Raw genomic sequence first — 72,089 nt, forward strand, 5'->3', positions numbered from 1 at the left:
CTGCCTCTCTCTCTCTCTCTGTGTGTGACTATCATAAATAAATAAAAATTAAGAAAAAAAAAATTTAAAGAAAATTAGACACCAAAAAAGAACAGGTGACATCGATGGGGCTGGAACCATTTTAGCAACTCTGTCTTTAGAAGCACATGGTCTTTTGAACTAGGGGTAAGAGTTAAGATAACCAGAAATTTATAAAGAGTTACACTCCCTATGTTAAGAGCATAGACCAGTACATTGTTTGGATTTTGCTAGCTAGAAAAGGGGCATCATTAATGCACAGAGATGATGAGAAATGCGGACAATTCTACATGCCTGGCAGGATGGTGATGGCAGAGAAGCTGAGCCATGGAGTGAGGACTGGAGCTAGGAATTTGGAAAGCTAGCATATGAAGGCAAAAAAGATTCCTCAGAAGCTGAAGCCTCCTCTGGAAGAAAAAAGAATAGAGAAATGAATAGGTGAGACTTTGCAAAACCCCTGAAAAACTGGGAACTAAGAGTTGATGAATGGTCTAGGTGCTGATGTCCGAAAGTGGAGTGGCTTCTTGGCAGGGTAAGCACCATGACAGATGGTGTTTGCTTGAGAAAACGTGACAGGAAGGAGAAACAATGACTGCTTACTTTAGGACTTAGGGAGAAAAGGAATTAAAAGTATCTAACGAAGAGGCATCGGGGTGGGTCAGCTGGTTAAGCGTCCGGCTCTTGATTTAGGCTCAGGTCATGATCTCAGAATCCTGAGATCCCCACATCGGGTTCCGTGTTGGGTGTGGAGCCTGCTTGGGATTCTCTCTATCCCTCTATCCCTCTCCCTCTGCCCCTTCCCCACCGACTCATGCTGTGCCCACGGCACCCCACACACACATGCACACGCGCGCGCGCGCGCACACACACACACACAGTATCTGAAGAACTAGAGGCAAATAATTATTCTATGAAAGTCTATCATGTTTAGGGAAATCACTGAAAACCAAGTAATGCAGTATGACCCATGGGTATCCATAGCAACCAGGACACAAACCGAATTCTCAGAATGGGCTCTAGTTTTACTGGGTAGCTTTTAGAGAAAGCCTTTCCAAATATGCCAGAGAAACATACTGAAACAAAGCTTCCTGGCCTGATGGAGAGACTTGTTTTGTGGAACCACGAAAATATTCCTGTTGTGCTTATTTGTAGGGTGCAAAATGAAGAGGGGGCAGTGGACAGGGGCAGGAAGGCAGGTACACAAACTGAGCCCCACTTTGTGTCAGGCCCGTGCATGGCATTTTCACTGATACCTTCGCATTTAATCCTCGCACTGACACTATGAGAAAAGTATGATCATCGACATTTTACCATGGAAGGAAACAGGCTCACAGGTGCAAAGAGACTTGCCTTAATGAGTAAGAGGGAAAAGCCAGGTTTCAAGCTCAGGTCTCCAAGAGAAGGTCACAGAGTGGCGAAGAGAATGGAAATAAAGTATGAATGGGCAAAAATCTCTTGGTGAGAAAATGCAGTACAGTGGAGAGCATTTGACACAAAAATCCATGGTCGTATAAACCGAAAGCAAGAAAGTGCTTTAAAAGCCACACAATGGAGATAAGATGAAGAGAAACTGGCAGTGCATCCCAGGCTATTTTGCAGGACCTGAGCCATCATCAAGGACTGGTCATAAATGAAGAATATTAAAGACAAAGTGTTCTGGTAATGACAGCAGTAGGCAGCTGTTATCACTCAGCAAATCGCCCCCTTTTCCCTCCTAGCTCTTAATAGCTGACAACAAACCCTACACAAGGCACGGACAATCAAAAGGGGAGAGCAACCCAGAGTGGAAGCTGGGCAAATTCCCAAGGAAGAAAACAAAGACATGGCAATAGACTCAAAGAAGTCAGAAAAAGCCAAAGTAAGAAGTGAAATGCAGCTTGTAAAGACACAAAGGAATGGAGAACGAATAACCATTGAAGGGCAAACATGTTTCCCTGGAGTGGCTGCAGAGGGAAGCTATGCAAGTCAGTACACACATATCTGAGTCTAGACGCCAGAGCTCCGAAAAGGGGTCTGAGTGTTTTAGGAAGGAACTTGCCCTAATGCTCTGGCAATTACAGTGATTAAGTAATACAGATCCCCAATTACTTCTGCAAGGAAACAGCAGCGCCACATAAAGGGAGTACAAGCTGCTGTCTGGGTGCAGGAGACCAGGGCTGGTGTCATGGACCGAGGCACTTGGAGATTTTCCATCTAACCCTCTTATTCTCAGATATGGAAATTAAGATTCAGAGTGGTTCAGTGATCCCATGTTCCCTTTAAAGGACTGTTCAGGATGGTAGAAACCTAGAAGTAATCGGCAGAGGGAGGACTGCTGCTGCCAAGACCCTGGGTGAATATTGACATTTAAAAATCCCAACCCAAAGACACCCAGAGCAATCCCCTCGGACCTTCAGCCCGCAAAGAGGAATGTTCTTCTTGAAGATAACATGAAAATGACAAAGTAAATAAAACTTATGCCACACTCTTTGAATTTATCTAACTGAAAAAAGAATTTAAAAATTCAAAAATAGCATAGAAAAGGAAAAATAAAAATGTGGCTGATCTAGCCCTCAGTGCAAAAGCAGAGATAAACAAGTTATTGTGGATGTGTTAATATCATCTTAGGGGAACTGCAGATCATTATATGATTTATTTGAAGCTTTCTTTGTTTCTTAACTTGCTACACTGTGATTTTCTGAGACCCACACATGGAGTGGGAACACCTGAAAACAAAAGCAGAGTAAGACAATTTAGGACTGCAAAATAAAATGCCTGTAACTCTAATTTCCTATGTGCTGTGGGAAGAAAAAAAAATATGTTCTGATCAAAACCATCATGCCATCATGCCAGCTTGGGTCAGGCGTGGTCAGGCTAAATTGAACCCGAAATTACTCCCAGCAGAGGGGAAAGTATTTGCTAAGAAGAAACATGCTTGTATTAAACTGCATGCCACCTGCTTCCTTTGACAAAGGTTTCATGTTATGAAACAAGTGTGAAAGCTCAGTTATTCTGGAAAACATTATAATGAAACTCTAATTTCCTGTTATCAATTTTGTCGATTACATTAAAGGGAACATTACTGTGTGGCCTGGCATTCTGGATGTTTCTGCCTTCTGATTGGCCGCAAAGACTATTGCAGCCCAGCAGGCAGGATCTTCTAAGTTCAAAGTAACCATCAGTGATTTCTGAATTAAACTCCAAATTGGTCAAAATCATGCTGAGCCTGACCCAACAATAATCAGAGGGCAGACATTTTTCAAATGGAAGAAGTGGCCAAAGCAATGACATTTCAGACACTTTGTCTTGGGGCTGAGGGCCATTTCATGACAAACAGGCTACAGCATCAAAACTGGCAAATGATGCATGGAGATATTTATTCCTGGTCTTTGTAACTGCTCAGGCTTTATAGGAAAGGGAACTCCAGTACTCCCTTGCTGTTCACTGCCCTAGTTCTCAACTACTCTGCCATATTTTAAACCCCGCGATTTCCAAACACATCTCTTGGCTATTACTTACTTACTTACTTACTTACTTATTTATTTATTTATTCATGAGTGATAGAGAGAGAGGGAGAGACACAGGCAGAGGGAGAAGCAGGCTCCATGCAGGGAGCCCGATGCGGGACTCGATCCCCAGTCTCCAGGATCACACCCCGAGCTGCAGGCAGCGCTAAACTGCTGAGCCACCGGGGCTGCCCCTATCACTCCCTCTTTTGACTATACTTCAGCCTAGATGTCTAGGCACCATCTTCTTGGTGTCTCTTCATTTGGGATTCAGGTCCTGCTTCTGGCTAAACTAGTTTAGGTACAAATCCCTTCCCAGCTAGACCAGGTCCTGTGCCTGCCAATCTTGGTTGGATGGCCTCACTGCTTTCCCCCTTCTGCCACCTTAGGCAGCAGCATATCCAAGCTGCCAACCAACATGGCAGGGGAAGTAAGGTGGGGAGGAGGTGGCTTTCTGCCAGTCTTCATATGAAAGCCCCTACTGGGTTGAATTTACCAGTGGCAAAGTTACAAGGTAAAACTGTTATCACTGGCTACCAGGTCACCCTAACATTGTCATCACTCTGGTTTTCCTAGATCTATCTATTGACCTGGGAACATATCCCCTGCCTCTTCAGTCTTGAGGGAAGCACCAAACCTCTGTTCTCCTGAGCTCTTCTTCCAGTGATTCCTGAAAGAAAGGACTCTAAGGAGAATTAGGAATTGGTCCCTGATCCGTGTCATCTATGCAGACATGCCACTTTCTCAGATTTTTCCTCAGATAACTGAACTGGTGGGGGATCATATTCCCTTTCCCTGTCAATGGGGAAATGGCTTGGTTTGATCAACCACAGGTACCAGAGTATCCTAGATCTGGTCCCTAGAAAAACAGAGGCCAATTGCTCCTTACAGTTATCCTGTGTGACCAGCCTTTGACATCTATGAAGTTTCCAATTGAGGCAAACTTTTGTTTTTGTTTTGTTTTTGAGAGAGAGAACATGAGTGGAGTCGAGGGGAGGGAGAGGAGGAAAGAGAGAGAATCTTCAGCAGACTCTGTGCCCAGTGCAGAGACTGACATAGGGCTATATCCTACGACCCTGAGATCATGACCTGAGCCAAAATCAGGAGTTGGGATGCTTAACCAACTGAACCACCCAGGTTCCCCAGTTGAAGCAAACTTTTCAGATGTTCCTGGGTGAGTAGGATTTTTGGCAGACCAAGAAGAGAGTGAGGGGATCCCTGGGTGGCTCACTGGTTTAACTCCTGCCTTCGGCGCAGAGCGTGATCCTGGAGTCCCAGGATCGAGTCCCACGTCAGGCTCCCTGTATGGAACCTGCTTCTCCTTCTGGCTGCGTCTCTGCTTCTCTCTCTCTGTATCTCTCATGAATAAATAAATAAAATCTTTAAAAAAGAGAGAGAGAGTAATGTTTCTGGTAATTAAAAAAGCATATCCCAGGTACAGAGATTCCAAAGGGCATGATGTGTTCAAGAACTAGCTAATAGGGGATGTCTGGGTGGCTCAGTTGGTTGAGCATCTGCCTTCGGCTCAAGTCATGACCCAGGGTCCTGGGATTGAGCCCCATGTTGAGTTCCCCGCTGAGCAGGGAGTCTGTTTCTCCCTCTCCCTCTGCCCCTCCCCCTGCTCATACTCTTTCTGTCTCTCTCACTCTCTCAAATAAATGAAATCTTAAAAAAAAAAGAACTAGCTAACAGTCAATGGCTGGAAGGGGGGTGAGGAATGGGGACAGCACAGCATTCAAAGTTTGTGACGAATAACTTGGAAAGGTCAATGGGCTGCTAACGATGAACACATTGAGTATCTTGTTACAGTTTAGACTCTGCTCTGTAGGCAACAGGAAGCCACTCATGGGGATCCCTGGGTGGCGCAGCGGTTTAGCGTCTGCCTTTGGCCCAGGGCGCGATCCTGGAGACCAGGGATCGAATCCCACGTCGGGCTCCCGGTGCATGGAGCCTGCTTCTCCCTCTGCCTGTGTCTCTGCCTCTCTCTCTCTCTCTGTGACTATCATAAGTAAATAAATAAAAAAATTTAAAAAAAAAAAAAAAAAAGGAAGCCACTCATGTTTTTGAGTAGAGGAATGGCATGGTTAGAAAGACCGCTTGAGTCACAAGAAAAAGGATGTGTGGAGAGCGGAGACTGGTGTCAGGCCACTTAGGAAACAGCTGAGCCTAAGGTCAGTGTTTAACGAAGGGGGATTCCACAGCCCTGCAGGAAGGATGAACTAAGATTTGAAACTACCATATGCAAGGAGGCGGCCCTGCAATAGGTTAACCTTGCTCCCCTTACTTGCAAAATGTAGATCTTAATCCCTGTCCTGCTTCCTTAGCAGAGATGTGGGGAGGACTCAAGGACACAATTGAAGGCAGAATCAACAGAAAACTGTTAGAGAGGCACCTGTGTGGCTCAGCGGTTGAGCATCAGCCTTCAGCTCAGGGCGTTGCCCTGGAGTCCCAGGATCAAGTCCCACATCAGGCTCCTCTGGAGGAGCCTGCTTCTCCCTCTGCCTATGTCTCTGCCTATGTCTCTGCCTCTGTCTCTGTGTCTCTCTCATGAATAAATACATAAAATCTTTTTCCAAAAAAACCCAGAAAGCTGTTAAGAGAACCAAAAAGAACTACTGATCATGATACTACAAGAGTCTATATTAACTGCTTCTCGGTCCCGCTGCATGCCCGCCAGCAGTTCTTCCTCTCTTACCGCCAGGCCTCCAGTGAGTGGCGGTCACGTGGAAGGCCTGCAAGTAGTCAACGGAGCAGGTCCTGTCCCCTCCAAACATGCTCTCTTCTTCCTGTCCTTCTCTACACTTTTCCTTTTTCCATCCACCTAGCCCTCCTGATCGTCCGCCTCCTGGGCGAGACTCCTTGCTTACTTCCCTCTGCCATTCCACATGCTCTGTTTCCCCTGACAGCCCACTGCCTCCTCTCCCCATGTCCCCACCACACCGGCCCGTACCCTCCCAGGCTTTGAATAAGGCTCCCTCTTATTCATCCACTCCTGGGCCCCTGCTCTGTGGTTCTCTGTGCTCTGGAAGAGCTGCGTGGAACAGAGACCATGTCCTCACTCCTCCTACCAGGCATGCGCAACAGCAAGGGCCTCAAATAAATGAGGACCTGGTCCCTTGAGCCTGGGCTGTCCTGAGTGATCAAGTCCATGTTGCCTCACCTAGATCTAGCCTGCGAGCATCCTGAAATACAGAAGATGACAAGGGTAGGAGTAGCACTTTACATGGATGACCTCACTTCTTACGACATCTCTGTGCAACAGGTTACATATATGCTACAAATGAAGCCAAGGAAATCACAGGTTAAGAAATTTAATAAAGTTCTTCAAAGAAGATAAGCCAGTCCTTGCCGTTTCTGTAACATTTTATAGTATAAGTGTTTACTGGCCATTGAAGGGAGTCAGAAGTAGGAAATACAGAGTAGACCTTATTATACCCATGCAAAACGGTCTTCCTATCACAATCCACTCAGAAGAAACAATGAGGATGTTTTACCTTTAAAACAACATAATATGGGATCCCTGGGTTGCTCAGTGGTTTGGCGCCTACCTTCGGCCCAGGGCGTGATCCTGGAGTCCCAGGATCGAGTCCCATATCAGGCTCCCTGCACGGAGCCTGCTTCTCCCTCTGCCTGTGTCTCTGCCTCTCTATGTCTCTCATGAATAAATAAATAAAATCTTTAAATAAAAATAAAATAAAATAAAATAAAACAACATAATATGAGAGGCACCTGGATGGCTCAGTTGGTAGTGTCTGCCTTCAGTTCTTGTTGTGATCCTAGAGCCTTGGGATGGAGCACTGTGTCCCTTCAGCTCTTGTCCTGATCCTGGAGTCCTGCGATTGAGCCATGCGTCGAGCCCTGTGTCGGGGGCTCCCTGAGATCATGGGTCTTTCCCTCTGCCCCGCCCCCTGCTCATGCTCTTTCAAATAAACAAAAATCATAAAAACAAATAAACACAACGTAACATGAGTTTGTAATATGAGTTTCTTATTCGAGTTTGATCCCTTTTGCCATGAATGAAAGAAAACTAACCCAAATTAGGTTTAGCCAGAGCAGGATTCATTGGCTCACATACCTGAGTCCAGGGATAGGGCAGTCTTACAGCATGGCTCGATTCAGGGTTACATTGGGTTACAGGACCCAGCTTCTCTTTTCTGCCCTCTGCTGTGCTAGCTGCAGTCTCTGGAGCAACATGTTTTCCAGATGATAGCCAGACCTCTCAAATCTTCATCTCTCAGGTCCAAGACCAGTTAGAAAGACAGTATCTTCCCAAATGTCCTAGACATTGTATTTCACTCGGTTTTATTAAACTATATGCCCAAGTCTGAATAAGTACTATTGTCATATGGGTTGAGTAGGATATGGCTGATGGTTCAGTTCAGGGTCACATGCTTTTTGCCAACTGAGTTGTGGGATGGGTTGTCACCTGAGCCAAATGAGCAAAGAATGGGGGAAGAGTAGAGTCTCAAATGGCTATTTCCTGTTAATGTAAATGGATGTATGTGGCCAAAAAAATAACAAAATTCCTCTATATGTCTCTACTAAATAAATGTCTCATTAGAGAAGATTAGTAACTATTAAATACTAATAATTCATAGCATCTATTGAGTCCTTGCTATTTACCAGGCACCATGCTGAGCACTTACAGGTATTATCTCAGCATACCTCATGACAAACTTCTGAGGTTAAGTACTAACTAGCAGGATCTAAATCTTACAAATGAGAAAAATGAGGCCAAGGGCAGTGAAGTCACTAGTTCAAGGTCTCATAGTTAGTAAATGGAGGAACAGGGATATTGACTCAGGACACTGACAAATGCTAACACTTTCCAGGTTAATGTATTTGTTAGTATAAGAGAGTTCAGATGGAGAAAAAGAATCATGCTCATGGGGATCAAAGTCTTTACATGGAGACAGAACAAAGCTCCATGTTTAGTGACCAGAAAAAGACCCCTCTTTTTTTTAAAAAAAGATTTTGTTTATTTATTCATAGACAGAGAGAGAGACAGAGAGAGGCAGAGAGAGAGGCAGAGACACAGGCAGAGGGAGAAACAGGCTCCATGCAGGGAGCCCGACACGGGACTCGATCCCAGGTCTCCAGGATCACACCCCAGGCTGCAGGCAGCGCTAAACCGCTGTGCCACTGGGGCTGCCCAAAAAAGACCCCTCTTAAGAGTTGGGATAATTTGGCCAGTAGGTAACAAAACATTTGATTAAAAATAACTTAAATCATGGAAATTTATTATCTAACCTCTCCAGAAGTCTTGAGGCAGGCAGTTTCAGAGTTGGTGTTCCTCTCTACCATCTAGTATTCAACCACTGGTCTGTCCCCTCATAGCTGCAACATGGCTGCAACAGCTCCAAGCATCCCATCTTCATATGATTCTGTCTAAACACAAAAGGTGAAATTGCCCCTTCAGTGTCTCCTTTTCATGAGGAAGAAAAACCTTTCTTGGGAGTCCCACAGCTGACATCCTCTTACATTTCACTGACCTGCATGGAGCTCCATGCTCTGCCCTGAACCAATCTCTGCTGAAGGGGAATGGGTTCCTCCCTCCAGAAGGAAAAAGGCCCATCTTCCTAGGAACAGGGTGAGGGAGGTGAAGACTCTAGGGTAAAAAAAAATAAAGGCACTGACTCTACAGGCAATCCAGGCCATCCAGGCGCCCCTCATATTATATTGTTTTAAAAGTAAAACATCCTCATTGTTCCTTCTGAGTGGATTGTGATAGGAAGACCGTTTTTGCATGGGTGTAATAAGGTCTACTCCCTATTTCCTACTTCTGACTCCCTGCAATGGCCAGGCAACCCTCGGACTGCCTCTTACATTTGGGATACCCCAAATGATCTTGAGAATGAGGGCATCCTTAGGTTTCATGCCCTCAGTGATTCAGTCACTTTATCTAGGCTCAGCCCTGCTCAGCATACTGCCTCCTCCCCACCCTTGAACAAAGTCAAGCGTTGTTTCAGAATAAAAGATGGGGAAGATGGCCTTTACAATGACAGTCAGTGTTTCAGGAGCAGCCAGACTTGTCATGCCTCAGCTGTCAAGCAAGCACACAAGGCCTTAGTCTAACTTCTGATGTTGGGCTTTTAACATCTCTGGGGCTTTTAACTGGAAGATATTCAAGGTTCCTCTTAGCTTTGAAGTCTGGAGCACCTTCTTAGATACTTTTAAATCAAATGACATTCATGGCGACATCTGCTGCTAAAGTAGCTGAACAATACAGAGACGGATGCTATTTGATCCCTTCTCCATTACCACTTCTCTCATCCCCCCCCTCCCCACCAACACATACATGGCATAAATCATAGAGGAGGGGCACCTGGCTGGCTCAGTGGGAAGAATGTCCAACTCTTGATCTCAGGATTCAGAATTCAAGCCATACGATGGGCACGGAGATTACTTTTAAAAAAATCATACAGCAGTTAGTAGTATTTTTGCCAGGTGGAGAACTACAGTGGACACCATGGGGTACCACCTAGCTTATCCACTTCCAGGACCAAAATACTCATTTCCTCAGCAATTGGGAGAGTCAGTGACTGATTTTTCCCAGCTGAGTCAATTTCCAGAAACTTCTTACGGCTGGAGAGATAAACTGCTCCAGCTGTAAGAGCAGTGGCTGGGTGGCTCAGTCTTTTAACCATCTGCCTTCAGCTTGGGTCATAATCCTGAGATCCTGGGATCAAGCCCCACATCGGACTCCACAGGGAGCCTGTTTCTCCCTGCCTCTGCCTCCTTCCCTCTCTCTGTCTCTGTCTGTCTGTCTGTCTAAATAAATAAATAAATAAATAAATTTTTAAAAATTTGCTCCCCCAAATCACATCTCTTCCTCTTGGGTAGCCTATATCCAATGACCAGTTGAGGTGGAGGGGGTACTTAGGGGTGGGATACGGGGAGTGGTGAGTGGGAGGAAAGTTGTGGAAATGGCAGTAATGAATGGTCCTGGCTCTGACTCCAATTTGGGACAAACTTGGGTTTTTAAAAAAGATTCTATTTATTTGGGCAGCCTGGGTAGCTCAGCGGTTTAGTGCCACCTTCAGCCCAGGGCCCGATCCTGGAGACCCAGGATCGAGTCCCATGTCAGGCTCCCTGCATGGAGCCTGCTTCTCCCTCTGCCTGGGTCTCTGCTTCTCTCTCTCACGAATAAATAAATAAAATCTTAAAAAAAACATTCTATTTATTTGACACACACACACACACACACACACACACAGAGCACAAGCAGGGGGAGCAGCAGGGAGAGGGAGCCCCATGTGAGGCCCGATCCCAGGACCTCAGAATCATGACCTGAGCCAAAGGCAGACGCTTAACCTACTGAGCCACCCAGGTACCCTCAATGTGGGACAAACTTGCAGAAGTATTTCAGTTCCAAAATTCTGAGGTATTGGGTTGAAACCTTTGTTTTCACTGCACTAAGTCTCCTGCTCAGTCTTCCTACCATCACACCCCCACAGGTGCTGATCCTGAGAACAATCATAGGTAGGGGTGCCTGAGTGGCTCATTTGGTTAAGTATCTGCCTTTGGCTCAGGTCATGATCCTGGCATCCTGGGCATCCTGGGATCTAGCCCAGCATGAAGCTCCCTGCTGAGCAAGGAGTCTGCTTCTGCCTCTCCCCCTGCTTGCTCTCTTGTTCTCTCTCTCAAATAAATAAAATCCTTTAAAAAAATGAAAAAGAGACTCACAAACTTCTGCATACAATTCTCCACCTCAGAATTTGCTTTCCAGAGAATATAAACTGTGACGGGGGAACTACAAACTTTTGTGGAAGATGGGGTTTTTTTCTTTCTCTTTTTCTGCTTCTTTCCTTTAATTTTTGGTCGTAAATACTTACATAGGTATCACCTTTAAGTAAAATAACACATAGTACACACACAATTGAGCACATTTCTTTGTGTTCAAGGAATAATGATGTTCCCTAAATTATTTCAGTAGGATTAACTAAGCTCCAAATAGTACTGCCTAGAGTCAAGACCACATGACACAAATCTGGAATGATTTTTTCTCTTTGGGTACATGATGAATTCCTCATTTTCAATTGAGTGCCTTAAATTGGAGTTCTGGTCCTGAGAGCCTGCATTCAACTATTTGGAAAAATGGTTCCCCTATTGGGCTCTTTATATGGAGGAAAAAGTCCTTGTCGTTGAAAACACTCATTTTTCCTAATGCATTTGTATTACTAGTTCCTGCCTAAAAATTAAGCAACCTTTCATAGGTCTCCATGACCTGAACGTTGGTTAATACATATTTGCTATTAATTTCAAAAGTATATACTTTATTGGACTTGGAATTGGTCCTGAGAGGGATTCAAACAGCAAGTGAGCAAGCCTTTGCCCCAAGGGTCCTGTGTCTGCATTTCTAACCAGAGGAGCTCAGGCTGACTGCTAAATCCCTTACACCAGAAGCTAAGCAAGAATGATATTTCCATGGACTGTCTTTAATGTTTGATGGAAGTGATGAGACTGCAATAGATTCATTAAATTTTTAGTTGTTATTCTGATCATAAACAATCTTTTTCGTTTGCATGACAGAAATAACGCACTGTCCAAACAGCGTGATTCATTATCCAGTTTCTTGGTCCCCTGCTCATTTCAGTTATCACATGAGATCAAGACCCCACTATGTTACAGAGAGCAATAACTGATAGGGACACCTGCTTAATTTCTTGAGAGTATTCATAGGTAGGACCTAGGTAAACTTTTGCCTTGATAAGAGCATTGTCCTCCCTACATGATCATTCTCACTTCAATCTCTTCAGACACTTTTGTCCTCACAACTGCCAAGGTGTTCATTTTATAAAATCTTTTAAAACAGATTTTATTTATTCATGAGAGACATAGAGAGGCAGAGATATAGGCAGAGGGAGAAGCAGGCTCCCTGTGGGGAGCCTGATGCAGGACTTGATCTCAGGACCCCAGAATCACAACCTGAGCCAAAGGCAGATGCTCAACCACTGAGCTACCCAGGTGTCCCAAGGTGTTCATTTTAAAGCCTAATTTCACCTAATACAGAACTGATGCCAGAAATGAGATGAAACTTATAACAAAAGTATGTAGCACTGCCTCAGTGGTCAGGCAACCTGATGACACAAACAGGCTGGATAACAAGAGATCTACTTCATTCAATGGCAAACATTTGGTACCATCAGTGCATTAACTTAATTACAGATGGTGAGCTTACCTTTGTTGGTGATATAATGGATGAGGATGAAATACAAAATGTTTGCAGCATGTGTTAGGTTCTGTTGACTCTGTTTGCCAAGACATTACATGAGAAAGATGACCTAAGAAAGAAGTGATTGGTGTCTGAGAAGAAGGATCCAGAGAACGGAGGCCCTGCAAAGTTGGAAAACCCACTTGGTTACACAACACAAATGATAAAGAGAAAGGAATAAAACAGGCTTAAAGACTAGTCAAGCTTTTCAAAGTGACTCCGGACAGAGACCAAAATAAGGGTAAGGGTCTTTTCACATGTTGTTCTAAATATTTTTACCCATAAATTGGGAGAGGTCTGGGGGTAAAGAAAGAAAGAAGGGATATTTGAGAATTATGTCCAGAAAAACTTTGTATTTCTAGTGCACAGAACTACATATAAATAGATTACTAAATTTGGAGATGATTATACTGTTGAAGAAACTATAAGCCTAGACTGAAGTGCCCTGGACTACTGTAGACAATAAACAAACTTGGGTCCTCCAACTTCCCATGAGTAGGAGGCCAACTTCAAAGGCTCACCAGCACCGAAACAGAGCTTTCTCCCCAAAACACATTTCAGGAAAATAATGAACAAGGAACCACCCCCTCCCCAAGGGCAGATTCAGAAGCCATGGAGAGCAACGAAAAGGAGTTCTCTCAGAGCACAGAATCAGAGTCTAATCAAGGTACTTTCCCAGGACGAAAGGTAGGGGACCTTCACAGCATCTTCCTAGGGGGATTTCAAAATTATCACAGCCCAATGACAGTTCTGTCTCCCTTTCTCCCACTTTCTAAATGAGAATTGTGTTAACTTTTGCTGTGGTTAAAAAGCTTGCATGTATTAGTAGCTTATAATAATATGCATCATTTCTCACTTACAGGTTTGTGGGTCAGCTGCAGCTCACTGGGGTTCAGCTCCAGGCTACGTACAGTTGCACTGTGGTCTGCTCAGCATGTCTAGCTGTGGGATGCAGGGTGAAAGAGCAGCAGTTACCAAGGGCATGCTCTCATCATAGGGCAGGAACAGAGCACTAGAGTGAAAGCTAAGCCACACAAACACATTTAAAACCTCCAGTCCAGCATGGCATTAAGTTGTATCTGCTCACATCAATTAACCAAAACAAGGCACAAATAAAATCAGTGTGTGGATACACTCTATCCACAGGGAACTATTTTTTTTTTTCCACAGGGAACTATTTTTAAGGATAGGAAAGAAGGGGGAAATTGCGAATGCCAATTAGAATTTGCTAGCAAAATGTTTATTGCAGTTATTTGCATTTTGGGTAAGGGTGAGTGCAAGCAGGTGACCCACCTTTTGACCTACAGGCTGCCAGGCAAAAAGAGATGACATCAGGACCAGATAGAGAATACTATGCATCATCCTGAGAGCTTGGACTTTGAGCTAGAGACTGCGAATAGATAGAATTTAGGGCTACATCCCTTAGAGAGTGGCAGATTGCCTTCTATGAGTAGAAAGAAAAATGAACCAGTTTAAAGACTAAAAGAAAGACTAACAAAGACAATGCTAAGTGTCAGAGTGAATATAAGTCACCCAATAATTCATCCATTCTTGTTGAACTTGCACACGAGAGAAGTCTCCTGAAAAGTTCCCAATTTCAAAATTTATTTTTTACAAAGATTTTGTTTTTAAGTAATCTCTATGTCCAAACTTACAACCCCGAGATCAAGAGCTGCATGCTCCGCCAACTGAGCTAGCCCAGGCATCCACCCCTTTATTAATAAATATTTTTAGTAACGGGCATGAAGATATACCCTTAATTTGATACTCACATTGAGATAATAGGTTAAAAGGATTTAAAGATTTTAACGATATTATGGAGGAGGCCGTATCTTTTGATTTTTCCTTGGTTTAAGTCTTGAAATTAAATTTGCCTTTATTGCTCAAAAACTGTATTTCACACTGTTTGAAGTTTAAACTCATTTTCAAGCCTGAAGGCTCACCAATTTCTAAACTCTCAACTGTCTTTCGCTTACGTTCAACCACCAGCTAATTATCTTATCTAAGCTCATTTCTTTTATAATAATTGGAGAAATGTAGACAAAACTTACCAAGACTTGAAACTAATATTCTGTTTTTCAACCTCTTCCCCTAAACTACAGGCTCAGTATATCTGCTGCCTTTCAGGCTACTACTACTTTTCAGGTCACAGTTTTACTAGAACTTTTTGTACTATTTGACATGTTCTCACTGACCTAGCTTCTGATGGTATCCTCACTGCCAAGAATACAACCTTTAAATCAATGCCACATATTTCATAGATTTTGTTGCAATGGCACCTCAATTCTGATACTGATTTCTGTATGGGTCAGGATAGGCACAGTTAAGCCATGGTGTCAAACCCCCAAATCTCAGTGGTTTAAAACAAAGATTTCTTTTTCATGTACACTGTATTTCAATCTTGGGTTTGGTTGAATATCTGTGGTTGCTGTTACAGAAGGTAAACAGAATATGGCACATTAAATACCAAGTTTTAAAGCTTCTGCCTAGGACATATTTCACTGACCCAAACAAATCATATGGCCATGCAGAGTTTGCCAGGACAGCAAGGCATTAACTCTCTTACAGACAGGGATGCCTGGTGGCTCAGTGGTTGAGCATCTGCCTTCAGCTCTGGGTGTGATCCCAGGGTCTGGGGATGGAGTCCCACATCAGGCTTCCTGCAGGGAGCCTGCTTCTCCCTCTGCCTGGGTCTCTGCCCCTCTCTGGGTCTCTCATGAATAAATTTTTAAAAAATTCTCTTACAGGGAAGCAAAAACAGATCATTGTGAACAGTCTACTACAATACCCTTTACCTACTTTTTTCTGTTGTGTTGTCATTTTCTTATTGGGGCAATATGCAGATTGCAATATTAACCCTGTGTCTCATGTTTTTTCTAACCTTGCCAACCATCTTTTAACTCTGCTTATGATACATAATGATGAATTTTGCCATACATAATTTTAGTTTTGCTGGAAGTATGCCAGATTACTTCTTTCTTCCTACCTTTCTTCACCCCCTTCCTCCTTTCTTTCTTTTTTGGGCTTTATGGCTTCTGGATTTCACATATTCCTCGGGAAAGTCTTAACAACCTCAAATGTTATATAGATGATCTGCTATAGATTCTTCTCTAATAAACTTTTAAAATATTTTAATCTTCAATACAACTGGATATTTTTTGTGCCTATATGGTATAACTGGAGCTTTTCCTTTTTTTTCCCCAAGTAAGATAATTGATAGACAATTTTATCAGTACTATTTATTGGGGAAAAAAAAACCTCTCACGCCAACCTGATAGACAACCACATACATGGCAAACGGAGAGGTGTCTCACTGGCCTAGGTGCTTCTGAAAAAAAAAAAGTTACTATTTGTATCACCACTCAGCATCCACACCTCATCTTCATATCTATTATTCAAGCCTGGAATTGAAAAGAAATATCTCCATGTTTGTGGCAGCCCTTAGCTATGGCTGCTTTGAGATTTCCCCTGCTTTAGTTCATTAGTCAATATGATGTCTTCTATTTTTTTCTACCTTGTATAAATTACTCAAAATATCTGATGTCCTAAAAGCAGACTTTCTGATTTTTCAATGCTATTATGAATTTATTCTCTACAAGACATTTTATGTCTGGTATTTCAGCAGGATTTTGAACAGAGGAAAGGTAAAAATGTATATGTAGTATGCTAGTTCAAACCCTTAATCGGGGGTACCTAGGTGGCTCAGTGGCTGAATGACTGCCTCTGGCTCAGGTCATGATCCTGGGGTCCTGGGATGGAGTCCTGCATCAGGATCCCAGCAGGGAGCCTGCTTCTCCCTCTGCCTATGTCTCTGCCTCTCTCTCTATTATGAATAAATACATAAAATCTTTAAAAAAAAAAACCCTGATCAATTTCTCCCAAAATACTTTGCTAGTAGATGTAAACCCTATATATGAATATTTCCTGGATTCTTTTCCCCCAATGATTCTCTTAGGCCTATCCCTTTAGTTCACCAAATATGCCCAGACATGCTTACATGCCAGAAATGGACAATCCGAGGCTATGACTCGTATTTCCCTGATACTCTACTAAAATAAACATTTCAATCTAGCTCCACAATTATACTAGGCATTGTACCTGGAGGCTGAATAGAAGAACGGAAAAAGAGATGCTTAGCTTCTGTTTCCTCCATATATCTAGCACAGAGAAGGTCAGTCAATGTTTGGTGAATTAACGTATGAATGAATGAATGGGAAAAAAAGTATCTCAAAAGAAACGAAAAAGAAGTAGGAATGAATGCTGAAAGCCTTAAAGTTTGATTCTTAATTTAAAGAGATCTATACACCAATGAAAGAATTTTGAGTGAGGAAATAAGTTACCATTTATCTAAGGATTTAAGATACAGCATCAAATAAGGCTTTTTAAGTGGAATCTTTACATTATATGTATCTGTAACACAGCTCATATCAAGAGGTCCTGTAGGATAATCACTGATAACCATAATCAGAAAAGATGAACTCTTACCTCCAGAAATTTCCTGGATAATTATATGCGATTAATATATATTTTTAGATAATGTTAATTCCTCTTTCAAATTTATTCTGGATTAATAAACTCAATATTTACAAAATGCTAACAAATCAAGCATAGCAGGACTACTCTGAGGATTATTCTAATGGAGATTCATTCATACAAGAAAGTGTAAAGGTGTGATTAGCAAGATGTGCCCCTCCCCTCAAAAGATGTCCACATTAAAAAAAAATAATAAAGGTTGAACACATCATAATCCCTAAACTTTGAAAATATGTTACCCAGTGTTATGGGTTGAACCCTATCCCCACAAAAAGATATGAAGACCTAACCCGAAGCATCTCAAAATGTGATGTTACTTGGAAATAGGGTCTTTTCTGAGATAACCAGGTTAAAATGAAGTGGGTCCTAATCCGATCTGACTAGTATCCTCGTTAAAAAGGGGAAATTTGGACACACAGTCTGTGAAGACTCACAGGAAAAGGATGTCCATGTGACTACAGTCACATGGCTTAGAGCACAGACCAGCACCAGCCAGCCAAGAAACAGGACTTCAGGCCTATAAATACAAGGAACTGATTTCGGCCAACACATTCAATGAAACTGGAAGCAGTTTCACCCCTGGAGTCCCCAGGAAGGAACCCAGCCTCGCTGACAGCTTAATTTTGGCCTTATGAGATTCTAACCAGGGGATCCAGCTGAGCCATGTTGTACCCTGACTTCCGACTGACAGAACTGTGAGACCATCAATAAGAGGGTTTCTTTCTTCTTACATAAAATATACAGAACATTTATCATTTTAAGCATCTATTTCAGCAGTATTCAGTATATTCACACTGTTGTACAAATATCACACTGTCTTCACAACACTTTCCTTAGACGACAGCTCCACATTCTCCTCTTCTCACCAGCCCCCAGTAACCTCAGTTCTACTTTACATCACTGCATAGTTCACTACTCTAGGTACTTTATATAAGTGGAATTGTACACTATTTGTCCTCTTGTGTCTGCCTTATTTCACTAAGCATAATGTCGTCAAGGTTAAGTGGGTCTTTTTAACCCACTAAAATAACCCCAATTATTCCAGGAGTTTTGTTTGCAAAATGAAAATGTGCATTCTTATACTAGAACCTCTTGTGCCTCATATCCTATAGGCCTACCTTTTATTCCAGTCCTTGCTGTGGTGAGCAGTCTTTTCAGCCACCTTCTGATACCTCTGGCTCCCGGCCCCAGGGCCATTAAATGCTGTTATAGTAGAGGCATCTGTGGAAACCTGCTTGGCACTTGCAATATGTTCAAACATAGAATTTCTATGAAGTGAGCACCGCGTAAGGCAACCAATGACCAATGAAACAGCAGGAGCTGGTGGATAAATGCTCCTTTCATCCATCTTCTAGAAGAGAATTGTGCGATGTATTCTATATGTTTCCTCAGGGGGTCCACAAGCACTGAGACTCTGCTGACCCAGTGGTAATTCCTCCCTTATTTCGCTCTTCTCTCGTCTTCCACTCCTATTCTCCGAGACCATCTCCCCAAAGAACACTTCATGTGACTTCTTGTCTCAGGCTCTGGATTCTGGGGGTAAACCCTGATTAAGAAAATCACGAGGGGATCCCTGGGTGGCTCAGTGGTTTGGCGCCTGCCTTCACGCTCAGGGCGTGATCCTGGAGTCCCGGGATCGAATCCCGCATCGGGCTCCTGGCATGGAGCCTGCTTCTCCCTCTGCCTGGGTCTCTGCCTCTCTATCTCTCTCATGAATAAATAAATAAAATCTTTAAAAAAAAAGATCACAAAAGGGGGGCACCTACGTGGCTCAGAGGGCACCTATGTGGCTCAGAGGTTGAGCATCTGCCTTTGGCTCGGGTCATGATCCTGGGGTCCTGGGATTGAGTCCCACATCAGGCTCCCTGTAGGAGCCTGCTTCTCCCTCTGCCTCTGTCTCTGCCTCTCTCTATGTGTCTCTGAGTATATAAATAAAATCTTTAAAAAAAAAATACTTGGGATGCCTAGGTGGCTCGGTGGTTGGGTGTCTGCCTTCGGCCCAGGGCATGATCCTAGAGTCCTGGGATCGAGTCCTACATCAGGCTCCCTGCATGGAGCCTGCTTCTCCCTCTGCCTGTGTCTCTGCCTCTCTCTGTGTCTCTCATGAATAAATAAATCTTTAAAAAAATTACTTGAGTCCATGTGCTTCCAGACTCTTTTAGGAGTACTTCACAGATCTGCGTAGTGAACTACATCTTTGGATTCCCAGACTAAGGTGATGGCCTTGGTGACTAACATGAATTGAGATTCCTGATTTTACTATGGCCAAAGGCTAATGTGTAATTAGCACCCTGAGTGGGATCTGGAAGAGAAAGCTTCATATTTAGAATTCAGGTGATGTTAACATCTTTTATCTGAAAGGTCTGGATTTTATATGGTCTTTAGGACAGAAGTTTCCACTTGTTACTATATTCCTTCATACTTTAGTTTTAAGAAATTAGTAAGGGGACAAAAGACCTTTTCTGAAGCACTGAATATGGTGTCCTGACAGCAATTTTCAGTTCTTTTTCCTGCCTTTTTTATACAACTGAAGCCCTAAAGGGACATTTGCCAAACATTGTAATTCAAAAATGCAGTTGTAACTCCCATGACTGCACTGACATGAGGATAATTTGGAAGGAGTACATCCCTCAGGATAATGTGAAATTAAACTCTCAAGCATGATGATGGCATAATCCTTTCATTAAGGAGCAAACAAGATCGAGTCACTAAGAAAAAAGATGGAAAACATGGGGAAAGCAAAGCACTTCCGAAGAACTAAAACACCAAAAGTTTCCTCATTTTGCCTTTCTGGAAATCTTCCATGTTATACAAAAAGATATTTTCAGGAGGAGATTTTCCCTGGAGGTGCTACCCACAGCAAGGCCAGTGAATACAAAAGCAGGAAGGCTCTGGCTCTGAAGCCAAGGCCTAGCCCTAGCCCTGGCTGGTGGATGAGGACCTGCTGGAAAGCCAGGGTTTCAAATCCCCAGATGCCCAGCCCCTTTTCGCTGAGTGCAGTTTTCTCAGCTTCTGTCAGAAATGAAGTGGGAGAAATTCACATCCCCTTTGTGAGAAATCATGGAAGGAGAATGAAGCACCCTCCTGGGGCAATAGGGGCGAAATGGAGCTGCTGCCAGGAGACCAGAGCTGCTTTTTCTTTCACACAAAAGCCACTCTCCCTTGGGTAAAAAATGTGTCCATGATGTTGCTATATGGCTAATAAAGTGTATCATTAATAATTCAAGAAAATAAAATAAAACACATTCTGGGGTGAAAAACCATCCACTTCATAGGATCTGTGTGAAATAAAAGTAATGCTACGAAAGACATGAACAAATGGATAATAACTTATTTAGAAGGCACCTCTGTGTGCTTTTTTTTCCCTTATAGTAAAAGTATTTTTTGTTATGTGTATAGTTTACAATAAAGCAAGTATCAGAATGAAGGATATTTATATTTATTGGTTGTTATGCTTTCTGGAATTTTTTAAAAGTTTTCCTTATATGCTTTGTGTCCCCCAAAGTCATTCTGTTGCCTGTCCTACTAACACTCACACCATTTACTAGTAAGAACAATCTCTGCTTTTAGTTTTTATTTGTTATGTGGTCCATAACAACTGATTTGCACAGAAAATTAAGAACCTAGAGCTCCTCTCCACATATTTGTCTCCAGGGGGACCTCAGTAGGACCACCACCCTTTCAGGATTTGGTCCATTATACTATCTTCAAAGATAGATCCATAACAACCAGAGAATGGAGACCCTTCTGCCTCCTTTGTATCACCTTCTCAGATCCTCCATGGTAGCAAAATATTACACTTGGGAAGCACCCGTTACAAGACCTGGAGTCCATGTACTATAGCCTTCTTTCACTCAGCAAATTGACCCAACCCAACAGGGCCTATGGCCCTTCACAGAAAAAAAGTGACAATGATGCAAATATGGTAGTTATGCAAACTATCAGAGCTTAAGGATTGATAGCAACATCTATCACTGTTTTTACTTCAAGCCTTCAAATCAAAAAGAAAGATTACAGAGGAAGTGAGCCTTGAGGGAAGAGAAGGATTTGAAGAGATTCTACACATTTGGAGGAGGGTGGGAGAGGGAAGGAGGCAGAAAGAGGAGAAAGAGGGACAGAGAGGAGGGTAGGGGGAGAAATGAGGTAGGATGGAGGAGGAGAGAAGTGGGGAGGGAGAGAGAGAAGCATAACGACTAGATGTAGCAGGACATATTAAAAGGTACTGGGGGCGCCTGGCTGGCTCAGTTGGTGGAGCATGTCACTCTTGACTCTTGATTTCCGGGGTTGTGACTTCAAGCTCCATGTTGGGGGTCAAGACTACTTAAACAATAAAAAAAAAAATTTTTTTTTAAGTTTTTTAGGAAGAGAGTTTTCAGTAATTTTTATTTTATTTATTTTTTTTTAATTTTTATTTATTTATGATAGTCACACAGAGAGAGAGAGAGAGAGAGAGAGGCAGAGACATAGGCAGAGGGAGAAGCAGGCTCCATGCACCGGGAGCCCGATGTGGGATTCGATCCCGGGTCTCCAGGATCACGCCCTGGGCTGAAGGCAGGCGCCAAACCGCTGCGCCACCCAGGGATCCCCCCCAAAAAAAATTTTTTTAAATAATTTTTTATTGGTGTTCAATTTACCAACATACAGAATAACACCCAGTGCTCATCCCGTCAAGTGTCCCCTTCAGTGCCTGTCACCCACTCACCCCCACCCCCCACCCTCCTCCCCTTCCACCACCCCTAGTTCGTTTCCCAGAGTTAGGAGTCTCTCATGTTCTGTCTCCCTTTCTGATATTTTCCACACATTTCTTCTCCCTTCCCTTCTATTCCCTTTCACTATTATTTATATTCCCCAAATGAATGAGAACATACACTGTTTGTCCTTCTCCGATTGACTTACTTCACTCAGCATAATACCCTCCAGTTCCATCCACGTTGAAGCAAATGGTGGGTATTTGTCATTTCTAATGGCTGAGTAATCAAAAAAAAAATTTTAATAAATAAAAAATAAATAAAAGCTACTGTAGTGGTACAAAAGACACTATCAAGGAAGTGAAAAGGCAACCCAAGGAATGGCAGAAAATATTTGTAAATTGTGTCCCTGCTAAGGGGTTAATATTCAGAATAAAGACCTTGTACAACTTAACATCCAAAAGACAAGCAACCCAATTCAAAACTAGCCAAAGGACTTCAACAGACATTCCCCCAAAGAAGATACATATGAGAAGATGTCCAACCCATCACTGAGCATTAGGTAAATAAATACAAATCAAACCACAATGAAATACCACTTCACACCCATTAGGATGGCTATTATCCAGAAAAAGACAGGAACTAAATAACAGGTGTTCGTGGGGATGTGTAGAAATTGGAAGGCAGCTATGCCCACCACTATACCACCAACATAAGTGATGTGTAGAAATCAGAACCCTTGTGCATTACTGGTAGGAATGTAAAATGGCAGCCATCACAGAAAACAATATAGTGGTTCCTCAGAAAATTAAATATGGAATTATCATGTGATTCAGCAATTCTAATTTACAGATTACATCCATAAGAATTGAAAGCAAGAACTTGAACAGATCTTTGTACACCCACATTCATAATATCAATGTTCACAATAGCCGAAAGGTGGAAGCAACCCAATGTCCATTGACTGATGAACAAATAAAGAAAATGGATTATTATTCAGCTTCAAAAAGGAAGGAAATTCTGAACCATCCTACCACAATGAAGGAACCCTAAGGACATTATGCTCAGTGAAATAAACTAGCCACAAAATTGTTAAGTACTGTATAATTCTACTTACATAAGGTATCCAGAGGAGTTCAATTCATTGAGACAGAAAGTAAAATGGTGGCTGCCAGGGCCTGGAGGGAGTGGGGGAGGGAACAGGGAATTCCTGTTTACTGGGTATGGAGGTTCAGTTTTGCAAGATTTGATAAAAGTTCTAGAGATGGCTGGCTGATGGTGATGGTTGAACAACGAAGTGAATGTACTTAATGCCACTGTATTGTACACTTAGAAATGATTAAGATAGGGGATCCCTGGGTGGCTCAACAGTTTAGCACCTGCCTTAGGCCCAGGGCATGATCCTGGGGTCCTGGGATCGAGTCCCACATCAGGCACCCTGCATGGAGCCTGCTTCTCCCTCTGCCTGTGTCTCTGCCTTTCTCTCTCTCTCTCTCTCTCTCTCTCTCTCTCTCAATGTGTCTCTCACGAATAAATAAATAAAACAAAACAAAACAAAGAAATGGTTAAGATGGGGCACCTGGGTGGCTCAGTTGGTTAAGCATCTGCCTTCGGCCCAGGTCAGGATCACAGGGTCCTGGGATTGAGCCCTGCATCGCGGGGGCTCCCTGCTCAGCAGGCGGGATCTGCCTCTCTCTCTCCCACTGCCCCTCCCCCTTGCTTGTGCTGGCTCTCTCAAATAAATACTCTTAAAAAAAAAAAAGAAATGGTTAAGATGGCAAATGTTATGTATATTTTACCACAAGTTTCAAAATCTACAAATATAAAAAAGCAACACAGAAACAAGTCTCACTGAAATATGCAAATGTAAATGGAAGAGGGGATTATGTAGAATTTCAGCAAGCTTCAAGAGATGCATTTTTAAACTTTTATCCAAAAGGAACCAAGCAATGTCATGTTTAAAAAATTCATCTTTGATCCTTTTTCCATAACCATTCCCAACACTTGTCTGATAAAGTTGTAGCTACATATAAATTACACTTCAATGAAAAACTTCTAAAAGGCTATTGCAGTAGCACACAGCATGAAAGGGAGAAAAGACGACCCATGATCTCTTGGATCTCTTGAAGGAAGAAGCCACAGATTCCAGATAAATTCTGTAGTAATCCTGTGGGCTCACACTGGAAGAATACATAAATCTGTAACTGTTTTGTGGGTACTTATGTGTGGTGTTTTAATGTCAGATCATTTTTAAGAAACTACATGCTACATCAGAAATTCCGATTTCTGGTTCTGCCTCAGAAGGATCAGATTAAAAATTCAAGGAGTCTCTTGCTCTGCTTAGTAGGTGTGATACCTGTGAGTACCTATTCCACTACCCCAGATGGTGATTTTACCCTCAGCACATATCTTCCAAGTACTGCAAACACAGAATTTTATTAACAAACTTAATCAACCAAACGCTAAGGTCAACATTCTCTTAGTAGCTGACAAGAGAAGCTGATGAATCCTAATTTCCCTGTGCTTGTAGTGCCAAGTACTGCCCTTCTGAATATGCTAATCATGCGAAAAATGAGGGGGAGGCTCCCAGGCCAGTTCCTCAGTTCTGCACCCTGCCCATCAGAGACTCCCTAGCCACAGATTTATGCTAGTTGACTTTAGCAGTATTTCTTCTCTGCAATCAAAGCAACAGATTACATGCAAAACCCAGTCCTATTCTGTGATGTGAAAGGATCCTCCATCTAATATCTATCTATCTACCTATCTATCCCGTCATTGGCCATAAAGTAACTGCAAATGACTACTGGGGTCACATTTAACAAAAAGGTCCCCCAAAGAACATCCCTTTGCCCAGTCTTCCAAATCCCTCCCTACTCCATAGAACTTCCTCTAGCAAACCCATTTCAAAGGAGGCTGAAGTCCTAACTTGCTGTCCACAGAGATAAGCCCCCTGACCAACAGGAGGGGTGAGAACAGGGAATTCCTGGTGGAACCATGCTCTAAACACCTCAGCTTCCTGTACACACCCATGGCAATAAAGGAGTCATTATGGGAATAGATGAGCACTTCAGAATTTAGAGGGATGCCGACACTGTATCACGTTGGTGGGAAATTTATAGTTTACCTGGAGCCTCACAAGTGAGGGAAGGTGCCCACTGCATGCATACTCACTGTTTCCCACTCTAAGGAGGCATATTTTCAGGACAACACAATAGGATGTGGGGCCTGGATCCACTAAACTACAGTACGAATAGGTAAGAACTGGGATAATAATGAAAGCAATCATCTCCTACTGCTATAGAAAAAAGCTCCCATGTTTCAGAAATTCTGCTTTTATTTATCTTATCAGTTTTATGTCTGCTGCTAGACTGCTCTTCCTACTGCTGTTTATAGGTCAATTTATAAATCCTAAAACGTACTACTTCCTCCATACAATGCTTCCTATCAGTAGTAACTCCCATAATTCCTTCATAATTTTCACTAAAGATGGAGACATTTTTTTCCACTGCCTTCCAAAGCAGGATGCCCTGGGGCTTTCAATTACTGGTGTAAAGTCCCAAGAGATCAGATTCCTGTTTCAGGCCACCACTGTTTCATGCCAAATGATAGGCTGAGAGAAACACTCCCTCCGACTCATTCTTATCACCACTTACACAGAAGGTAAAGGGGAAAAAGTAAACATGGAAATTATTTACTTTTGGCAGCCAAGGTGACTGATTTCTATAGCTGTGGCTCAAAACACTATACGTACAAGTGTAATTCTTAAAGAACTCTGGGATCTATTCATCCCTTTGGAAACGTATCATTTTCTGAATAAAGGCAACATAGCTGAATTCCAAGTCTCCCTGTTCCTAACAGCATCCTTCTCAAGATTAAAAATGCCAACACTGGGGTGCCTAGGTGGCTCAGTCGGTTAAGCGTCCACCTTCAGCTCAGGTTACTGATCCCGGGGGTCCTGGGATCGAGCTCCATGTGAGGTTCCCTGCTCAGTGGGGAGTCTGCTTCTCCGTTTTCCCCTCCCTCTGCATGTGCACGCGATCTCTCTCTCACTTGCTCTCTCTCAAATTAATAAATAAAATCTTTTAAAAGTAAATAAATAAAAATAAAAAGAGCAAACCCTTTCTGGTACCACATCTAAGGTCAAATCTTACAAGTGGACCACTCTCAATGAATTCTGATGAGACTGAAGACATATCTGCAGTTGTGTTCTGCATGTGTGCCATCTGACGCTCAGCTACCAGGGCCCCGGGCTACAGACTCTGGCTACTTACAGACCTGCCTGGCCAGAAACAGCCACGGGAGAAACCCGCACTTGCAACTAATCCAACTGGCCTGCAGCCTTGCGTCCAGCTCTGCTCCTCTTTGGGATGGGGACACTTTATCAAGTACGCTTTATATAAGGTAAAAGGCAAAGCATCAGGAAGAGAGGCTAATTATTGAAATAGAGCAGTGCTTCTCCACCTGGCCACATATTACAATTGCTGCGGGGGCGGGGGGGCAGGTTGTAAAAAAATGCCAGTGCCTGGGTTCTTAACCCAGATGGATTAAATTAGAATCTCCAGGGATGGGTCCTAGGTAACAGTATTTTATAAACACTCCCCCTTGTGATTTTTAACTTGCAACCAAGGTTGAGAAGCACCACTTTAGATGTTACCCAAAAGCCTTATTAGAGGAAAAGGGCATACACCTATGACCTATTTCTTAAAAGGTTGTCTGGAGAAACCAACATTTAATGGTGCTTAGTAACAGACAAAAAGGCAGTAAGTTTTTCCAGGGTTTTTTTTTTTTATTTATTTTTATTTTTTTTATTTTTATTCATGATAGGCACACAGTGAGAGAGAGAGAGGCAGAGACACAGGCAGAGGGAGAAGCAGGCTCCATGCACCGGGAGCCTGATGTGGGATTCGATCCCGGATCTCCAGGATCGCGCCCTGGGCCAAAGGCAGGCGCCAAACCGCTGCGCCACCCAGGGATCCCCCAGGGGTTGTTTTTTAAAGTAGGCCACGTTTCCAACTAAAAACAGCTGCTTTTAAAATCTTAGGGGTGACTTTCCTTTGACCTCTGTAAATTGGTCTTCTTCCTTATATAACTTTCTACAGAAAATAGTAATCATACATACTAAAAAAATGACAGATTTCTATACTATTCATACTGGCAATTAATTTATTAACACAAGGTTGGGTATCAACCTCAATTTTTCATGATTTTTCAGCTTCCTTCAAATGATCTAGGCTCCCAGTTTCAGGTAAAAAAAAAAAAAGCCATAATTAACTTCATTCACTAAAGAAAAATGGCATGACCAAAAGCAAAGTAAATATGAGTGAGAAAGATTTTCCATCTCCCCTCTCATCCCTCCTGCTGAATTAGCCTGGCCCTTGGATCCTAAATCTGATTTCCTGGCTCCTGAACTAAGCCCTGGCAAAAAGGCATTCTGCTTTCAGTAGTGATGGCTTTGTTACATGGACAAAACAGCATGGGCCCTATAAAGCCATCTACCACTGTGGCTTCTCCTGACAAATTAACACTAACCCACTTCCCTGTGTTCTTAGAAAGGTTTACTATATGCAAGAAGATGTGTGTTGAAGCCTCAATCCATTAGATGAGAAAGCACACAGTAATAAACACCTAGTGGTAGAGACCTTCGAGTTGATTCTTAAAAGGTAAGTGCTCAGCAGGTGGAGCAGAGTGGGAGTGTAGTTGCAGGTGGGCATTGGGGGGGGCATTTAATCTAGGTCACTGAATCAAGGCAGAGATGAGAAAGAAGATGGCATGTTCAAACAAGAAACATGCTGGAAAAATACACGCAAAGGAGGAGGGGGAGGTATGGTGAGAGAAAAGGTTGTAGAGGTGGGCAGGGAGTGGACGGAGATGAACGTAAGGAACCAGGAAGAGTGGAAACTGCTACTACACAGATGGCAAGCAGAAGCTGACAGAGCTAAACCCAGGCCAGGTTCATCAAGCACAGAGAGGGACTCACGGTTTAGTGGTGTCACATACACAGTATGGATGTGACTTAGCAAAGGGAGATGATGCCCAGGGGGAAGGATCTAGCCCCTAGCAGGTCTTTCCAGGTGCCTGGCTGGAGGGGAGGGGCTGTGCACCTCGCTATCCACTTCCAGCCACAGGAACATGACTGAGTGAGCCGTTTAGGGTAGAGGTCCCAGATAAAATGCAGGATCGTCACTCAGTTAGATTTGCATTTCAGATAAATCACAAATAAATGTTTAGTATGCAATACGTAGGGCACACTCAAACCAGAGAAAGGTCAGTGTAGAGGTTTGTAGAGAGGTGGGAGCAGCCTTGAGCTGAGAGAGGACTATTCCACAGGAACCAGAAACAACAATCAACAAAAGATCTTGCTCTTGAGCACTCATAGTGAGGTCTTTGTTTACTGTAGCATATATATACGTTAGAATTTTCCCACTTAGAATTTTCCCACATCAATCCGAGGCTGAGTAATTTACTTCATGTTGCCATAGTGAAATATTCAACTTGGGCTTAAGAAGCAGTGCTGTGGAAGTGAGGAGAAAATAGAATCTTCCTGACAGCACATTTATGTACCAATTTGTTTTTCAAGATATTCTGGTCATATTTAGACCTAGGAAATCATGATTTCCTAAAAATGTACTCAATTGGACTGATGTTCTTTACTATCCATCTAATTCTGAAAATGTTAATGTTCGAGGCTCATTCGATTTCCTTCTCATTAAAGTGGCATTTTTCTTCTTAGCAATTCTGACTTACGTATGGACTGGGGAAATGAATTTTTCTAGAAGAAGGAGGAAGTTACTAGGCTGACAAGAAAAACTTTTTTTTCTCACAATGTGTTCTGCTTTTTTAGAAAAATACTACCTAGTTATTGTCCCTGAAATATCCCCAAGTGAAAATAGACACTTTTCTTCCATTTGTTTAGAGCAGTGATAGCAAAGATAGAATGTTAAATTTTGTATCAAGTTGCAACACAGAGTGGGCTGCTGCAGGACCCTGTGGTGACTTGCAGCTATGTGGGGCCGCACTCCCTGAGTGATCCATCTGGGGAGTCTGACACCCTGTGGATGGATGCCCATCTCCCCCCAAAAGCAACCCGGGGGTGCAAGGAGCTCAAGAAGTGTCCATGCAGCAGATGAATGATACACAGCTGATGCTCCAACTGCTGCACCCACTACCTCATATGGCTGCTCAAGTGCAAGCGTGTCAGCTTCCCCACCTTCCTGGCCAGCAAGCACAAGTTAACAGTAGCACAGCTGGGACTCCCCTGAGTACCTGGACTGCAGGATGTGCATGAAGACATCTGAGCAGGAGCAGTGGCTACCCCAGTGGAAGAGAGGCCAAGAGGTGGGAGCAGAGGGAAGTGAGGTGCCCCCCCTCCCCCCAGGTGGCCCTGTGCTCGACCAGCCCCGATCCTGTGGACCAGTTGAGAAATAAAAGCCTAAAGTAATCTCTACTCCCAACCATGAGACTCCAACTCATGACCCCCAGATCAAGAGTCACATGCTCCACCAACTCAGCCAGCCAGTCACCCACCACCGACAACAAAAACTGATAGGCATCTATAAGGCTACCACAAGCCATATGTTGCAAGAATGGAAGAATGGTCCTCAGATTTGATCGAAATCTTAGCTGGGCTGCTAAAACTGGTCCTAGAGAAGTGGAATTCTGGAGGTGGACTTAGAGAATGGGTAAGATTTCGTTATGTCATCTAGAGAGTTACGAAGGACATTCTAAGAGGGCAGCCCGGTGGCTCAGCGGTTTGGTGCCGACTTCAGCCCAGGGCGTGATCCTGGAAACCCAGGATTGAGTCCCACGTCGGGCTCCCTGCATGGAGCCTGGTCTCCCTCTGCCTGTGTCTCTGCCCCTCTCTCTCTCTCTGTGTCTCTCATGAATAAACAAATTAAACCTTTAAAAAAAAAAAAAAGAAGGACATTCTAAAAAAGCAGCATGGGCAGACTTACAAGAGCCAGCACATCGCTGCCTGTGAGGAGGGCACATTCAGATTTAACCTGCCTGAACAATGAGATTTAACCCACCTGAGGCAGTTTGAATAAAGGTGTGATTACAGAGGGTCCTGGAAATGATACAGAGTTCTAGCCAAAAGGAACCAACACCACCCAGTATTTTCCAGAAATGATTCTGGCAGTGTGATTCGGATAAAGGATTAAAGGCAGGCGGATGGGTGAGGGGAAGGAGGGCTGTAGCTAGATGGAACAGCTGCGTGGCTCAACGATGACAGAAGGAAGTGTGTTGGCTCCCATGCCTTGTTGGAGCAGTTACTGAATCATCACTGTCTTTTGCTCTTTCCTATAGGGCAGGGGTCAGCAAACTGCATGTGTAAAGGGCCAGAAAGTAAATAGTTTAGGCTTTGTGAGCCATAAGGCCATGTCTGTTCCAACAACTCAACCCTGCCTGCCATTGTATCAAGAAAGCAGCCATAGAAAATTCTATAAACAAATGGGTGTTTGGCTTTGTAATAAAATTTTATTTACAAAACCAGACAGTGGGATAGATTTGGCCTGTGGGCCATAGTCTGCCTACTGCTGTAGGGCCTCAGGTGAGTGCAGGTTTACGAAGCTGCTAGAGAACGTGGATAAAAAGCACGACTATGTAATTCTAGTTGTCTTTTGTGCTTGCTATTCAGACAGCTGAACTCCTTAGACTATAAACAACCTATGTGGGAAGGAAAAATTCTTTCTTGGATTGTTCTTCTCTGGAGTGGAATTAGTGCTATTATTATTGTGAATATACTGCTCCCTACTCATCTCTCTCATTATTTTTATGACTCATGTCCCTATGATGGAGGCAATAAATGGAATGATCTTCATAGAATGTGAGCACAATGGGGGGGCACCTTGGCATGTGTGATGGAAATTATCCAAATCTATCTTGAAATATTCGGGCAATACAAAAATAGGACCACGTGTACCACTGTGATATCAGGCAGGTTTCTAAAGGTGGATCTGTCAAAACGCATGGATATTTTGATTAAGGTTCACTTGTTCGGTTTCAGCAACTCCCAACCCAGGAAAAAAGCAAGTGGAGAAGGCAGAGGTAGGTAGAAAGAGCTAAGGATCTAGGTAGAGGAGGAAGCAAAAAGGAAGAAAAGAGGATAAAGGAAATAAAAGGTAGAAAGACTAGTGGGAGAACATGAAAAGGGGCTTCCGGTCTCTGGCCTGGCTCAAGGTTGTCAGTAGATTCATGTGCATGTAGGGAAGGCTTATAAAAGAAGCCTGCCTCTCTCTGTGGGTCTCTAATAAATAAATAAAATCTTAAAAAAAAAAAAAGGGGGCAGCCCCGGTGGCTCAGTGGTTTAGCGCCTGCCTTCAGCCCAGGGTGTGATCCTGGAGACCCGGGATCGAGTCCCATGTCAGGCTCCCTGCCTGGAGCCTGCTTCTCCCTCTGCCTGTATCTCTGCCTGTTTCTCTAATAAATAAACAAAATCTTAAAAAAAAAAAAAAGAAGAAGAAGCCTGCAGAGGGAACAGCATAAAGACATACAATTAAGGACTTTCCTTTCATTCGTCTCAGCCTATGAAGTACCTGTCCCAGGCTCTGTGCTAGGCCCTGGGTATACAAAGGTGGCTATAACCAAGCAGTTTATAGTCTAGTATACAGAGGTAAGCCAATTCCAAACCATAACAATATATAGTAACAATAAGGGACTTCTCAGTTTCTAACCTAGAGAAATTCTAGCATGCCTACACAACAAATATATAACATCAGTATATTAGCTAAAAAGTGTCAGTAACTGAAACATTCACCAGTACAGGAATGGATACATATGCATATACCCCACACCCAGACATGCTAAATGAAAAAAACAAGTTCCAGAATATTCAGAGAATATAATACCATTTTTGAGAAAATCATGCACACAAAATAACACATTTTCTGAGTATTTCACCACATAAGAGATATTCTAGAATGATTAACGTTAAACTTGTAACAATGATTACTTCTTTGGAAGGATACTGATAGTGGTGATCATATAGGTATTTTTTAAAATTATTTATTTATTTATGAGAGAGAGAGAGAGAGAGAGAGAGAGAGAGGCAGAGACAGGGGAGCCAGACATGGGACTCAATCCCGGGTCTCCAGGATCATGCCCTGGGCTGAAGGCGGCGCCAAACCATTGAGCCACCCAGGCAGCACCAAAAAATTTTTAAAAAGTGAAAAGAATGGGGCACCTGGGTGGCTCAGTCAGTTAGTGTCTGCCTTTAGCTCAAGGCATGATTCCAGGGTTGGGATCCCTTGCTGGGCTGGGAGCCTGCTTCTCTCTTCTCCCTTGTTTGTGTGCTCTCCCAATCTTTTTTTTTTTAAAGTAGAAAGAGCTACAGGAAAGATACGGATCAATGTGAAAGGAGTGATTCAAAAAGAGGACTACAGGGGTGTGTGATGACTACAGGGGCATCTGGGTGGCTTATTTGGTTAAGCATCAAACTCTTCATTTCAGCTCAGGTCATGATCTCAGGGGTGTGAGACTGAACCCTGCAGAGTGTAGCCTGCTGAAGATACCCTCTCCCTCTCCCTCTCCTTCTGCCCCTCCTCTCTCTCTTTCATTCTCTACCCCTCTCTCCCTCTCAAAAAAAAAATATATGACTACAGATTTTTCTCAACTTACAATGGGGTTCCATCTTAAGTTGAAATATCGTAAGACAAAAATGCACTTAAGACATGCAACCTATGGACATCATGGCTTAGCCTAGCCTACCTTAAATGTGCTCAGAACACTTACATGAGCCTGCGGTTGGGCAAAATCATCTATCACAAAGCCTACTTTATAATAAGTGCTGACTATCTCATGCAATTGATTGAATATTGTACTGAAAGTGAAAAGCAGAAAGGCTGTCTAGGGACAGGACAGTTGTCAGTGTATGCATTGTTGACCCTTGTAACTGTGTGGCCGACTCGGAGCTGTGGCTCAGTACCCCGGCCCAGAATCATGAGAGGAGATCAGACCGCATACCGCTAGACCAGGAAAAGATCCAAATTCAAAATTCCAAGTACGATTTTTCCTGAATGCATATCACTTTCTCACCACTGTAAAGTCAAAAAAATCTGAGGTCAAATCACCTGAAGTTGGGGATCTTTTTTGTATGAGATCAGAGAGGCCAGTGCTGCCATGTTAAGTGCACAGAGCATTAGGTAGGTCAGAAAGACCCAGCTCCAAAGAGTGACACCTCTTAAGCATGATCCATGAAAATTTGGCTTTTCTGAGTTGTGCTTCCTTCATTTGTGGAAGGTGAATACTGATACCCACCCTTTGCGTCCTACTTCACATCATCCCATTTTTTATGGCATTTATTGTTACCTGAAATAAACGTGTTTGTTTGTGCTCCTGTTATTTGCCTACTGCCCAACCCTCACATCACATCTTTTGAGAGTACATCTTTATCATAATGTCACAAGCCAAAGAAGAGTAGTTAGCACGCGGAAGGTCCAAAGCAAGCTGATTTTAGCCTCAGAGCCATTGCACACATTCATCCTTTTGTCTGTAAAACACGTCCCCCCATCTCCTCAGGGCTGGTTCTGTCCTGCCACTCAGGTCTCAGCTACGATGTCATCCCAGCAAAGATACCTTCCCTGACAACCTTAGCTGGCTAGCATTGCCTTCCACGCCATCACTTTCTAACACATGCCACTGCTTCATTTTCTTCACAGCACTTATAATTAGAAATTATTTACTGATTTACTTATTATTAGTCTATTACTGTCCTGTTTTGTGTCTCCCCCAACTAAAATGGAAACTGCCATTAGAGCAGAGGCTTTGTATGTCCTATTTGACAAGTATAACCCCAATACTTAAAATGTTTGAGACAGAGTGGGTACTAAATAAATACTGAATGAATGAATGAAGCCCTACAAACAAACCAATATAGCCATAAGGGACATTAACAAGAGGAAAGCACAATAAAAGATGGGATATAAAAGATTCAGAACATGTGGGGTTTTATAGGTCATTAGTTTGTGTGTGTGTGTGTGTGTGTGTGTGTGTGTGAGAGAGAGAGAGAGAGAGAGAGAGAGAGAGAGAGAGAGATCTCCACACCCAATGTGGGGCTCAAACTCACAACCCTAAGATCAAGACTCTCATGCCCTCCAACTGAGCCAGCCAGGCACCCCTGTAGGTCACGTTAAATAGTATTTTTCTTTAATTTTGCTGAAAGCTCTGTGCTCATCAATATGGAGATACACTTTAGAATTACCTGAATGCTGTAGATACCCCCCACTATTCCCCATGGCCAAGTCACCATCATTTGTTAGCTGGACTAATGCGTTAGCTTTTAATATGACCATGATCTGCTATTCTTCCTCTTTATTAATAAGTATCTAGCATATGTTATGCCTTAAAGGAGATGCTAAGGATACAAAGAAAAAAAAACAGATGATTATCATTGCCCTCAAAGGGCTCAGAGCCCTGTTGAAGATAATGTACCTACGGCAAACACAATGATCAACTATAAGCTCCAATAACAGAAATGCCATATGAGAAGTATAAACAAAGTGTTAGACAAATGGAAAGGTTTTTGAGTGAGGAGTCCTGACTGGGCTTCCTAAAGGGAGCATCAGCTGGATCTGGAAAGGTTTATAGCCTTTTGCAAAGATGATAAGGGTAATGAATGCAGGCTGAGGGAGCAGCAAGAGAGAAAGCTTGAGGAAGGGAAAGCAGACAGATTGTCAAAGAACTGATGAACAGCACACTCTGATTGAAGCAGGAGTACAACACAATAGTGAGATAGGTTGTAAAAGTTAGTGAGGAGGCTTGAGAAGAGTGGGGGGTGTGGAAGAGAAAGTGCAGTAGAACAAAAGAGGGCGTACACAAAGACACAAAAGAGTTCAGCTGACATTGGGCATTGGAGTTAATGGCAAAGCCAGTTTTGGGGGGGTGTATGTCAGGATAAATCTCTCTGGGGATAACCACAGTAGAGAATTGCACAACTAAAACTACAGGTCAAGGGGTGCCTGGCTGGCTCAGTCAGTAGAGCATGCAACTCTTGATCTGGGGGTCGTGAGTTCGAATCCCATGCAGAGTGTTGAGCTTACTTAAAAAAAAATACAATACAATAAAGTTATAGGTCAAAGAGGCAAGGGATCTTGGAATAGCAGCAGAGACATGGCTGAAACAGCCAATTCAGGGGTCCAGGCTGATTTAGGTGGCAAATGAAATCTGAACTAAGCAGTGGTCTGAGAGAATAGCAAAGGGATGGGATATCACTGGAAGTCCAAGGCCTTGTATATATTCATTTTGAGTAAGGTAGCAGGAACTCTGGATATTACAGTCTGAGAAACTGAAGATGGACCATTTCTTCTTCTTTTTTTTAAATTTTTTTTTAACTTATTTATGATAGTCACAGAGAGAGAGAGAGAGAGAGAGAGGCAGAGACATAGGCAGAGGGAGAAGCAGGCTCCATGCACCGGGAGCCTGATGTGGGATTCAATCCCGGGTCTCCAGGATCGCGCCCTGGGCCAAAGTCAGGCGCCAAACCGCTGCGCCACCCAGGGATCCCCATTTCTTCTTTTTAAAAGATTTTATTTATGTATTTGAGAGAGAGAGAGAGAGCATGATCATCTGGGGCGGGGGACAAAGAGAGAGAGAGAAGCAGGTTCCTTGCTGAGCAGGGAGTCTGACTTAGGACTCAATTGCAGGACTCTTGAGATCATGACCTGAGCTGAAGGCAGATGCTTAACCGCTGAGCCACCCAGGCGCCCCAAGATAGACCATTTCCAAGTGATAATAACATTTAAGGTGTGAGATTGCTTATGCATAAATGGAGTACAGTAGAGATCAAGTGTCTGAAACTTGAAGGTGGTGGAAATTTGCCTAGGTTGAATAAGATTTGAAAGAGGAGTGTTGCGTATATCATAAATTAGGCAAGGAAGAGTTAATGCAACTTCCTAAAGGGCAAATTCTTAGTAAGTAACTTGTGGGTGAGTGACTCTTGACTTACTTTATTCCTATTTTAGGGATCTATCAGATATAGAACTTTAAAGACATGCCATTGTCAGCTAGGTCTTACTTTTGCAAAACATAGCTCAGAATATTCCTTTAAAGTATAATAGAAGGCAGCCCGGGTGGCTCAGTGGTTTAGCGCCACCTTCAGTCCAGGGTGTGATCCTGGAGACCCAGGATCAAGTCCCATGTCGGGTTCCCTGCATGGAGCCTGCTTCTCCCTCTGCCTGTGTCTCTGCCTCTCTCTCTGTCTCTCCCATGAATAAATAAATAAAATCTTAAAAAAAATTGTTTTAAGTATAACAGAATGTAAATTACAGATTGTACATTAACTCTACTGCTTCCTTGGAATTTGTAATCTAGGTGATTTGAGGAGGAGCAAATCATGTTATAAACATCACTGAACCATTAGAGCCACAATCATTAGGGAATTATTATTTATTTGACTTGGTATTTGATGACAGTAACATGTTATTTACTACCTAGAATAGCAAACATCTTAATTGATAATATTCTATTCCACTCACATAGAGTACAGGCATTTTTTAAAGCAGGGCCCATGCCCAGCATGGAGCCCAACATGGAGCTTGAACTCACGACCCTGAGATCAAGACCTGAGCTGAGATCATGAGTCCAATTACTGAGCACCCCCAGGCGACCAAGTACAGGCATTTTTTTTATCTCTATTGTTCCCAGTAGGACTAAAATGACTGGAGAAACTTTTTCAAATGATTGACACGTCAGGTGAGTTGTTTATCATTTGACATTACCAGGAGTTTGGGGGAAAAAAAAACCTTCAGTCTAACTTTTATAATTACATTAATTGAACATGACTCAACAGCATGGATTACTCATACTGTCATAACCCCAAAGTAAAGTTTCTGGCAGTATCCAAAAGACTGAGGCAAATGTAGACAAATAGCTTGAGTTTTAAAAGATTCCATGAAGTCATCAAATATCTTTGTAGGTTTCTCAAGATTTCTCAGATATAGTGGTGTGACTTCCCATAAATTGAAATAAAGTCTTTTTGACCTTGGCAGCATGTTAGTGGTGGTCTGTGTAAAAATACAAATTGTGTTTTAACCATGTCCCCTCTCCCATAACATAAAAGAAGCCCCTCCTTTCAAAGTGCAGCCATTTTTAGGGCCTTCTAAGTTAGCTGAACATAACCAAGGCCACTGAGGCCTCCATCTCCCAATGTTTCCTCCAAAAAACAAAAAAAGGGTGAGAAGGAAAAAACAAGTCTACATAAAAACCAAGCAAGGAGAAAAGAGAGGAAATAGCAACCGGGCCTAATATGGATCCAAAAAGACTGGGATGAAGCATAAATCCATCCTCAGTATGAAAATTACTTAAAAAAAACCCCAAGTATCTGAACACATATGAGAGAGAGAGGACTTAAGGACATGCAATTTGAAGGATCAGTCTCCAAAACTCATAGCTTCTAAGAGAGATAAAGGGTAAAAACAGGGCAGCCCCAGTGGCACAGCGGTTTAGCGCTGCCTGCAGCCTGGGGTGTGATCCTGGAGACCCGGGATAGAGTCCCACGTTGGGGCTCCCTGCATGGACTCTGCTTCTGCCTCTGCCTGTGTCTCTGCCTCTCTCTCTCTTTCTCTCTTTCTCTGTATCTCTCATGAATAAATAAATAAATTCTTTTAAAAATGTAATACATATCAACTGAGGTAACTAACCCCAACCCCAGAAAAGCAATCATGAAACAAAAAAATATCAGGGCACCTGGGTGGCTCAGTCAGTCAAGTATCTGCCTTAGGCTCAGGTCACAATATTAGGGACCTGGGATTGAGCACCATGTCAGGCTCCCTGCTCAGCTCACTCTCCCTTTGTCCCTCCCTCGCTCCTGTGCTCTCTCACTATAATATACAAATAAGGGATCCCTGGGTGGCGCAGTGGTTTAGCGCCTGCCTTTAGCCCAGGGCGCGATCCTGGAGACCCGGGATCGAATCCCACGTCGGGCTCCCGGTGCATGGAGCCTGCTTCTGAGCCTGCTTCTCCCTCTGCCTGTGTCTCTGCCTCTCTCTCTCTCTCTCTCTCTGTGTGACTATCATAAATAAATTATAAAAAAATTAATATACAAATAAAATATTTTAAAAATACTGATACAAGACAATACTCCAAATGGAATTAAATAGACACAAATGGAAAGGTGGTGACAAAAAAATACCTTGGATCAGAAATTCAAAAGGGAAAAACAGAAATAAACAAAATACAGGAAGAAATTAAAAGAAGTGATTGGGAATGCCTGGGTGGCTCAGCGGTCTGTCTTTGGCTTGGGGCGTGATCCCGGGATTCTGGGATCAAGTCCTGCATTGGGCTCCCTGCATGGAGCCTGCTTCTCCCTCTGCCTATGTCTCTGCCCCTCCCTCTGTCTCTCATGAATAAATAAATAAAATCTTAAAAAAAAGAGGTGATTGAACTCAGGAAAAAAAAAGGAAGAAAAAACAAAGTCATTTTACAATTGAAGAATAAATTACGGGATGCCTGGGTGGCTCAGTGGTTTAGCACCTGCCTTTGGGTCAGGGCGTGATCCCCGGGACTCTGGGCTTCCTACATGGGGCCTGCTTCTTCCTCTGCCTGTGTCTACCTCTCTCTCCCTCCCTCCCTCTCTCTCTCATTCTCTCTCTCTGTGTGTCTCTCATGAATAAACAAATAAAATCTTAAAAAAAAAGAAGAAATTACAAGTGCCCAAGTGAGAACAGGCCTTAGTAAAATGTAATAAGGGGGCATTGAAAATATTAAGGGAGCAGGAAAACAAACAATACAATGAAAATGTGATAGGAAAGTAAGATGAGGAAGAGAAGATAATGGAACAGAAGCCAAGCAAAGAAGGAATGATATTATTGCAGTCCCAGTGAAATGATGATCAATAGGACAAATTATAATCCAAGAAAATCTTCCAGAAATAGAAAAAGACCTTTGTCTACCTATCCACTAAAAATGCACAATCAAGGACTCCTGGGTCGCTCAGTCAGTTGAGCATCTACCTTCAGTTCAGGTCATGATCCCTGGGTCCCTGAATTGAGCCCCTCATCCGGCTCCCTGATCAGTGGGGATTCTGCTTCTCTCTCTCCTTCTGCCCTCTGACCCCTCCTCCCTGCTTGCACGGCACGCTCGCACTCTCTCTCATGCTCACTCTCAATAAATAAGTGAAATCCAAAAAATAAAATAAAATGCACCATCAACTGCAAGATACAGTCTTTCGTCTATTAGATTTCAAAGATAAAGTTAAAACTGTAAAGACCTCCAGGCAAAAAGATCAAGTACTATGTAAAGGCGAGAGAACTGGACTGGTATCAGACATTCAGAAACAATATAATCAAAACAAAACAAAACAAAAAACAATATCTAAAGCAGGGCAAAAATGGAACAGCATTTATAAACAATCAATGAAGCATGAACCAAGGATTTTATATCCGACAAAGCTGCCTTCTAGTATCAAGGCTATTAACACACACATACTTTTCAACATACAACAGCTTAGGGAATTCTGTACCCATGAGCCCTTTTTGAGGAATCTACTAGAACAAGTGCTGGCAAATTATTCTCCGGGACCACATCCAACCTCTCCCATTTTTGTATGGGGACTGAGCTAAGAACTGTTTGTTTGTTTTGCATTTTCAAATAGCTAAAAGAAAACCAAAAGAGTAACAATATTTCACAACCTGTGAAAATTATTTTTCCCTTTCTTTTACCTGTGAAAACTATAATCAAGTCAAATTTCAGTGTTTACAGATACAGTTTTATGGGAACACAGCTACACTCCTTTGTTTACTGTCTATAGTAGCTTTCAGGCTACAGTAACAGAGCTGAGTAGTGTGGCAGAGACCATATGATGCACAAAACCTAATAATACTCATTATCTGGCCTGCTAGAGAAAAAGTTTGCCAACTGCTGTCCTTGGAAGATAAGCTTCCTCCAACCAAGAGACACCTATGAATAACTTTGGCAAAATGACTGACGGTAGAGCATTTTGGTATATAGATAAGTGGATGGAAGGACAGATGATATAAAGAACAAAACAAATTTGGGACAAAGAGTGAAAGACTCATGTATAAATGTACGTTTTGACAAAGCAAAAAGCAAAAGCAATGCAACCAATAAATGGGATAAAGGAAAATGAAAGAGCAAAACAGAGTAGGGAATAGGTGAAAGTTACGATACTAATAAAAAAAATTACAAACCAGACCCTAAACAATAAAAAGAGACTATGAGTATTTAAAAACATATAAATAGGGGATCCCTGGGTGGTGCAACGGTTTGGCGCCTGCCTTTGGCCCAGGGCGCGATCCTGGAGACCCGGGATCGAATCCCACATCGGGCTCCCGGTGCATGGAGCCTGCTTCTCCCTCTGCCTGTGTCTCTGCCTCTCTCTCTCTCTCTCTCTCTGTGACTATCATAAAAAACATAAATACCTGAGTGCCTGGCTGTCTCAGTCAGAAGAGCATGCAACTCTTGATCTAAGGGTCTTGAGTTCAAGCCCAATATTGGTGAAATGATGTGAAATGATGATCAATCATCATTGATCTCAATGATGGGACCAATATTGGGTATCCCAATATTCACGTCCCAATATTGGGTATTGAATATTGATTTATTGAAATCACTTAAAAAAACTTTTTTGAAATAAAAGGTATAAATACTAAGATAACCACTAAAACAAATATGCAAACTCTCCTACTACATACCTAAAATACATGTGTATGCTAAAGAGCAAATGATACACATCTTATAAACATAGCAAATAAAATATACATAATTTAAAATATTGACAAAATGTAAAATAAACATGTATACCAAAAAAATAAATGGAAATGGGCTTTCCTTGATTAGTAAAAGCAAACAATTTTCAATTTCACACACAGCAAAACCCAAACCTCGTTTAAAAGACTTTATTCATTCGTGAGAGAGAGAGAGAGAGAGAGAGAGAGAGAGAAAGCCAGGCAGAGACATAGGCAGAGGAAAAAAGCAGGCTCCATGCAGGGAGCCCAATGTGGGACTCAATCCTGGGACCCCAGGATCACGTGCTGAGCCGAAAGGAGATGCTTAACCACTGAACCACCCAGGCATCCCCCAATTCTCTTGTATATAAGAGACACACACCTCCAACAGTGATTCAAAAATGCTAAATTATAAAGGACAGGTCATGGGGCACCTGAGTGGCTCAGTCGATTAAAAGTCAGCCTTGGGCTCAGGTCATGGTCCTGGGTCCTGGGTCTCCCTGCTCAGTGGGGAGTCTGCTTTTCCCTCTATCCCTACCTCTTTCCCTCCCCCTTCTCATGGTCGCTTGCTCTCTCTCTCAAAAAAATAAATAAAATCTTTTTTTCACAAGATTTTACTTATTCATGAGATACACAGGGAGAGAGAGGCAGAGACACAGGCAGAGAAAGAAGTAGGCCCCATGCAGGGCACCCAATGTGGGGACTCAATCCTGGGACTCCAGGATCACACCTTGGGCCGAAGGCAGGCGCTCAACCACTGAGCTACCCAGGCGTCCCAAATAAATAACATCCCAAATAAATAATATCTTAAAAAAAAAGAATAAAGGATGGGACAAAGGCATACTGGATGAATGGAAACAGGAATAATGGAAATAGAAAAATGGAAACAGAAAAAGAGCAGATACCCTGGTATCAGCAAAGTAAAATTTAAGTCTCAAAGCAAATAGTCAAGACAAAAGGACAATTTTGTATTAAAGGCCACTATGCAGAATGATCATACAACATTTAAGAATATTTATTACCTCAGTAGCACATCGGTTAAGCATCTGACTTCTGATTTTAGCTCAGGTCATGATCTCAGCATTTGGAGATAGTGCCGGGTGTTGGGCTACTCTCTCTCCCCTTCAGCCCCTCCCCCTTCCCACTCTCTCTCTAAAAATATATTTTTTTAAGATTTTATTTATTCATGAGAGACACAGAGAGGCAGAGACATAGGCAGAGGGAGACGCAGGCTCCCTGGGGGGAGCCTGATGTGGGACTCAATCTTAGAATCCCGGGATCACACACTGAGCTGAAGGAAAATGCTTAACTGCTGAGCCACCCAGGCGTCCCCCAAAATAATTAATAATAATAAAAGAGTATTTATTACCAAATAATAATGCCAACATCTTTAATGAAGTAAAAAACTACAGAAGTTGTGATTCTGGTGCGGAGCGGTGGTGGGCATAGCTAGCGGGTCGGGCGCCGAGAGGGGGTGCAGCTCGGTTCCCCCCCATACCCCTCCCCCTCAGGCGCGAGCCCCACCCCTCCACTGGCCAGGCCAGCCCGGCCGAACTATCCCCTGTTGCGTGAGCCTGGGGCACCCCGGGCGCCCCCAGCAGACCCCCCCCCATCACGGGCAGCCAGAGCTCCAAGGCTCCCCGGGGCTACGTGACCCCCGAGGAGGCAGCAGGTACTTCGCCTGCTAAGGCCAACGGACAGGAGAATGGCCACATGAAAAGCAATGGAGACTTATCCCCCAAAGGTGAAGAGGAGTCGCCCCCCCAGGAACGAAACAGAGGAGGCAGCCGGGGCCATTGGCGATGCCATAGAGCCAGCACCCCCTAGCCAGGGCGCTGAGGTCAAGGGGGATGCCCCCGCCAAGGAGACCCCCAAGAAGAAGAAGAAATTCTCTTTCAAGAAGCCTTTCAAATTGAGTGGTCTGTCCTTCAAGAGAAATCGGAAGGAGGGTGGGGGTGATTCCTCTGCCTCCTCACCCACAGAGGAAGAGCAGGAGCAGGGTGAGATCGGAGCCTGCAGCGAGGAAGGCACAGCCCAGGTAGGGAAGGCTGCCGCCACCCCTGAGAGCCAGGAGCCCCAGGCCAAGGGGGCAGAGGCTAGTGCTGCCTCCAAGGGAGGAGACACAGAAGAAGAGGCAGAGCTCCAGGCTGCAGAGCTGTCCATTCCCTCGAGGCCGGAGAGTGGCCCTACACCTGCCGGCGAGCAGAATGAGTAGCTGGGTGGGGGCAGGTGGGTGATCTCTAAGCTGTAAAAACTGTGCTGTCCTTGTGGAGGTCACTCCCTGGACCTGGTGCCCTGGCTGCCATCCTGTGGCCCAGAAAGGAAGGGGCTGTTGCCCCCTCCCAGCCACATTCCCTCTCCTTTTCCCTCCTGTGGATTCTCCCATCATCCATCTGGCCTTCCTCTTAAGGCCAGCTGAAGATGGTCCCTTGCAGTTTCCCGAGTTAGGTTAGTGATGTGAAATATGCTCCTGCCCCTGGCCCTACCTCTCCTGCCCCTACCCCTGCAGAAGGCAATTGCTGGTTTTCTTCCCCAGTTCTTTTCCAAGTAAGTTTTGTTTACTCCCCAAATCCCTGAGCCAGATGTGGGGTGCCTACACTCCCAACCCCGAGTGTCCAGCCTTCCCCTCTGTTGAGTTTTTAGTCTCTTGTGCTGTGCCTAGTGGCACCTGGGCTAGGGAGGACACTGCCCCTGTCCAGGTTTTTATAAATGTCTTACTCAAGTTCAAACCTCCAGCTTGTGAATAGACTGTGTCGCTTTTTTGACTTGGTAAGCAAGTATTAGGCTTTGGGGTGGGGGGGGAGGTCTGTAATGTGAAACAACTTTTTGTTGTCTTTTTCCCCCCTCCCATTGTTGTAAATAACTTTTAATGGCCAAACCCCAGATTTGTACTTTTTTTTTCCTCTGCTAAAACCATTCTCTTCCACCTAGTTTTACTGTAACATTTGGAAAAGGAATAAATGTCGTCCCTTTAGTAATGCAAAAAAAAAAACAAAACAAAAACAAAAACAAAAAAGCAAAAACTACAGAAGTTGCAAGGAGACAGGAACAGAAACACAGTAAGAATATTCTGCTCACTACAAATCAAATCAAGTGGACAAAAAAATAAGAAAAAAGAACACCTGAACAGCATAAGCAACACGGTAGAACTTATGAATATATGTAAAGCTCTAAACTCATCACACAGAACATTACTTTTCAATTCTGCATGGCATATTCACAAAAACTGATCATAGATTAAGTTGCAAGGAAACAACAAATTTCACAAAAAAAAATATTACAAACAACCCTCTCTGATCACGAAGCAGTTAAACTGGAAATTACGAATAAAAACAAAATATATTCCTATTTGTCACGTAAAGAAAATTGTATTTGCGGGGCACCTGGGTGGCTCAGTGGTTCAGCATCTGCCTTTGGCTCAGGGCATGATCCTGGGGGTCCTGGGATCGAGTCCTGCATCGGGATCCCCAGAGGGAGCCTGCTTCTCCCTCTGCCTATGTCTCTGCTTCTCTCTCTGTGTCTCTCACGAATACATAAAATCTTTTAAAAGAAATTATTTTCAAAGAAAAAGCTTACAATTTTTTTAAAAAGCAATCACTTCTACAGCAAGGCATTTCCTTTAAAATTAGTATCTGGGGGCAGCCCGGGTGGCTCAGCGGTTTAGCGCCGCCTTCGGTCCAGGGCGTGATCCTGGAGACCCGGGATGGAGTCCCACATCCTGCTCCCTACATGGAGCCTGCTTCTCCCTCTGCCTGTGTCTCTGCCTCTCTCTCTCTCTGTGTTTCTCATGAATGAATAAATAAAATCTTTTTTAAAAAGTAAAATAAAATTAGTATGTGTGATATATATATTTTAATATATATATCTATTTATTTAAAGGCTTTATTAATGTAATCATTCATAAGAGACACAAGAGACATAGAGGGAAAAATAGGTTCCCTGCTGGGAGCCTGATGCAGGACTCAATTTCCAAACCAGGATCATGCCCTGAGCCGAAGGCAGATGCTCAATTGCTGAGATGCTCAATCTTTTAAAAGAAATCATTTTCAAAGAAAAAGTTTAAAAATTTTTAAAAAAGCAATCACTTCTATAGCAAGGCATTTCCTCCTTTAAAATTAGTATCCGTGCTATATATATATATGGTATATATTTATCAAATATACATATTCAATATACATATATATATTTAAAAGCTTTATTAATGTATTTATTCAGGAGACCTACAGGAGACATAGAGGGAGAAGCAGCTTCCCTGCTGGGAGCCCGATGCAGGACTGGATCCCCGAACCAGGATCATGCCCAGAGCCGAAGGCAGACGCTCAATCGCTGAGATGCTCAATCTTTTAAAAGAAATCATTTTCAAAGAAAAAGTTTAAAAATTTAAAAAAAAACAATCACTTCTATAGCAAGGCATTTCCTCCTTTAAAATTAGTATCTGTAATATATATATATCTAAATACATGATATATATTTATCAAATATACATATTCAATATACATATATATATTTAAAAGCTTTACTAATATATTTTCAGGAGACATACAGGAGACATAAAGGGAGAAGCAGCTTCCCTGCTGGGAGCCCAATGCGGGACTGGATTCCTAAACCAGGATCACGCCCTGAGCCGAAGGCAGACGCTCAATTGCTGAGATGCTCAATCTTTTAAAGAAATCATTTTCAAAGAAAAAGTTTAAAAAAAAAAAAAAAAGCAATCACTTCTATAGCTAGGCATTTCCTCCTTTAAAATTAGTATCTGGGGGCAGCCCGGGTGGCTCAGCGGTTTAGTGCCGCCTTCCGCCCAGGGCGTGATCCTGGGGTCGAGTCTCACGTCATGCTCCCTGCATGGAGCCTGCTTCTCCCTCTGCCTATGTCTCTGCCTCTCTCTGTGTGTCTCATGAATAAATAAGTAAAATCTTTTTTAAAAAAAAAAGAAGCGGTTATTTAAAAAAAATAAAATTCGTATGTGATATATATATTTATATAGCATACATTTATTAAACACATATATTTAATATATATATTTAAAGGCTTTATTAACGTATTTATTCATGAGAGACACAGGAGACATAGAGAGAGAAGCAGCTTCCCTGCTGGGAGCCCAATGCAGGACTCGATCCCCGAACCAGGATCACGCCCTGAGCCGAAGGCAGACGCTCAATCGCTGAGATGCTCAATCTTTTAAAATAAATCATTTTCAAAGAAAAGTTTTTTTAAAAAAACCAATTACTTCTATAGCAAGGCATTTCCTCCTTTAAAATTAGTATCTGTGATAGTTATATCTAAATATAGGATATATATTTATCAAATATACATATTTAATATATATATACACTTAAAGGTTTTATTAATGAGACACACAGGAGACATAGAGGGAGAAGCAGGCTCCATGCAGGGAGCCCGATGCAGGACTCGATCCCCGAACCAGGATCATGCCCTGAGCCGAAGGCAGACGCTCAATCGCTGAGCCACGCAGGCGTCCTTATTTTCTGTGATATTAAGAAGAAAAATATCTCAAGATTTTCGGGTTTTAATTTCTCTATATGGTTCAGTCTACTTAAAACCTCCCCTATGTTTCATTCTCCCTTACAATATTTCATACATTATTAAAATACCTGTTTTTAGGCCTTGTCCAAATATCTACAAACAATTCCTTTCTGTTCCTTTCAAGTTCTTTATTTTTGCTATTTTGAACTTTTGTTACTTAAGCGAATACTCCACAATACGAACTCAAATTTTAAGACTGTTTTAGGAAACTCTTTGAAATTTAGAAATTACATGGTTCACGCTTTTAACAAAACCCGGGCCCTTGAAGAGCTTAATTCTTGAGGTGGGAAGCCAGGGGAGGAGAGGGAAAAAGAACAGAATCGTCGTCGTTTCTAGAGAAAGGGGTACTGAGTTCTAGAGGGCTGTCGAGCTCCATTTTGACCGACACATCGAAACAACACGAAAGTAAAACCAACCGGCAAAATGAAGGTAAAAACGAAAGGAACAGCAATTGCTCGTCAAACAACGCAGCAGACTTAGGAAGAACAAAAAGCTTCTTTGCTCCTCACATTTTTTACTTACCCAAAGGAACTTCTCCCCATTCGTAGCCAGGAACGCCCGAGCTCCCTCGGCGCCAACGGTCCCACCATGCGGGCCAACGGTCTCCCGAGGAGGATCGCCTCAGGAGGACTAACCACAGCCGGCTTTGTACTTCCCAGTTCAAAGGATGGTCCCGCCCACTTCCGCCCGTTGCGTCGGGTCACGTGACCGGGTCCTCGCCAATCAACTGTGGAGGCATGAGGTTCACTTCCGGGTGGGGCCCCACGCCCTCCCCCATCTTGAGGCTCCAGGAGGGCTTATTTTGTTTCGAAGTTAGGGAATATAGTCTACCGGTTCTCTCGGCCTGCTGGGCTGAAAGAGAATGAGCGGGCCCCTAAAATTCACGAGATGCCATGTAACAGTTTCCTTCGCGTGCAGTGCAGAGGCAAGTGCGGATTCTGAGGGCCAGGAGGCTTGCAGAGCCTCGTGAGCCTGAGAGGTCTGAGTGCACGGAACTGGGAAATGCGCCATAAATCGCTATCACCTCCCTGCTAAATGCACCTTAGAGTGGTTTTGAAGATGCAGTGAGGCCTGTGCCTGGCACATATTGTTACAGAAGTGGTTACTATTTTTCCTTGTTTTGAAGACATTCTCTCCACCTTGAAGACATTTACAAGCTGTGTTATTCAAGGACAATCCTATTGCTTCGTCAAGCTTCCTTTCTCATATGAAAATGGAGAAAGCCCGTTTAACAAATGTTCCCTAATACATACCAAATATATATATGTATATATATATATGTATCTTTAGATCCAATTACCCCCTAATATATACCAAAAACCATCTAGGTTCAGAGGACAGAAAATTGAACAAGATCTGTAAGGTCCCCCCTTTCATGATACTTGTATTCTAGTATGGAGCAAGGTTATAAACCTAAAAACAGAATTACGGAGAATAAAATAATATATGATGTGCCTAGTATTGGACAAAGAACAGCTCATTGTTGAATTTTCTATACAATCATTTAGGGAATGGTGGGAATTTGGGTCAGCCCCACCCAAAGCTCATGAACTGATAGGGGAAGGGTGGTCCCTTAAAGTAAAATTCAAGGGTCCAAAATATACTGAATTGCAGAATGGTCCCCAAGTTCCTGCCCCTGATCCACACACACGCTCTATAATGATCTCCCCTTAAGTATGGGCAGAGCCTGTGAATATGATGTGACATCGCTCCTGGGATTATGTTATATGGCAAAGATGAAAGGATTTTTCAGAAGTAAGTAAGGTCCCTAATCTGTCCATAATAGTCACTCAAAAGGGAGAATATGCTGGGTGGGCCTGACCTAATCAAGTGAGCCCTTTTATAAAGGAGCGAGGCCTTCCTTAAAATCAGAACCTCTGAACCGTAGAGATGCTTTCTTCTGGCCTTGGAGAAACTAACCAGCAGGTTATGAAGTGCCTATGGAGAGGGGAAAGCACTAGGAGCCAAGGTCCTCTGTCCTACTCCTGCAAGGAAGCAAATTCTGCTAGCCTAAATGAGTTTGGAAAAGGACCCCAGGCTTTAGATTAGCAGATAGCCTAGTCAACACACATGACTGCGGCCTTATGAACCTCTGAGCAAAACATGCAGTTCAGACTGCTGACCCATGGAAACTATAAGGTGATAAACATGAATCCCCTTAAGCTGCTAAGTGTGAAATCATTTCCCATGCAAAAATAGAAAATTCAGGATTCTTCTCTTGTTTTGGGCAATCTGAAATATCAAATACGTCCTCCAAGCTCCTTGTATGTCATAGGCGTTCAGGGAGGGGCCTAAAGGAGCTGATATCTAAGGTAGACATGAGAAGTAGTTATCTAGGCAAAGAGGAGTATAAATGTGTCAGGAAGAGAGAAGCTCATCCTCACCTGAGCTATCACAAAATGCTTTTCCAAAACGCTGAGATTTACCACATTGGCAAAAAAGGAAAAGAAAGCCCCCTCCGCCACCACCCCCATCGCCATTACAGCTTCTTTGGCATAACATCCAACTGAGAGTGTCCCAGAGTACATTTCCTTGACCCACCAGCTTTTAGGCTTTTCGCAGAGGGCAATTAAGTAATTCATGAGCAATAGAGGTTTGAAATCAGTCCATTCAGTGGAGAGAGAGAAAGAAAAATTTCTGACACCTGGTTTGGAGACCAAACTAGATGACTTTCCTTTCCTTACGACGAGACCAGCCGACACTTTGAGAGAAACAGCATTTGTTATTTGCTTCTACCCCTAAAGAAGGAAAAAGTTTCATTTTTACAGTTGACATATTCCCTCTGAGTGGGGAAACATTTCATCTCCTCATTTCAGGTTGTGATTTATGAATCTGGAAGTACCTCTGTTGCTTTTTCTTCTTCTTCTTTTTCATTAGAAGGAGAGGGTAGGGAGTGAGCAGAAGCAGAAGGAGAGAGAGAATCCTAATCAGGCTCCATGCCCACAACCCTGAGACCACAACCTGAGCCAAAATCAAAAGTCAGATACCTAACCAACTAAGCCACCCATGCCCCACTGTAGCCTATTTTTTAAAGTATATTTATTATTATTGAGGTATAGTTCACATACTGTTAAATTTACCATTTAATGTGTCCAATTCGGTGGTATTCAGTATATTTACTATGTCATATAACCATCATCACTGTCTAATTCTAGAACTTCCTGCCTACCACCCAGCCTCCCCAAGAAAACCTATACCAGTTAGCAGTCAATCCCAATTTTAATCCCTCCTCCCTACTTTCTCCATTACCTGGCAACCATTATTAACCTTACTGTCTATATGGATTTGCCTATTCTAGATATTTCATGAAAATGAAATTAATACGTATTTTTTTGTTTCTGACTTATTTCACTTAGCATAATGTTTTCAATAATGCTGAATAATAATGCATTCTGCAGATCTACCTTTTTTTTTTTATCCTTTCACCCATTGATGGACATCTGTGATGTTTCCACTTTTGTTAGCTATCATGGATCTCAGTGTCCTGGAATGGAGCTCTGCATGGGGCCTCCTGCTCAGCAGGGAGGCTGCTTCTCCCTCTCTCCCCTGACCCTTTCCCCTATTCACCTCCACTCTTTATCTCAAAATAAGATTTTATGTATTTTTTGAGAGAGAGAGCATGGGAAAGCACAGGGAGCGGGGGCAGGAGCAGAGGGGGAGGGAGAGAGAATCTCCAGCAGACTGCATGCTGAGCTCAGAGGCCAACTGAGGGGCAGTCCTACAACTCTGGGATCATGACCTGAGCTGAAGCTGATGTTTAACCGAATGAGCCACCCAAGTGCCCCATGGTTTCAGACTCTTTTTTTTTTAGATTTTATTTATTTATTCATGAGAGACAGAGAGAGAAAGAGAGAGGCAGAGAGACACAGGCAGAGAGAGAAGCAGGCTCCATGCAGGGAGCCCGATGTAGGACTCGATCCCGGGACTCCAGAATCACACCTTGGGCCAAAGGCAGGCACTAAACCGCTGATCCACCCAGGGACCCCCTGGTTTCAGACTCTTGATTAAGTTTTCATTTCCCCCAACCTGTGGCTGCCTCCAGTGTCAATCTCCTTCCATTCTGCCCCAGAGCACCCGTTCTTCCCATAGTCTCTAGCCAACTTCTTCCTCTTTTACAGCTCATTTTTGCCATATTTCCTTAAAAGATAAACATTAGAGGGCGCCTGGGTGGCTCAGTCGTTTGGGCATCTGCCTTCAGCTCAGGTCATGGTCCCGGAGTCCCAGGGTTGAGCCCCGAGTCGGGCTTGTGGGGAGTCTGCTTCTCCCTCTGCACCTCACCCTGCTCATGCTCTCTCATGTGCATGCGTGTGTACTCTCTCAAATAAATAAATATTTTTTTTAAAAAGATAAACATTAGAATTAAAAGGAGCATTTGAATGTGTTGGGTGTTCACACAAGTTACTATCTGCTTCCCCTGGGACTCTCTAGGCACAGAATGAGGGGAGAGACCATATGTATGTATGGAAAATAGTTAAATTCCATCTTTTCCAAAATATACAGAATTATACATGCTATATGAAGGCAGAGCTCCAGATTGGTCGCCAAGATTCTCCACACACTGGTGGTGCATGCACACTTCCTGTATAACCCAGAGGTTGCGAATATGGTAGATTTCATCCCTGTGATTCACTTCTGTACTATGAACAGTTGATTTTAATAAGGATAGAATCTCTGAGGGGTCTTGACCTAATCACATGAGCCCTTTAAATCTAAAGTTAGAGACAGAGAAGTCAGAGATTTGAAACACAAGACAGATTTGATCTGTTTCTTGCTTAAAGATGGAGATCTCAGTTCAACAAGGACAAGTAATGAAATTCTGTGGACAAGAACACAGCTGGACTTCTGACCTGTAGAACTCTGAGCTAATAGATGTTGTTTTAAGCCTCTGAGTTTCTATATATAGTGATAGAAATACTACATATTAATATACAGTGATAGAAATATACAGTGACAGTGACAGAAATACTAGGCTTTCTTTTTTTAAGGATTTTATTTATTTATTCATGAGGCACACACACACACACATACACATACACACACATACACACAGAGAGGCAGAGACACAGGAAGAGGGAGAAGCAGGCTCCCTGCAGGGAGCCTGATGTGGGACTCGATCCCAGGACTCTGGGATCATGCCCTGAGCCAAAGACAGCTGCTCAACCACTGAGGCACCTAGGTGCCCAGTACTATGCTTTCTCGATGACTGATCTGTGTTTCTATTTTGCCTTTACTGTCAGGGAACTCAGAGTCAAATTTGAGGCACAAATGTTAAAAGTTTTAGAGGTTGTTACAGTCTGTACATCTATTTTCAATGTTTTTCTCTTGGTCATAGCTTCCTGCATTTTTATGTATTTTGCCTGATTTTCCTATTCTTTTTTTAAAAAAGATTTTATTCATCGATTCATGAAAGACAGAGAGAGAGAGGCAGAGACACAGAGGGAGGAGCAGGCTCTATGCAGGGAGCCTGAGGTGGGACTTGATCACGGGTCTCCAGGATCATGCCCCAAGCCAAAGGCAGGCGCTAAACCGCTGAGCCACCCGGGCTGCCCGATTTTCCTATTCTTAATTATATTTAACATTCTCTTTTATGGGGGCTCTTGGGTGGCTCAGTTGGTTAAGCATCTACCTTCAGCTCAGGTCATGATCTTGGGGTCCTGGGATCGAGTCCCATGTCAGGCTTCCTGCTCAGGCGGGAGTCTGCTTCTCTCTCTCTCTTTCCTTCTACCCCTGCCCCCTGCTAGTGCTCTCTCTCTCTCTCTCTCAAATAAATAAAGAAAAATATTTTAAAAACCCATTCACTTTTATGTAATCTTTTTTTAGTCTCATGATAAAAGCAATATGTGCTCATTGTGGAAAATGTGGAAAAAAATACTGTTAGGCCCAAGAAGGAGAAAAAATTAAGCATTAGAATTCTATCAGTTCATCTGGAGAAAACAACTGTTAATGTTTTGATGTGTTGTTTTCAGTCCTTTTCCCTATGCCCATATGTATATTGTTACATAATGAGGTCATGCTGTGTTATTATTCATATTCTTTTGGTAAGCTACCTCTAAACATTTGAGGAATAAACAAGAATAGAAATTAACATGTATTCAGTGGTTTGAGGGCGTTTTTCTTAAAGATTTTGTTTTTAAGGAACCTCCACCCCCAACATGACACTTGGTGTTCACCTATGTCGAGGGTCCCCGAGACCACCCCCGGGTTCACTGGTTTGGTAGGATGACTCACAGGACTCAGCGTATATTCTTACTCACCGGTATGACTTGCTACAGTGAAAAGGTACAAAGCAAAAAACAGCAAAGGGAAAAAGTAGCACAGGCGCCAAGTCTAGAGGAAACCTGACACAAGTTGTCAAGTGTTCCCTCCCAGTGAAGTCACAAAGGATGCATGTCATTCCTCCAGCATTAAATTGTGACAACACATGTAAAGCATGCCTACCAGGGAAGCTAATTAGAGACTCCGTGTTCAAAGTTTGTAACAGGCTATTATTGGAGTCACCCTTTGCCTAGCATGTCCCAGAATTCCAGACTCCCAGAAGGAAAGCAGATGTTCAGCATAAACCATGGTGCTTGTACAAACAGCTTAGGCCCAGCCAATGGTCAAAGCTGCAAGCAGCCCAAACATAGCAGTTTCCAGCTTGCTTACGTGAAACCTTTCCTGCCCATCACCAAAGTACCACATGCTTGTAGTCCTACTGCAGTTATGTGTAATATTCAACGCCCTGGTTACACGTTTTCTCTCACAGAAAGTATATTAGAAGGTGAGTGTCTTAGTTTGAATTACAGCAGAGTGGATAGCTTAAGCAACAAACTATTTCTCACGTTTCTGGAGGCTGGAAAGTCCAAGATCACGGTGATGGCAGACCCAGTGACTAGTAAAGGCCTGCTTCTTGGCCTGCATCTTGTAGTTGGCCATTTTCTTCTTGTCACCTCACATGGTGGAGAACATAGAAAAAGCAAGCTCTGCTCATAAGGGCACTGGTCCGATCATGAAGGCTCTAGCCCTTGTGACCTCCCAAAGGCCCCACTTCCTGCTACCATCACATTGGAGATTAGGAGTTAACCATACGAGGTCTGGGAGGATCCAAACATGTAGTCCATAACGATGGATGAGAATCACCTCTATGTATATATATTTCTTCTCTTTTTTTTTAAGATTTTATTTATTTATGAGAAACACAGAGAGAGGCAGAGACATAGGCAGAGGGAGAAGCAGGCTCCCCCCAGGGAGGATGTGGGACTCGATCTCGAGACTATGGGATCACGCCCTGAACCAAAGGCAAATGCTCAACTGCTGAGCCACCCAGGCATCCCTCTTTTCTTTTTTTGAGATTTTTTTTTTAATTCATGAGAGACACAAAGAGGCAGAGGACACAGGCAGAGGGAGAAGCAGACGTCCTGCGGGGAGTCCAATGTGGGACTGGATTCCAGAACCCTGGGATCACGACCTGAGCCAAAAGGCAGATGCTCAACCACTGAGCCACCCCGGTGCCCCTCTGTATATATTTTTAAAGCCAATCCTGAGCAAATGTCTATGAAAGCTGTCTTTAGGGTAGAGAAGAGCTGGTCATGAAAGACCAATACCATGCAGAAAACTGATCCTTTGTTGTCCCTTCTAGAGAGTCAGGGTCTGGAGGGCTGTCTCTATTTCCCCAAGGTTTCTTTTTGTTTTTCCCAGCCCCGCCAGACCCAAACTTCCTCAGCTGAGGCCAGACCCAGAGCCTTATGATGAGCTCCATGGGTAGGATCAAGAGCTGTCTCACGGAGCCTGGCTCAAAGAGGAGCAGGCCCTCATCTCAGAGGCCCTGTCCCCTTTTACCCAGGCCCATGTTGAGTAGCTTTACCTGAAGTCTCAGAAGCAAAGGACTGCCTTCGTCTCTGCAATTAGATTTGTATGATTTTTCTGGCTCCAAACATCAGCCTCTAGTATCGAAAAATCTTATTTTGGGGAGAGCTGACAGGTACGGACTACACACAGGTGTCCCCCCCACCCCTGGCACAAAAGTTGCTTTTACTTTGGGATTAAGGTGTGCCTCTGGGGAAAAAAGATCAAAAAACAAAAAACAAAAACGTGCTTTTGAAAGAAGAGGGGAGCCACACTAGACAATAGGGTACCTTTGCAAGGGTACCTTGAATCAGTAAAAGCTACCCTTCCTGGGCTTATGCATCCCCAGAGGCACAGAGTTTGGGGACTGTATGGTGCCCTTGGGCAGATTGGCAGAAAAATGCTCTCTCTGGGGGGAGGTAGCTCCATGTGATTGTGCCAAGCTCGGTGAGCAGCACTATGGATGGATTTCAATCACCACTCACTTGCTCTGCTGGGCACCTTTTGTGCTCACACAATTGAGTACAAATAGGTATGCTGGGAAGGTTGGCAGATGTGTGGCATTATCTTCCTTTATCCTCTTATTTCAGAATCCAAAAGCCCTGTCCTATAACTGGTCCTCTGAATCAGTTGAACAAGCTTTTGCATCCACGTGGGGGTATTTGGAGTCCACCCTCATGACTGGAATAATACAGACAGGGTGCTCGATGCAGGGAGGTAGCACGGATCCTCATTAGTTGAATTCATCATGGAATGATGATAACTCATTATTGAATCATTGTGTTCAAGGGTGCTCATCGCTACCTTTGAAATATGATGATTAATTAGTTGGAATGTTGAGACATGGAGAATAACACTTTAGTATGGAAAAGCTGTTTTATCTGTTATGATTATTGGCATCATTTAAGAGCCTCCATTGTGCCATCTGTAAAACGCAGAGTGAAAGTACCTAGCGGCAGGTCTGCTCTGCAGGCCCAAGGAGAGGTCATGCAAGTCAACAAATGTCAGTGTCCCCTTCCATCCTATCCTTTAGCTCCCCTCATTCCTCACATTTACACAATGTTGAGATTACAAAGCACTTTCATTTCCAGGGCCTCGTCCGCTCCTCAACGAAGTCGAATAAAAAGCCTTGGCTTTCAGCAGGCCTGGCTCACTTGCACATGCCTAGATACCGGTTTCAAACCCAGTCTCAGAGATTCTTTTTTCTCTCCATTGTTCATATTACAAATAGGACACAAGGAGGACCGAGCCCACGTGAAGATCCCTTTAGTATCCAGAGGAGCTTTCATCAAGTGGCGACTGGGTCTGGGAAAAGGGAGCCTTTAACTGGGTGAATCCATCATGTTCAGTTGAGTTTCATACACAAAGGAATCTGTACTATATGGCTGCTTCTTCCCTGCCTCTGTCTCTTTTACCTCTAATTGTTAAAACTGGTGGTCCTATAACAGAGGATCTAAAAATAGGGAATATAGTGCAGAAGGAGAAAACTTAAATCATATTACCCAAAGCACTTAAGTTCTTATGCTTTAATATCACAATCTTCTGTGAAAAAAAATTTTCATTGTCTGCCAAATTTTGCAAAGTCAGAATGCACTGCTGTGAATGAAACAAAAGCAGGCGCGCTGGAAAGTTCTCCTCCTGAAAAATAGTTGCCCGGATGCCTCTTTTATATTTTAAGTGAGAATCTTTTCGTTGCAACTAAGCGAAACTGCTACTCGAAAACACCACAAGCCAAAACCCAGGAATCTGATTGGTAAGATACTGGCGGCATCTCATGGAGTCCAAGGGCAGGGGACCTCTGGGCATCACAAACAGAAAGCAGGCACTGGAAAGCACTCAAGAGACCCACGCTTCTATTTGCTGCTGTTGCTTTATTTTATTTTTTAAAAATTTTATTTATTTATTCTTGAGAGACAGAGACAGGCAGAGACACAGGCAGAGGGAGAAGCAGGTTCCACGCAGGGAGCCCAATGTGGGACTCGATCCTGGGACTGCAGGACCACACCCTGGGCTGAAGACAGGCTCTAAACCGCTGAGCCACCCAGGGTTCCCTCTGCTGTTGCTTTAATTCTGCTTCTCTCGAGGCAGGTTTAACTCACTGCCTTAGCATCCTTGGGCTGAAGGTAGGTCACATGGTTTGATCTGCTCTATCCCCTCTGGATGGGAGGACTGGGGTTGGAAATACATCAAAGCTGTGCCAATAGGATTCTCTACTCTGAGCTGTTTGAACTAAGACCCTGTGACCTTGAGCCTTCCTCCTTTTCTCCTGCTTGCTCACTCCAGCTGTTGGTCTTTACTTCTGCTTGCACATCTCTTCATGCATTTTCATTCTCTGTCTCTGCCATTCTCTACAAGACAGTTTGGAAGGCTTCAGTGTACACATGGCCTGATGTGGCCCATCCATACCTCTTGCATGTATGTGTCTTCAGTCCAGGCCACTGGCAGAGACTGACTAGTATGTCTCGATCCCCGTTCCAACTCCAAGGGAAAGAGAGAGACTGGATTGTTGTGAGGATCGAAGGGGTTAATGTAGTCCAGTGCCTGGCACAAAAGAAGCATGCTGTATGCATTACTATTCTTCAAAACCTTCCTGGGAAGGGGAGGGCGTTTCTCTGCCCAGTCTGTGTTCCATTAGCCCTGCTCCCTTGGCCCCAGCTAGAATAAATCACTTCTACCCCACTCCTGCTGTTGACCCTTGTATATCTGTTTCTGTTTTAATTGTGTGAGTTCCATATTATATTATAGTTATTTCTTGGCGTGCCTGTCTCTCATTCTAGACTGTAAGTTCCTTCCTTGGGGACGTGAGCCATGTTCTTCTCCCTTTGAACCCATTAATGGAGATGAGGTGTTGTGTTGTGCCTAATGCATGGTAAGTGCTGGGGAAAAGCTTGCTGAGCTGAATGTAAGACATGGGACAGACATGGCAATTCAACATTATCTTTAGGGCCCAATTTCTCTTAGTAGTAGAAACCGGAGTATGGGCTGTTTTTCTTGACCCGGCTACCATGCCTTGTTTACTTCCAACCAGCAAATTAGAAGGCAGGTTTCCACATCAGAGGTTATCCCTGAGCAATTAATGAAAGGGGGTCAAATGTGTCCTGGGTCATTCATTCTCGTGGCTCACCAGTGGAGGAGGATTTTATTCAAGATGAATGTCAGGGGAAGTAAGTGTTAATCTGAGGTAAGCCTATGCTGGCTCTGCAAGGTGAGCTTGGAGTGGGAATGCTGGCTTCAAGTGCCAGCGGTGTATACACAGTGTATATACCTGGTGCTACACACATAGCATCTCCACAGTGATACGGGCCTCAGAGCTGATGACTAAGGGATTACATCCTCAGCCCCCCTCCTTGTTTCTGGCTTCTTTTCCTTAGACTCTCTATTCCCTTTGCCTTCAAAATCCTTTCTCCTTCCCCTGCCACCCAGCCACCATTTCCCGGACCCTCTCAGACGCCTATTTGGCATTGGGGTTTTGTTTGTCGAAGGTGTATGTGTATCTATTTCCAGTGGTTTTAGTTTTATGATGTCCAGGCCTTCAAACCACACTGGCCCCTTTTGTTCTAAGATTGATGTTGACACAAGTCCACATAAATTAATGTCCTCAGCTCCACTAATTTGCCTGGAGGGAGTAAATTCATATGCAAAACAGAACAAAAGAGAGGGTACTAGGAACAGGAAGAAAGGGGAGTTAAGGAATACACCCCCACCCATTTAACTTGCAGACAACCCCAGGAAGATAAGGCAGGGTTGTTTTGTTTTGTAATTAACTCCAGTTAATAAACAAAACAACAACGAAGGAGGCATCTTAGAGAAGTCATTTGCTAATAAGGAGCATGGGTAGGGGTAAAACCTAGATTTTTCTCACCCCTACTCCAGCACTCTTCCCATCCCAGCAGGATGTTTTTCAAATAAGCTGCCTCTTCTAAAATAAGATAACCTCTTCCATACCATGCAACAGCCAGGTCTTAATAATTTAGACCACGGGTGGGGTCAGGAAACCGCGGCCTGTGTGCCAAATCTAGCAAGCCTCTTTTGGTATTGCCCAGAAGCTAAGATTTTTTTCTTTTACATTTTTTAATGGTTCAAAAAATTGGAAGAAGACTATTTCATGGCACATTAAAATGATAAGACATTGAAATTTGTATGTCTATAAACAGTTTTAAGGAGACACAGCCATGCCCACTCATTTGTATATCGTTTACAGTTGCTTTGATACCACAGTGGCAGGATTAAGGGGGTGCGACAGAGGCTGTACAGCCAGGCCTGCCTTACCCAAGGTTTGGCTTTGGGCCCTTTCAGTTTCCCACAGTCAACCGCGGTCCAATACCAGGTGATCCTCCTTCTACAGCCTCAGAAGGTAGAGAGTAGCCTGACACTGGGTCACTAGGCCTATGTCATTCGCCTCACTGCCTCTCATCACATGGGCACTTCATCATCTCACATCGTCACAAGTAGGGTGAGTACAGGACAGTGAGATATTTTGAGAAAGAGAGACCACAATCACATAACTTTTTTTCACAGTATAATTATTCTATTTTATTAATTATTACTGTTAATCTCTGTGTTCAATTTATACATTTATCACAGGTCTGTATATATAAGCATATATAAGAAACAACAGTCTATAGAGGGTTTGGTACTATCCGCGGTTTCAGGCATTCACTGGGGATCCACTGGAAGGTATGGGGAGGACTGATGTATTTACAACCTGACTCTTCACAGAAATGCTTTCTTTTTAAAAAATTTTAAAAGATTTTATGTATTTATTCATGAGACAGAGAGAGAAAGAGAGAGAGAGAGAGAGAGAGGCAGAGACACAGGCAGAGAGAGAAGCAGGCTCCCTGCAGGGACCCCTATGCGGCACTCGATCCCAGGACCCCGGGATCACGCCCTGAGCCAAAGGCAGATGCTCAACCACTGAGCCCCCCAGGCATCCCTCTTTTTAAACATTTTTAAAAAGATGTATCTATTTGAGAGAGAGTGTGCACAAGTGGGGGGCAGGGAGAGGGAGAAGCGGACTCCCCGCTGAGCAGGGAGCCCCTTGTGGTAAGGGATCCCAGGACCCTGGGATCATGACCTGAGCTGAAGGCAGACACTTAACTGACCGAGCCACCCAGGCACCCCTACAGAAATGCTTTTCTGACTGCTGATTTAGGTCTTGCTACCTGAACTATTACCCAAGTGCTGCCCTATGGAGCGTGTTGGAAGCATAGACTATTAGGCACCTTCCAGACCCACGGACTCAGCAGCTGCATTTTAATAAAGGCCCCCCCGCCCCCCACCCCCGCCCTGTGATTCATATGCATATTAAAGCTCGGCCGCTCGGCTCTGAAGGCACCTGATGAAGGCTTTTTCTTATTCCACAAGCAGAGCCTGTTACTGAAAAGGGACCGAGCCCTATTGGCAGACAGGTATGGATTTAAATTTTGTTTCCCACTGCTGCGCGGCTTCCGCTTCCTCACCTGCAAAGGGAGGAGAAGCACCTGTTTCCCATAAATTTGCTTTGGATTGCATGGTGCATGGTTCGTTTCCTAAGGGCCACCCTAAGGAGTGAACACCTGCGGGATGGCCTAAAATGGGAGGAATTTCTTTGGCAGATCGAGAGGCCAGAAGTCCAAACTCAAGGTGTCAGCAGGGCCACGCTCCCTCTGCAGGCTCCTACAGGGCGTCCTTCCTCCTGCCTCCCCCCCCTCAGAACTGTAATCCCTGCCAGCCCTCCTTCCCCTGGCCTTCCACTGGGTGTCCTCTCCTGCCATTCCAGCTAATTTCAGCACCCTATTATCTTAAGCCCCTTAATTGATGCTATCTGCAAAGACCTTATTCCTTTTTATTTTTTTAAGATTTTATTTATTTATTTATTCATGAGAGATGCCCAGAGAGAGGCAGAGACATAGGCAGAGGGAGAAGCAGGCTCCCACGTGGGACTGGATCCCAGGACCCCGGGATCACACCCTGAGCCAAAGGCAGACGCTCAACCGCTGAGCCACCCAGGAGTCCCAACAAAGACCTTATTTTTAAATCAGGTCACATTCTGTGGTTCTGGACAGGCAATGAATTTTGCGGGGGGGGGGGCTACTGTTCAACCCACCACATATTACATCAATATAGGTCAAATGTCTGGCACATTGTGAGCAATTAACACGTTTCCTCTCCCCTCTTAGCCCAATAATTCAAGGACCCAGAATTGAGTGGGGAATTGTTATAGGAATGGGGGGGGCATCTCCTCCACTAGAAGATGCTTTCATGACCTGTGTCCTGGAGCCAAACCAGTTGTTTTGTCCTCTCTACATTTTGGAGCAAAAATGCCTCTCAAGCGAGGGAACAAATGAAGGAAGTCAAAGGCGAGAAGAGCCTCCCGGTGCAGCTATGGTTCTAGAAGGTCTCATAAGTCTCCTTTCTTTCTCTCTCGGGAAGGGATTCATAGTCTCAGTGAAATTACTGTGGGCTATCTGTGATTCTAGAAGGTCCCATAGTCTCTCTCTCGGGAAGGGATTCATATTCTCAGTGAAATTCCTGTGGGCCATGGCTTTCTTTTGCACCCCTAAAAGGAGAGCTTTTCCTTTGCCCTGAAACCTGTGTGTATCTCAAGAGAAGGTGAGACAGGACTACACTTCAGCTTTCTCAGGAGCAAATCCTGACAGGTGTTAGTTTGGGGCTGCATCAAATTTGGGGTCTCCTGGCCTGTGCCGTTGTTGGCAATTTTCAGCTCGACCAAGACATGTGACAAGCCAGTTCCACCACCCTATTTCCCATGGCTTGTGTATGTATATCAGCGACATGGACTTTCTTTTTTTTAAGATTTTATTTATTTATTCATGAGAGACACAGAGAGAGAGGCAGAGACACAGGCAGAGAGAGAAGCAGGTCCCATGCAGGGAGCCCGATGTGGGACTCAAACCTGGGACCCCAGGGTCAGGATCTGGGCTGCAGGAAGGCACTAAACCGCTGAGCCACCCAGGCATCCCCAACATGGCCTTTCTGAAATTCTGAATCACACTGAACTCTTGTATTGCACTTCTGTTATACAAATCTGGTCGATTCTGTATTAATGATGCAATTAGCTACCAGTAGTGTGCATTATGGCTTTGTGAATTTCCTGTAACCAGTCTCCCTCGGAGAAGAGTTGGGGACATCTCCTTGGTACCCAGCAACCAAGTGCTGTAATTCTCAACACACTACCTGTCTTGGAGCTGAAACAAATCAATAGCTAAATGTGACTGCAGCTCGATTACTAACTCAATCTTCTGGTCTCCGAGGGAGAAATACCGAGAAGCCTGCTGAACCAGGAGTGGGAGCTGTATTATTGGTAAGAAGAAATCTGCCAGGAAGGGGAGATCCTAGTTTCGGAGATCATTTTTGTATTTCTCAAATTTATTATTATTTTTTAAAGGATTGTTTGATACTTATTTTCTGATCGTGTTTTAGAGATTGATAAAGGGTATGAATCATAGCCATCAAAGCTGTGTGTTCCACATGTAGCAGTTTAAAGAGATTATACTTTATTTTCCTGCAGAGGACTTTGGAGGAGCAAGGTATGTGGCTCCCAAAATAGGAAGGTTGCCTTTGAAGAATTAAACTTTAAGCTGCACATACATTGTATTAGAGCAAAGTCACCTTAAAGTGAAGATTCTCAGCTTTGGCTGCATATTAGAATCACCTGGGGAGCTTTTAAAAAATACTGATGCCCCAGGCTGGCTACCAGACATTCTTCTTTAATTGGGCCAGGGTGGGGCCCAGGTGTTTTATTAAAGCTCCCAGAGGGATTCTACAGCCACCATCAAGGTTGAGAATTGCCTGAAAGAGGCACAATAGCTTTTAAAGCTTCAGGATTTTGCTCACACCGCCTAATGCCGCAGAAGTTAAGAATGTGTCGTGCGTAGGTAGGATAGGGGAAAGGGTATGGTTCTCTAAGGCATAAGATAGGGAAAGGGTATAGTTCTCTAAGGCATAAGATAGGGGAAGGGTATGGTTCTCTAAGGCATAAGATAGGGGAAGAGTATGGTTCTCTAAGGCGCGGCTGGGGGAGGGGGGAATAGCTGGTGTTGAGCCCTCTCTCGGATCATTGGTTTAGCATTTCCCTCCTCCGCCCCTAATCTCTAGCTCCCTCCCCTTCTTTGTCTCCCTTTATGTTATTGGCCGTCGGAAATGTAAGCTCCATGAGAATAGTTTGGTTTGGGACCTGTTTTGTTCACACCTGTATATTGGGGAGAGCCTAGTACACGGTAGACCCTTATATATGTTGAATGAGTGGGGAAATGCACAAAGAAATGAAAGCGGGGAACCCTTGGTGGCGCAGCGGTTTAGCGCCTGCCTTTGGCCCAGGGTGCGATCCTGGAGACCCGGGATCGAATCCCACGTCGGGCTCCCGGTGCATGGAGCCTGCTTCTCCCTCTGCCTGTGTCTCTGCCTCTCTCTCTCTCTCTCTCTCTGTGACTATCATAAATAAATAAAAATTTAAAAAAACTATTAAAAAATTAAAAAAGAAATGAAAGCAATGTCAAAAGAAAGTTTTCCTATTTCTTGAGCAAGCAGTTCCTACCGCGAAAGCAATACAGAAGGTTATCTTTAGCCAACTCCATAAAACATTACAAAAATACTCATTTGATTAAGGTTTGGAGTCAAATATGTGTTTGCCGAAGGAGAGAAGGAATATCCTGTCCTTAAAATGATCTAGGTCCTGTGACAGTAATAAGTCTCCCTGGATATTAAATTGACATTCAGATTATCTTTTGAATTATAGTTAGAAATACCTATAGGGAGAAAAGGAGGAAAATGAGTTGTGCCAACTATTTGATTCCTGTGAATCATATTTTTCACTGTACATTAATAAATTAGCACTGGGGTTTTCTACATTATTCTTGTGAGCTTGATTAACACGAGTGCACTCTTGAGCGGTGAGTGGATTCACCTCTGCCTTCCAGATGTGACTCATTCAGGTTTCTGAGTCTCCAGTGCCAAGTGTTAGACCCTGGACCAGAGGAAATTCACCAAGGTCACCAGGAGAACCCCGTGAAGCCACTTCCACCTCCACCTAGAAGAGACTTTTTTAACATTTCAAGATTCATACCACATTTTAATAAGCACAAAAGTCTCTCCATAGCCTTGATTGTGACTTAAAATTTCTAAATACCTAGCTGAAGATCACTTCATAATTTGCTTTCTCAGACGACACACACTGCCCCCTTCTCCACCCTCATGCCCACCTTGGCTTCGGGGGATTCGGGTCTGCCCCCTAGGCTGAAAATCACTGCTCTGTTAGAGCCCCTCCACCAGCACCCTGGCAGGCTTGACAGGGCCTTTGGCCTTTGGGAGTGACAGGCAGGCCCTCAGGACCAAGGACCAACCTCCACATCTTCATTACTTCTGGGCATCAGTCTCAGCCTCCAGGACCAGGGATCCTTTCCAGAAAAGACTTATTTGAACACTTCTCTCATTCCTCCTTAGTCTTATGCGTTCTGAACCCAGAATAAAGAAAGCAGAACCAAACAGAACAAAAGCCAGAAGGCATTTCTGCTAGTTTGGTCTATAGACTGATTGCTCACCATGGGGTTGGAGGAGGGAAGGGAACATGAGCCCCAGGATGAAAACACCTGAATGCCCAGAACCTTCTCCGGGGTCGGCCCCATGTGCACATAAGCAGTTCCTCAGCACAGGGTCGCCTAGAGGGGCTTCTCTTCCAGAGTCTCAGGGCTTCCCAAGTTGTCATTTTGTGTAGCTGTCCTCGGGAGCCTAAATGTTAATGGCAACAACAACAGCAACAACCACACAAAATTGAAAGGCCTTTGCCTCTCTGGACCTCGTTGGCTTGGATGCTCCCCACAAATGCAGTGCTCAGTTTCTGGGGGCTGCATGCGTTAGGTGCTCAGGGAAAACTGATAGTTGGTCAGCTAGCGGTCTCTTGTGGGGGACTTTGCTGTATTTCACACACTCCCCTCCCCCCCATGATGGCACTTTCCTCTCATTCCTAAGTCTTCAGTTCCCCTTCTATTTACCCTCTTCCCCTTTCCCCTCCAACTGGCTTCTCAGTCATTAACATGCGTAGGAATCGCCTGGGGATCTTGTTAAACCTTAGATATAGTAGGGGCCCACATTCTGCATTTCTAACAGACTGCACTAATGACAATGGTGCCATTCCCACGTGGGAAAGGGGGGGCCAGAGTGACCGAGGACCTGAATTTTAAATTTTATTTAATTTTAATTAATTAAGTTTTTATTTTTAAAATTTAATTAATTATTTATTAATTTTTAAAATTTAATTAATTAAATTAAGTTAATTAATTTATTTTTCAAAAATCTGATGACTCACTGTTACAAATGACTCTACAATGAACATCAGAAAACGCAGTTTTAAAATTTTTTAATTTATTTTTATTTTTTATTCATGATAGACCTAGAGAGAGAGAGAGAGAGAGAGAGAGGCAGAGACACAGGAGGAGGGAGAAGCAGGCCCCATGCCCGGAGCCCGAAGTGGGACTCCAGGATGGCGCCCTGGGCCAAAGGCAGGCGCTACACTGCTGAGCCACCCAGGGATCCCCAATTTTAATTAATTTAAATGCAAATAGTCACTTGTGGATAGTGGCTACCAGATTCAGCAATGGAGCACCAGAGGAGGGACCAACCAGCATACTTTTTCCAGAAAGAGCCAAATAGTAAACCACCATAGGTTTTGTGAGCCGTATGGACTGTGTCGCAAGCTTTCAACCCTGCCATGGTAATGTGGGGAAAAAAAAATCTGTAGACAGTACATTAGCCAATGGGCATGGTTGTATTCTACTAAAACTTTATTGACGGAAGCCAGTGGTAGGCTGGATTGGCCTGGAGGCTGTGGTTTGCAGACCTCAGCTTTAGAGTATAATTTGGTGATGTTAAACATTTAAAAAAATAACCTGCCTGAAGCATATTCCTGAGACGGAAATAAATGCCTTTCTTTAAAATCTGAATGCATAAAACATTAGTTTTGCTTTTAATCCATAAAAACTCCATAAGCACATTGTCTTTTAAAAATTGAAACCTAATGTTCTATGTTATTGTATAAAATTATTGCCCATGAATGTTTATTACTGTGAGTCTATTGGATAGTTAGCTGTGACACACACACACACTTTGTGTGTGCTTTTTTGGGGTCTTGAAATCTTCAATATATTGCCTTGTATACAGTGTTAGCAGGCTCTGTGTGCTAATTCTGAAGTTAAATACTTCTGAAATACTAACCCCTCAACTTGGTGGTTGTGGCACTGAAGTTACTTTCTCTTGGTATGTGTACTCTATCAACACAAGAAAAATGTGTCTAGTCAGTTCCTGTTCATCTAACTGCATTTCTTTTTTTTTGTTGTTTTTCACAATAGCTGCCTGAACTAATATTTAATATATGTTTTATTAAGTTGGCAACATCTTTCCAGTTATGCTATCCATCTTGGAATGATGAATGTCATGCTGGGGCATTGTTAGTTTGCATCATTAACCATTAGAAACAGTGAGGAGTTATGGAGTAATCTCTCATTGTGCTAAGTACAAAATGTTTTTCTCTAAAATGAGCAATCTAAAGATAATCACATTTTATAGATGCAAACGATTTCACATTTCTTATGAACACAATCTGTGTTCAAAAATCATTATTGTGCCAGTTTACTAAGCCATTACACTGAAATAGCTGTAGATGTGTTTGGCGAAGATGATAAATATTAATGGGACACTGGTCACAGGTCCTAGGTCTGGTCTAGTAGGGAATAGTTGAGAACTACAGTATAACCAAAATGGCTTTCATTGAGGAGTATGCTGGCACTTCAAGGGGTGAGATCCTCCAAAAGAATTAATGTTATCTACCCATTGCCCCCAAAGGCAGTTGGTGGTCTAAATCACAGTTTCCAAAGATGATGCAGGGAATATGTGTTCAGTTGGGGCTGATACTGGTATCCAAGGTACACACATTCTGGTGGAAGTGACAGGTAGCAGGTACCTGGGGGCACCTGGCTGGCTCTGTCAGTAGAACATGCAGCTCAATCTCTGGGTTGTGAGTTAAGCCCCATGTTGGATGTAGAGATGAATTAAAAATGAAATCTTAAAAAAAAAAGGCAGCAGGCACCTGGGCAAAGGAGATACTTGTAGCCAGGCAGGTTACCGTGTCATGGTTAACTTGGCAGGGGAAGGGTGGAGTCTTCTAAGAGCCGGAACCTTGTATGCTATGGTTCAAAACCCACCCAGCAAAGAAGTTAAGTAGATACCATTAAAGACTAGGCATGTCATGTGGGATTCAACGTAAAGACCACATGGGTACTTGAGGCTTTTTCCCAGGCCTCGAAGATCCTAGCTTTAGGGCACGTAACTGCTCAAGTCCCCAGCTACTTGTGGAGAGGAGTCTTCTAATATCTTACCAGGCTAGAAATAAGGCAATAAAGCAAAAACAATGTGGGTCCCAAAACCTAGGACAAGACCTTTTGGGGACCTCTTATGTTGCACACTCCCATACCCCTTTAAAATTCAGAACCGGGAAAAAAAATTCAGAACTGGGGCTCCCTGGGTGGCTCAGCGGTTTAGCGTCTGCCTTCAGCCTAGGGCGTGATCCCGGGGTCCCAGGATCGAGTCCCACATCAGGCTCCCTTCAGGGAGCCTGCTTCTTCCTCTGCCTGTGTCTCTGTGCCTCTCTCACTCTCTCTGTCTCTCATGAATAAATAAATAAAATCTTTTTAAAAAATAAATAAAATTCAGAACAAACATCTTCTCTTCATTAGCATTCTTTGACTCTCCTTCACTTTGTCATCCTCTTCTCACTGCTCTCCCGAAGCACTTGGGGTGTAGCTCTATGACATTGCAGTACCGGTACTGCCTTGGAATTGACTTTATCTAGTTTTCTCCCCCATTTGACCATGAACTTCTTGAGGATGAGGACCATCAAAGCCACCTCTGGATCTTCAGTACCTACCTGGTGTCTAGCTAAGGGAGAAAGTAGTAAAGACAAGGAGAAGTTTAAATTGAGTTTTTTTTTAATTTTTAAAGATTTTATGTATTTATTCATGAGAGACACTGACAGAGAGGCAGAGACATAGGCAGAGGGAGAAGCAGGCTCTCTGTGGGGAGCCCTATGCAGGACTCGATCCCAGGACCCTGGGATTATGACCTGAGCCAAAGGCAGACGCTCAACCACTGAGCCACCCAGATGCCCCATTTAAATTGAGTTTATTTATTTTTTATTTTTTTAATTTTTATTTATTTATGATAGTCACAGAGAGAGAGAGAGAGAGAGAGAAGCAGGCTCCATGCACTGGGAGCCTGACGTGGGATTCGATCCCGGGTCTCCAGGATCACGCCCTGGGCCAAAGGCAGGCGCCAAACCGCTGCGCCACCCAGGGATCCCTAAATTGAGTTTAAATTGAGTATCAAAAAGTAGAAAAGTAAATTGAGTATCAAAAGCCAAATGATAATTATTCATAAATAATGTCATTAAAAAAGTAAACCATGTTAATTGAAGAATGTTTTCAAAATGTATTAAGTAAAAAGGAATATGATTTTTTTTATAAATCTGAAATTACATTCAACACAGATTAAGCCTGCTCTTCTACTTTCTTATCATGAGCATTTTGTTCTGTTATAAGTTAAAATGTGTTCTTTTTAACTGCCATGATAGAGATACTGGTGCTTACCGAGCATTCCCATTTGGGCCTGTGCATTTCCCATCCTCTCTGCTGTTCGATAGGGCTACATGATTAATTCTGGCCATTCGGCATAAGAAGAAAGGACAAAAATCAGGAATAAGCTTCTGGGCCAAAGTGTAGAAGAGTCAGCATGTGCCATCCACCAATTTATTTCTTTCTCTGCTCAGCGATGGTGTCCTTCTATGGTGGACTTCCCATCAGCCTCTGCCTCACAATGACTGTGGAGCTGAGATACCTGTCCCTCCATGTTAACTAGGGACCATAGGTGAGAGATAGACCTTTATTTTGGTAAGCCACTGGGATTTCTAGGCTAATTTGTTATAGCAGAATGACTGATTCTATTCTCACTAGTACAGGGATCTTGAGTAGTATTGTACGGATATATCATGATTTGACAGGTCCTGATAATTTTAAGTTAAATTCCTAGAAATGAAATTACTGGGTAAAAGAATTTGGAGCTTTTTAAGGCTGGAATAAATTTTGTAAAATTGCCCCTCAGAAAGATAATGCCAATTTATAGTCTCCTTAGCAGTATATATGAGTGCTAGTTTCACCACACTTCACCAAATGGGGCATTATTGTTCTTCAGAATATTTGCAAATGCGATCAGTGAAAAATCATATTGGCTCCAGATCTGGTTCATTTGAATAACAAAATGACCATAATACTGACAGATTTTCATTGGAACTGTTTTTTAATGGGTCTTGATTTCATGAGCCTATGTAACTTGGGGATGGAGGTAAAACCTATCTAGTACAATGACTTTTGGAAACGAAATAGAGATGAATCTGCCAATATAACCAGTGTTATGCCAGGGTAACAATAACAAAATTGAATCATTACATTTTTTCCTGGAATTTTTTCTTTTGGTATGCCCAGACATTTATTCTTAAACTATGAGGAAAAAAAAAATAGAGAATGGCTAATTTTCTTTTTTTTTAATTTATTTTTTATTGGTGTTCAATTTACTAACATACAGAATAACCCCCAGTGCCCGTCACCCATTCACTCCCACCCCCCGCCCTCCTCCCCTTCTACCACCCCTAGTTTGTTTCCCAGAGTTAGCAGTCTTTACGTTCTGTCTCCCTTTCTGATATTTCCCACACATTTCTTCTCCCTTCCCTTATATTCCCTTTCACTATTATTTATATTCCCCAAATGAATGAGAACATATAATGTTTGTCCTTCTCCGACTGACTTACTTCACTCAGCATAATACCCTCCAGTTCGTGGAGAATGGCTAATTTTCTGACACACCAGGGACTCTAGGACAGCTCATTGCTGTAGCCCTCTGCTTATGAAAAACAAAAGATTCCTGACTCTTCCACTGAATCCCAACCCCATGACTTGAAAAACATTATACTTTGAAATGGCAGAGAGTCTAAAAATGGATATATTCCCATTAAATGAATGAGGTCACAGTGAACCGTGTTTTGAGTACCTAGGTACATAGTAAATAGTCATTAAGTGCTTGGAGAGAGGAAGGAAGGGAGCAAAATGGGAGAAGAAAAATAATGTGTTGTATCATAGCTGGAATAAGAAGGAAATGGAGACATCATCCTGTGTAAGCTCTTCATTTTAAAGTAAACTCAAAAAATTAAGTGAGTTCTTTAAGGTTCCAGGCTCAGAGCTAGGAAGTAGTTAGAGTGGGACCCAAACCCAGGTTTTTCAGCTCCCATCCAGTGCTCCTGCAGCACTGAAGAGCTTGTTATTTCTCTGCCACTGGAGTCAATTTGGTTGAGAAGCATTCAACTCAATAGTTATCGAACACCTACATATAAGACATCATGGTAGATTCTGTGACTTCATAGGGTCTCCTCATCCAACAGGGGAGACAGATGTGAAATCAAACAATGAGCATGACAGAAACTCATGCGGGATGGTGTTGAAAAAGCCAAAGGATTAGAAAGGCAATTCCAACTGGGTATTAGGAAAGGTTTATTTGAGGAGCTGGCTTTTGCACTGAGTTTCCAAAGATTTCAATAGCAAGAGGAGGCAAGGAGAGGTGGTTTAAACTAAGAAGATGCTAAACATTGAAACTTTTGAACATAATGCTCATGGCAAACGCTGTCTTAGGGAGATAGTGGAGCTCAGTGAGTAAGAGTTGGTTTGGGAGCTAGCTATATTGCTTACTTGTTTTCTGAACTTGTAATCTGGTTGAATTGATCAGCTCTGTTCAAAGGAACAATTTTGGGACACCTGGGTGGCTCAGCAGTTTAGTGCCTGCCTTCGGCCCAGGGCGTGATCCTGGAGACCCGGGATCAAGTCCCACATTGGGCTCCCTGCATGGAGCCTGCTTCTCCCTCTGCCTGTGTCTCTGCCTCTCTCTCCCTGTGTCTCCCATGAATAAATAAATAAAATCTTTAAAAAACAAAGGAACAATTTTACTTTCCCCAAATAAATCCAGTTGTGGTTTCACCTTGTAGAAATGGGGCCTTACTTAAGTAGACTTAAATATTAAAAACAATTTCTGCCAAAAAATAGGACTGCATTAAATCAAGGAGTTGTGAACAAAATTGCTTATTATTTTCCTTTTTTCCCTTTATCATAGAAACTGATAGTATCAAAATCTATTCCATTTATTCATAAAACTGTCTCTCACACATAAGCGACTATACATTAACTGAAAAAAAAAACAGAAAAAAATCCTAAAAAAATCGATTCTGAGAAATCACATGCAATTTTCATGAAATGATACAGAAACAGTCTCCAATACTTGCAGATCACAAGAAGAGAAAGATGTGTGTGTGTGTGTGTGTGTGTTTTAATTTAAGGAAGCTGAATAAAATGTGCTTAAACGTTGAATTGAAATTCGATTTCTTTTAATGATGTTTTTCTTTATAATCATGCACAGGGCAGCAGGGCAATACCAGCTATCATGGTTAATTTTGTGTGTCAACTTCACTAGGGCCACAGGGCTCCCAGATATTTGGTCAAATTTATTTTCTGGGTGTTTCTGTGAGGATGTCTTTGGATAAGATTAACATTTAAATTGCTAGACTGACTAAAGCAGATTTCTCTCCCTAAAGTGGGTGAGCTTCATCCAATGCACTGAAGGTCTAAATAGAACAAAAAGACTGATCCTTCCCTGAGTAAGAAAGAATTCCTCCTGCCTGACTGCCTTGGAATTAGGACACACTTTTCTCCTACCTTCTGGCTCCGACTGAATCATGGGCTCCTCTAGGGTCTCTAAGCTGCTGGCCTGTCGACTGTACCTACACCATCAGCTTTCCTGGGGCTCCCACTTGCAATCGCACCCTGCCCTTCCTGGGACCTGTCAGTCTCCATAATCATGGAAGCCAATTCCTTATACTAAATCTCTTTATATGGATATATCCTGTCAGTTCTGTTTCTCTGGAGAACCCCAAATAATACCCCAACTTTCCTCATTAACCATTAATATAAAATATTTTGTGCCAACCTCATAGTTTTAGCTAGAAAAAAACATGCCTATAAAATGAGAAACGCAGGGATGCTTGGGTCGCTCAGTGGTTGAGCATCTGCTCAGGGTGTGATCCCAGGTCCTGGGATCGAGTCCTGCATTGGGCTCCCTGCATGGGGCCTGCTTCTCCCTCTGCCTGTGTCTCTGCCTCTCTCTCTGTGTCTCTCATGAATAAATACATAAAGATTTTATGCCACAGTAGAAAACACTATTAAAGAAGCAGTGGTTCATGAAAGTTTTCATACTCAGACTTGGTATCATTATATTTACATGTATCATTTTATTTTTTTAAAGATTTTATGTATTTATCGGGACACCTGGGTGCTCAGCAATTGAGCATCTGCCTTTGGCTTAGGTCGTGATCCCTGGGTCCCGGAATTCAGTCCTGCATTAGGCTCCACGCTGGGAGCCTGCTTTTCTCTCTGCCTGTGTCTCTGCCTCTCTCTGCAAGTCTCTCATGAATAAATAGCATCTTTTTTTTTAAAGCATTTTCTATTATAGACTATATATATCAATGGACTTGTCTACTACCACTTCCTGGTAGGTATTACAGAGGAGAAACCCTTTCCATCTTGAGTCCAGAAACCTGGGTTCAAATCCTCCCTCTGCTGATAATATGCTACATGATCCTGGACAAGTCTCTTTACACTGACTCACAGTCAGTTTTCAGATATTTAAAATAAAGTTTTAAAAGATGGCTCTCTGCAGAGTTGTTGGGAGGATTAAATAATGTATAGGGATGCCCAGTTGGCTCAGCGGTTGAGCGTCTGCCTTCAGCCCAGGGCCTGATCCTGGAGACCCGGGATCGAGTCCCACGTCGGGCTCCCTGCACAGAGCCTCCTTCTCCCTCTGTCTGTGTCTCTGCCTCTCTCTCTGTGTCTCTCATGAGTAAATAATTAAAATCTTTTTTTCAATTAACGTATATATAGTGTACACTGGTGGCACCTGGCCCATTACCAAGTTTCTGCATGCTTTGCAGCCTTTATTTTATTTTATTTTTTTCCCTTTCAACCAATTT

At 43.2% G+C, this 72,089-nt stretch overlaps 1 pseudogene; it reads left to right on the forward strand.

Moving 5' to 3' along the window:
* The first annotated feature begins 13,329 nt into the window (after nt 1-13,329).
* LOC112668537 (MARCKS-related protein-like) lies at nt 13,330-42,862 on the forward strand (annotated as a pseudogene).
* The last annotated feature ends 29,227 nt before the right edge of the window (nt 42,863-72,089 follow it).

This window comes from Canis lupus, chromosome X, assembly GCF_003254725.2.
Source record: "Canis lupus dingo isolate Sandy chromosome X, ASM325472v2, whole genome shotgun sequence".
Classification (NCBI taxonomy): Eukaryota; Metazoa; Chordata; class Mammalia; order Carnivora; family Canidae; genus Canis; species Canis lupus.